The sequence below is a fragment of the Plectrocnemia conspersa genome, unplaced genomic scaffold, assembly GCF_051122295.1.
Source record: "Plectrocnemia conspersa isolate PC_06_02 unplaced genomic scaffold, ASM5112229v1 ptg000003l, whole genome shotgun sequence".
Taxonomy (NCBI): Eukaryota; Metazoa; Arthropoda; class Insecta; order Trichoptera; family Polycentropodidae; genus Plectrocnemia; species Plectrocnemia conspersa.
Window position 1 is genome coordinate 16,724,827 of NW_028277167.1, and position 72,089 is coordinate 16,796,915.

Consider the following 72,089-nt stretch of genomic DNA (forward strand, 5'->3'; position numbering starts at 1 on the left):
TATGAACAAAAGACGACAAGAACAAGTTTATTATTTCCGGTATAATTGTTTTCGTTCATTAAAAACAACTACCTAGTATAATTTGTCTTATTATTCTATGCATCCAAAATAATAATAATAGTAGCGAAACAACAAGGTTCAAATAAACACTTTTCAATGCAAATACATAACTACAAATTTTATTTATTTAAATTAAATTATGTTTGTTCTAGATATTGTAATTTAAAAAATATAATAGTCATAATTTTACTTTGAATTATGATTGCAATTTTTGGTTCAAATATTTAATCGTGAAATGTATTATACGTACATTCTTTCTATTCTTGATCTTAGTAAAAGATAATACAAACCAAGAGGGAAACCCTCAAAAGCCATTCAAAAAAACGTATACCTTCAAAGAAAAAAGCATATTCCATTGTCAAAAGCTGCGGGGCTCAAAGATAAGGGACTGTTTATTGAAAGCTTCCTGCCAATTCAGTTTGATTAAAATGCCAGGGCCGATTAAATCGAAATAAATTAGATCAGAGCCGCCATCCACTTTCGTTACATCATTGCTTACAACGAGGGAGATGGACAAAAAAGTATCCCTTGGAGGCAAGGAAGCGTTGTTCATTTTATCCCCGGTGATTAATGTATTGAGCATCGAATTTCTTTTAACTCGAAAGGGGCGAATTCCATTAGGGAAACGAATGGGATAGGCCTGAAATCCCTTATTCCGGAGATAGTTAGCCAAGTGCTGCCGCCAGACTCGGAACGACTTTTATATTTTGGCTGTGTCTTAATCGGACAAGGAGATAAGCCGTGGGGCGTTACGTTTCCTCGAAAGGATCAAAATCATTTTTAAAAGTACCCCCATACCTTTAAATGCGCTATTAAATTGTTCTATTGCTTGTTTTCATATGATGGAAGTTATGATTTAATATTAAAGGAGCGAAGGATATTTCAACAGCGAGAGAGCGATATTGGAAAATATTATAATATTGCAGCAATTCAATTCCCAAAGCACTTGTTGCCTTTTGATTCGGTAGTATTGCAATTTTATGCTGCATGAAATAACAGTGAATCTCAAACTATAATTTTTATAAGTCCATTTTGTATTATTCTAAATCTAAAGGATTGCAGTGATTAAATTAAAATAAATAATGTCTAATATAAAATTATAATTATCACAAATAATATTTATATATTTTTTAAGGCTTTACAATATTAATAAACTAAAAGCCTACATTTACATATCATTGTTTTAAATATTTTGTAATTTTTATGAAACCTACTGAGCGAATAATTATAACAGGAAATCGTATAAACAAGATTGTAAAAATATACAATTATATTTATATCAACCATAAACTAAATGTTTTAATTTGCATTTATAGCCATATAATTATGTGTTTAAACTGTATATTTATGCTATACAGTGAAATCTCAGTATAGCGAAGCTCATTGTACCGAAAAAAAATCGTTATATTGAATGTGAGGAAGATGATATATTTTTATTTTATATTACCATATTACTATAGCATCAAAATAACCTCTTACAGTATTAACAGATCGTCTTTTATCCATTTTAAAAGATACTGTAATGAACTCAATAAAATTTGTTAAATAAAGTTTAAGGGTCGGGGAAACACTTTGAATGTCGCTTGTGAACACATCTGGTACACGCCAAGTCAAGGACGAACTGAATTCGGAAATATATTGTGTCGAGTTGTAACGTCGTTCTTAAATTCGCATCAAAATATTTTGTTATACTGAGATCAGACTTTTTATGAAAGTTTTTTGGGCACAAATTGAAAATTCGTTATACTGTAAATTTCATTATTTCGGTATTCGTTTCAAAAAGATTTCACTGCAAGATCTACTCCAGTCTATTTTAAAATTAGTAATTGTCACACAATTATATCTAAACAGAACATTTTGCTGCAAACTTTAAATCAACTTAACTTTAACAAAATATTATAATGCTATTTATACAATAATTAATACTACAAAAATATAGCAGTACCGATTCAGTAACTTAAAAAAACATTCTCTGCGTATTATTTTAATAATTATATAATAAAAATAAACTTTAAACGCAATTAGTACTATATATCATATATTTACTTTCATTCTCAAATGTTAACCCTCCTTTTTTTTTTTATCTTATTATTATCTTATTAAAAGCTTTATTATATATACAACTACGCAATTGACACTACATAGTAAAAGATTAACTAATTAGCCTAAGAAACAAATTTAATCTAATATTTTTTACCGATTAGGCCGATCGACGTTAATAATTTTTTTTCTGCTCAAAAGATGATGCCAGTATCAGCACAATTATAAAAAAGTTATTAATTATTTTTTGGAGTTCTTAAATTTCCCGAGTTAATTAAATAACGTTTCAAACTAGCTGTAAATGGTATCAACTGCTTAGATATCAGGTTTTACCATTTTTTAAATTCATAAGATTATCATAACTATTCCTGAAATATGGCAACTGCTGAGAAATTTGAATCCAAAAATTACTGTCCAATAGAACGCTGTTGTTTATGTAGGCATTGAGCACATCCACTGTTATTTGTTTTAAGCCTTCCGTTAAAAACAAATACCTTCCCCGATGTATGGAAAATTAGTCGATAAGTCAATATGTTCAATATGGACAACACAAATCAAATAAATGTTGTATTATGTTGTAATAATCTATTTGTATATAAATTACGTAATATTTTAATTCAATATTAAATTTTACTTTTATAACATATGCAGTATTTACAAAACAAGCCACATATTTTTTTACAATCGTACTGAAAGACTAGTCGAAGACATTTCCAAGATAGACCGATTCTCGAGACATTATACCTAAAGTTCCGTAACAAAAAGTTATTGAAGTTTTCTCATCGAGCGATTTCAATTTTAAATTCGCCTTGACTTTTCCAAAGTCAAGGCGAACAGTCGTCTAAAATTAAACCTGAATTGATTTTAGGGATAAATGTTTATTTTCTCTCATAACGAATTTGATGTGGCAATATTAGGGGGAAATATTTAAAAATCGCTTATATAGTAAATTTGTTTATGAATAACTGGCTTTTACATTAATAACATATACACATGTAGGTGACATATATTTTGTATTATTAGACAAATAAGTGCTAATTGAAGCTTATAAATTAACGATCAAATACCAAAATAAGAAATATAGATATGATCCTGTAAGCATATAAATAAACTAGTATACTTTTGATGATGTCCTATAACCTAGAAACATTGTATCAAGCACTTAATATTGACAGCAATTAATGTTTTTATAACAACTGACTTTTATTTCGACGTACAAAATTATTTATTTATATTACAAATATAATCAATATTAGACATTTCATAATTAGTCACTATTGCTTAATAAATATTTGCTTTAAACATTTCTATAAATGAAATTATTTCAATAAACTACCTGTAACATTGGGTAAAACATCAAAAACCGTAAAGTTGTGTTGAATTCTGTAACTACGCGCTTTTTATATTAAATGTTTATTTCAATACAATAATTAACTCTAAATTATACCATTATATGTATATTAAACATGTTACTGATTTTTAACCATTTTTATGATTGCAATTTTCCTATTATCTTCTTATTATTACATAATTTGATAAATACATAATGGGCCATAAATATGAGCGGTTTGGAATGATTTATTAAGAATTATAAATCTTGTCGATTTTTTTTAATTTATATAAAAGTAAGCATTCAGAAAAATTATATCTAAAAATAACATTATTTAGGTTTGCAACATTGCGTTGCAAACGTTGTTCAAATATGGACCTCAAATTTGTGAAAACTCGCTGGCACATTTGTTCGCAAAAATATTTTTCAATTGGACTGTTGTAGCTTTTAGAGAAAAAATTTAGTAATCCTGGGAGGCTATGGAATATAACCTCGACGCGAAATGAGTTTTCCTGCAAACATTTCATTTCCGACAGCCAAAGATTCGTTAGACGTGTGGCATGTCCTCTTGTTGTAGACTTCAAATTCTTATAAATCCGGAAAGAAAAAATCATATAACATTGTTGTGTACCGGTTGGAATTCATGGTTACAGACTCGTCTCGATGGTTTTCGAAGAAATATGAGCCAATAATCCCTTGAGCTGAAATGGCTGCTCATACTGTAACTTTCGGAAAACGTAGAGACAAAAGATGTTTTGATCCAATACTGACAATTTTGTTTGTTAACGTGCTCATTTAAATAAAAATGAGCTTCCTTAAAGAACAAGATATTGTTAAGATTTGTAAAACGTTCCAACGTGTTTTCAACAAAAACACGACGTAAATTCTGATTTGCTTTTAGTACTTGCACTAGATGAATTTTATAAGGATGCAATTTAATGTATTTTTAAAGTTGTTTGTGACATTGCAAGTTCAGCTGATATCTTGTGAATTGATGATTCAGGTTCTCGTTGCATAGAAGCTGCAACTTCCTTAACCTGTTCCTCGGTACTCATTGATCTTAGATGTCCCGTTGCTTCCAATTGAGGGTGTTTTCCAATGACCCACCTATTATCCTCTCCACGCATGCCCTGAATACCGTTTACAAACAATGATGATTTTAAAGCCGATCATCTTTTTGCCCCACCCTGTATTTATACAATTATTTCGTAAAAAAAAAATAGTATATAAAATAAAGTGAAAATTGAAAATATTTTTACAGACTTATTGGCTTTTTTTATTGCGTGATTTTTGCAGTTTTACAAATGGTGAACCACACGCCTAACCCAATTCCGAGGGTACACGTCTACCATTAAAATAACTTTCATTTGCATTTCAAAAATTTTAACCCTATCGTGCTCTAAAAACCAATAAAAGACAATACTAAAATTCAAGCGGCAATCATAGATCCACAGTATCTTCGGATGCTGTGTCTTTACCTTTACCAGAGATGGGTAGCTAGCTATCAAAACTACTGCTGGGCAGTATACTTAATGATCAGGGTATTAGAAAGGAGGTGGTCCTCGAGACTTAATTTTTTTAAAACCATGTTTTCCGACGCTTATACATATGTAAAATCTTTTTAATAAACATCAGCTCTTTCAACATAATTGAGTGTGAAAGCCTACAGAAAAATAAAATGAAATTTTTTAAAGAGATTTTTTCACGTATCCACATGACAAAGAGGCTGTCAAATGGCGTCGAACTCCGCCGTTCCGTGGCACATCCTCGTTTTTGTCCGCTCCGCGGCGTACAAATGGGAGTCGGCTGGATATTCTGAATACGCAAATAAAGTCTAGAATTGAATCACTTTCTGAATAGGGCAGGCGGTAGGAGAGAGAGAGCAAGAGAAGTAGCATTCAAACGTCAGGGTCGCGCGTCAAGTTGTCATTCGCTGGAGTGGTCGAACGATCTGATGGTGGAAACCCTCGAGAATCGTGCTCTAACCGCGCACACACACAAATAAATGAAGCAAATTATGTTTCTGTCTAAGTCCCATCCAGTTCAAAATTTGCACAGTAAAGCTCAATACTCGTGTGTAGTCAAGTATTCCCTTACTAATGATTCATTTGTAAAGAAATCGCGGAGTATTATACTTAGTAATACATGCAAACACGCCGTATAGAGTAAACCAAAAAAGTATGAACACCTTTATATAAAATATGTCTGATGAAATGGATCTAATGTTTTACAAAAGCGCACAGGATTATTATCTTAAAAAAAAACATTTTTGCTTTTAATAAAATCATGAACAAAAAACATTACAAATATCATTTTCTCTAATGCACTATAAAAAAGTGAGACACATAAAAAAATAGATATCCTAAAAAAAAATTAGAACTAATGAGTTTTTGAACTTTCGTTATGCCAATTTTGGTTTTGTTAACTCGTTTAGATTAGGTTTGACAACAAATTAATGTTTCTCAACTGTCAAAATGAGTTTCATAGACATTTTAGAGCAGCATATAATTTCACTAGCACATATCAGTTAAATTATATTTTTACTAATATAAATATATATAATTTTGCGTAAATTTAAATGCTTAAACTGACATAAATATCACATTGATCTTATCAATCTAAAAAAATCATTAGCAATAATTATTGTATTGAGTTAAAAGCTCGTAAAAAAATAAGAGAGCTTTTTTTTGATATCTTTTATTTTTCATTTGAAGAATTTTTTCTCGCTTTATTAAACTAAAAACTTAATATCATAAAACACCTAAAAATATATTTTTACAGTTCAAGAATATCAACAAACATTTTGTGGTTTATGGTCTCCACACAATTAAATAGTTTCTAATAAAAAGAGTATGTAGTAATGTAATGGTTTTGTTTGACATCATTCTTTATCTACATTTTCCACATTGCTTTTATGAGTTTTTTTGTGCAACATGTGTAATATTTAAGATATTTTATTTTTCTGATTGAAAATTTACTAAGCCTTACTAAGTTTAATATAGAACATAAAATATAAAAGTTAACATAAGTATGTGATCATGACGCAACTAATTTAAGCTAATATTTGCCTATAATTTGGTATGAAAAAATGATATAAAATTATTATTGCTAATTATAGAATCTACTGTAACAATTCGTCATTTTTACGGTTACATAGTACACAAGCTTGTTGGGATAACAATATATAGTTTTGTTCTGATTACAATTTAACGATAATATAGTTTTTTATATATAATAGCTTAGCTTATTATTCACTAGCAGATTATGTATTCCATTGAACATAAATATAATCGCATTAAATACATTACAAAAAAATTTTAAGTTTAGATAATCTATTTACTTTAATAAACTTTTTATGTACATAGCTATGATAGATAAAATATATTTTATATGTACGTATTTGATTCAGCTAGTATTATATTATTAACCACTTAAACACTAGCGTTTCAGCGATAAGTCATTTGTTGATTATTATTTAAACAAATATTTTTTTTAAAACAAATTAACGAATTACTTGCAAATTTTTTTTTAATATGAAATATTATTATATTAGCTTAATTTATCAGTAAACTAAGTATTTTATATTTAGCTCTATAAAGAGATACTGTAAAGAGAAATTACGTGATTAAAAGGTTAAATAATTTCATAACCCTTCAAAATGCAATCGGAATAGAATGTAATTTCTATTTCAATATTATTTAACAAACATAGTTCTTGTTAATCTGAAATCTCACTACTTACCCTAACAAACAAATTATTAAGATGTCGTGATACTTTATTTTTGAAAGTATATACATACATATATTATGCGTCTTTTTTGGTCTCAAGTATAATTTATTTACATATATGCTATAAAATCACGTTATATGTCTATTAAACCCTCGTTTACCCTAAATCTGAATGTTTTAAAGCCGAGAGCTCATAAGTCGGAAATTGTCAAAATAAAAAGTTGAAGTTGCGAATATACGTCATCAGCAATTGCGTTTGATCACTCCTTTACATTCCACTCAGTTTGAGAATCGTATTCTAATGTCTAGGAAATTGTAACGATAAAGAAGCGTTTCGTTAAAATATAAAATGTCCTTTTATTCGCATAATGATGTTTCTTTTAAAATGTATATTTAGAATAAAATATGCCATTTTAAGTGCTCGCTGGAATTGCAAGACGTCTGAAGTAGCACAAATATATGTATATTTTATATCATAAAATATATTTAGCTTATCCAGTAGTAAAATATATGTTTCTCGAGTCCAAATTTAGTACATAATTCTTTCTTTATACACTATAGTAAACTTGAATACCTAGACATATAAATTCAGGGGAATTTAATAAGTTTAATGTTTTTTTGATTTGGCTACCATATCACTTTGCGTTCCACAAAAAGAGCTGTTGCTATATTATCAACTGAATTTAGCACATTTTCATATAAATATTTCAATGACATTTGACATTGAATTATAAATAATTAGCGTAAATATGATTGTGCATAAAATGTCACATTCTTATTTTTCGATCAGTTTGTCAAGACCCTTGTTACTTTATATTTGAAACTATTTTTGTGCCTTGGGAAACCTTTCAATAAATTGTCCATATTTACATTATATTACGAAGATATTCACTTCATCAACCGGATGACATGCGTAACTTATTACATAAATATGTACATTTATATTATTTTAGTAAAACTAAACTGTTAAAGAGGGCACTGTTTGATATAATATATGTAAGAGATTCGTTTAAATCGTGCGTATTAGAAATCTATGACTCAAAACCACCACATTAAGGTTAATATATGCTTGGTTTAACACATCTTGAAAACGTTGTAAGTTAAAATTTAATAAAGTTTAATATTAGTCTTGTTAGTTGTAAGCGTTCAAAGTAACTACGTGTAAGAGAGGTCGTTAATTTTAAACCAACCTATGTCTTGCTGCTCCAGACGCAATTTATATTTGGGTACGTGTGCATATTAAAAAAAATTTACACGATGGCACAAAAAACATCGACTTTTAAAATTATTGGTAAAGAGATAAATAAAATAGTGTAACAATATAAAATAACTGTTATTTTTGCGTGATGTGATGCAAAACAAATAATCCCAAATAATAAAAACATGTTCCGCCTCGAGCTATTGTGTATTTTGAGTGATTTTCTTATAGTTTTTTTGTTTAGTCTATTGCAATGTTGCTTATAATTATTTGTAGCAAAATACCCGTCTATCACATATCTAAATTTAGTCAACACCAAGTACTTCAAGGTATATTATTTTTTATAAATTTCCTATTTCTATTTTGAATTTATGTACATAAAATGCTGATGATTATTTTTTTAAATATTAATAAATGGTATAAAAAATGTTAAATTGTTGAAAGCATTTTAGCGGCTTGCTCAAAATAAATATTTGCCAATATTTCATCAATGTATTTCCTTGACGTAAGCAATTAACGTTTAAACGATTTTCTGACTTTGTTATCAGATGATTTATTTTGTTATTGGTTGTGCAATAATTGAGAAATGTTTCCGTGGGTGCGTCCGTAGTCCTGACGTCTCCGATGCGGGTTCACTCTGCGACCAGTGGATGCGAAAAAAGAAGCGGCGGCTGTTGCAATCTACACTAGTATTAAGTTGAATGGGCCTCTTCTTGCTAGAATTCCAAGTTCAAGAGCTCATGAAAATTCTATGCCCTGAACCTTGAAGTGGATGTTCAAGTGTGAATATTAGTAGAATAATTCTCTAAGAAAGTTTCACAGGAGTTCTTAGACGCAGTGTCTGACAGGAAGACCTCAGACGAAATGATACTCGATTGCCTGCATTTTCATATTTAAACATATGACTCCCTTTATAGAAGTTTTTGTTGACCACCTCTTTTTAATAGGACGACTAATTAGAGCAGATTTGAAGGCAAACTCAAATGTATGCCTTATATTTTATCGAAGCGACGGATATTTTACTTCTTTCTGATTTATGGCGGTTACTTTGTTAAAAAGTTTCACACTGTGGTTTTCCATAATAACGAAAAACCTCATTTTTTACACAGTTTAAAAAACTTTATCACAAACGTTTTTTTTTATTATGTATTAGCATGATTTAGTCTCATAAATTATAAATAGAAAAGTGGTTTAATTGATGAACCTGACAGTGTTATACACTGTAAACGGCACAGATAATAAAATAAAGAAACCTTAAAAATTGCCGGTAGCAAAATATAATATTTAGTATAGCTCTAAATCATTTATATTATTCAGGTCAAAAAGAGAAAGATTGTTGATTTCTTCTCTTTTTTCTGATCATATATAAACCAGATGCCGTAAAAAACACATTCATTCGTAACTTCGCTTTAAAATTTGAAATGCACAAAATCTAGAGCCAAATCAACACAGACACCTATGAAGTCCAAAGAATAGCAGCTGCTTCCACTTTGATCGTGCATCTCTTCCAGTCATGCAGTCATGTTTAATCTTCAAGAATTAAATTTGACTTTCAAGACACGAAGACAGTGCAAATTAAAAATGATATGTCAATCTTTATAATATTAACTAAAAGTATCCGCACAGACTAATCAAACTATGGTCTTGAATTATATATGTAGGGTTCACAACTTATTTTTTTCACTATTCGTTGGTATATCAAATAATATTGTAGAAGAAGAAATAGTAAAAAATATTTCTATGAAAAAATAATCTAACGAGGATCTACAATATTTGAATAGGCTTCATATCTATTGAAGAAGTTACTCATTTATAATAAAATATTGTATTACAGCGCACATGCTATTATTAGGAGCTTTCTATCGATTTCCAAAATTGTGTTGCCTAATCACAGCATAATTGACCAAAGGTTGATATATTTAAATTATTCTATAAAAGTTACAATAAAAGTATTTAATTTCATTAGATATGCTAATAAGAACAATCATTTTTGGATGAAGATTTGATTATTCGTAATTAAGTGAAGTACCTAATATAAAAAGTTTTTTAATTGAAATAAAATACAATTACGCAACCTATATTCAAATCAAGCAGTGGCTTCTAAAATAATCATTTTTATTTGACACAACAGCAAAGTGATGGGTTTATATGGGCAAATTCTAATATAGTTTTTACAACTCTTTTAAATTTAACATATCGGTTAAAATTAATATCCCACGAATATGAAAGTTTTATATTATATAAAAGATATATTGGATCAATTCCAAGAGAAAATTTATTATGTCTAATATTTACTTTCTTAGACCGGTAAATCTTAATCAAAATAATATCAAAAGTCTGGCTCAAACTTTCCCAAATATTTTTCCAATAGCCGCGAACAGTTTAGAATTTTAAATAGTATATAAAGTTTTGGTACCTAAACCATATTATTATTTTTAAATTTATTGCGTTTAGAATTTTATTAAACCAAATATATATAAATAAAGATTGACTGAAAATCAATAATCACTTTGATAAATGGTTTCATTTTTCTACAAATAATTATTATAAGATAGCTTATATATTTCAAAGATAAACACCTTTTTGATAAAATTTAAATAATATAATAAAACCCCTAATAAACAACAGTGGATCCTCGACTCGTACATAGTCGTAGTATACAGAGTTCCTAACATTATAGATAACAGAGGAGAGTCAGAAATAAATGACAGATCAGTCTAAATAACACGTCTACTTAATGAAAATTCTGCTGGGTATTGGACAATCAAAAAGTGTATGGTAATAAGATAGTAGATCTTGAACTCCATTGAATTAAAGATTCGTAAAAGCTATGCATTTATAAAAAAGCTATGTAATTTATTCCACCCTGTTTGTTTTATGTTACAAACATTTAAATTATATCCTCAAATAAACAAAGTGGTGCAAACTATTTTTACCTAACCCTTTACCACACAAAATATTTAGTATTTCGAAAAGTGCATTTGTTATAATTTGACATAGGGCGCTTTGAGAAAACCAATGGTGCTAAGAGTCAAAAAGTTTGGAAACGACTGGATGAGGCCTAAAAAAACTTGCTATTCAATTGCCTATTGATGTTACTCACAATGTGCTCAACCTTTCTAGCAACTATTCTCACTCAAAAAATGATATAATATATTTTCTCGGGGGCATTTCTTCGGCTGCTACAGTTAAACATGACCATATAAATTTTGAAATAACAATAATAATTAAAACTTTTCGTTGTAGTTTATACATTGAGTTTTAAAGTGTGAAATCTAATCTTAGTTCGCAGGCCAAATTTGCCCGCGGATTTGCCTGATCCTCTGAATTAGACCACAAACTCATTGAGTCGCTCGTTTTCTGTATTTTAGCCGAATAAATCCCTAAAGGGGGGCAACAACATAATAATAGTATATATACATAATTGCCGTTTATAAGTGCTAATATACGATTTTATCATCGTGTTGCACCACGAGACGTCTTAAAATTTATTAATATATTTACTAACCAAATCTTACTGTTATTATATATTTTTAATTCTTTATTAATTATGGGTTTTTTAATTTTTTTATATGTAAACTATTAATAAGCATACAAAGAATTTAAATTTTTTTAGTGAATTACTTGGATTAGGTTATGATGACTTTTTGCACGCTGCGTATGTAACTTGTAATATATAAAAAAATATTTTTAAACAGATATTTATTTTAAACGATATATACTTATTGATTTGTAATTGTAGAGCACCTGACAAATTATAGAATATTCAGTTAAAATATTAATTTTGCCCAATATTTTATTATTTGGCAAAAGAGTGGAACGCTTCGTTTTAATATTGTGAAATTCTTACCTTCTCACACTTTAAAAATAAACGAACACGTGTAGTATGTATATAAATAGTAACGATACATATATTGATATATATACATATATGTATCACAGACCACAGACGTCCGAATTCACGACATTTTTCCGATAACAGCTTTTCGTCAATTGTGTGACGTAAAACGAAAAATTTTACTCAGTCGCAAAAAGGTGTACGCCCAAACTTCGGAAAATAAGAATATAATGAAAGGTCAAGAAAAGATCAACAAATTGCAGAATGCTAAAAAAATATTTTCACGAGATATACACCTGATTTTAAATACTCGTATTATATACAGTATATGCAATAAACAAAGTACTTTTCGAAATTATAAAGATTTTTTAATAAAACAATATCAATCACTTAGTTAAATGCTGATGACTGCTTCAATAAAATATCTGCTGGTAAATAATACAATGAATAATCATCAGAGGCCTCATATTTTCCAGTTCTTCCTTTTTAACATTATCCGATGTGACACAACTTAATCTATTTCACTTTAGAATGTAGTTTATAACTTTTTTTTAACTTCATTAAAAACGTTTTCATCTGTAGTTATTAAACATGACTAAATTAATTCTCCGTGGGCAAACGACTCTCCTTTATTAATTATTAAATGAGCAATTGGTGAAATAATATTCGTTTTTTAATATATAATTTGTTATTAATATACATATGTATATAAATGTTAATATACGATTTTAACATAATTTTTTAACAAATATTTCCTATAAATTTAATAACTGTTTAAATATATTACTGTTATGATTTATTTTAAATTCTTTATTAATAATGCGTTTTTAATTTATTTATTATGTGTAAAACATTAAAACACATATAAAGATATCGAAAAAAAGATCGAAAGTTGGATCAGATTATATTAAATTATACTACTCGTGCTATATGAAAATTTCTTCTCATACAGACATTTTTTAAATCAATATATATTTATTGATTTGAAGCTTTATATATTTTCTAATTTAATTAATTTTTCAATTTTTATTAGTTATTTTTATTTTAGAAAAAGTATTATTTTATATGCTTAAAATTTTCTATAAATCAATTGATGAAAAGTTTAAGGTAATATTTATTTTAATAACTATGAACAAATTTAGCTCTTAAAATGCAATTGGGTTTAGTAGAGTTTTTCTTTTAGTAATGTAAATATTTTTAAGGTTTTTATATTTACAAAAGAATCAATTCTAATGACTAGATTTAGTTATTTTATAAATCAAAATCATTGATTACCCGCAGTACTTTATATTACAAAAATATGTAATAGTACAAATATAATACTAATTAATCTTTAAATGTTATCTAATTTTTTCGAGGAATGTGAAACAAAAACATATTTGGAAACACTTGCAATACACATAGATTTTATACAATTTTTTAAATTTTGACCTACATGAATAAAATTTAAAGCTACTACTTTTCACGATAAATTTAATTTATATAGAATAGAATTTTTTTAAATGTATTAGTTGTACTTTAAGACCCAGAGATATTTATCTGCTTATTTGTCAAATTTTGCAAAGAACCTTAATTTGAACATATTTTTTAATATCAAATAAATAAACTTAAAAATGTAAATCACGATTCTTCTGAAGAACCGCTTTCAATATGTTTATGCAACTTTAACAAGAATACCTCTCTGAAACTAATTACAATTGAATATGATACAAATTTTAATCCTAGTAAAACTGGACATTGATCTAATTATTAATAAAATCTCTGAAATATTTTTATGACTTTTTGATTATTTACCCTGATAAATTAACCAAATTGTTTCTAAAATGAATATTATATATTGTATATCAATATATTTTGCATAACCTTGAAATTTAAGCTGACAACAAATATATTATTTTATAAAATAAAAATGCAAAATATTAAATTTGTAATATCATGGTAACAGTATAGAAAACGCTCATAAAATATTTATTTTTAATTATCACCATATCAATATCTATAATATGCTTTAAAAATGAATAAGCGTGAGATTATAACTATCTTATTCAATCAAAGTCGACATAAATCTAATATTTATAGGCTTAGGGTACAGGTTGTTTTGTTTATAAAATATTTTTTAAGCTACTATATTTTAACTAAATAAAAAAAATGCAATGTCCGTATATTTACTATATTTTGTACAAAGTTATTATATTTTTACTTGCTTAATATTAGCATAGTGTTACACAGAGCATCAAAACGTAAATTGCATAAAACAGTCGCCCTGTACATGAGTCTGAATATATTATCACTTATTTAATATACGATATGCTTATAAATGGATGTGATTTTGCAATATGTTTTCTATTACCACATTTGGCAATCGCCAAAATGGACGAAGTACAAAAGATTAAATCGACTCCGCAAAAAGACGTCGAAAATGAAAAGCCAGCCGAAGATGGACAACCTATCGATTTTGAAGACGCCTTTATAGTTTTGAATAAGTTTTTGATTTATTGTGGACTTCATGATTTCTTTAGGGAAAAATCATTGAAATCAAGAACACTTGTAATCATGAATTGGTATAAAAAAATGTTTTGCACCATATATATAATCTTTTGCTTCAAAAACTTATATTTATTTTTGTCACTATTTTTTCATTAACTTTTCAAATATGCACTATGGGTTCCTATTAATTGTCGGATTTTTTTACCCATAACTTATATTTGCTGCTGTTACTGTTTTATAAAAAAAAATAATAGTTATCGAACGGCAACTAAATATTGATTCCATTTTTAGTTTCCGAATATCCTTTATTTTATTTATCGCCTTTATCATATTTATCTGACATAGTCAGAATAATACCTTTATATTATATATGGTTTCATGTATTGGTCGAATTTTTATTTTACATTGTGGCTCTGCCAAACATATCAGGCCCCTGGACTTGCAAGTCGCCGAAATGTTTCTAGCGACTATTCTTGGGGTATTGGCTCATATTATAGCAATAACTATGCTTTATAGCAACACTATATTATTACTAAAGAATGCCATCTTGCCATCTATGGAAAATCCCGAAGTGAAAAAGCTCGTTATGAAGAACGTTATAAAGACGAAATAATTTTACATATTTTACATGTCTTAAATATTATCATTGTCATTTGCTTGGTGCACGCTACCTCTATTTTCGATTAGTTGCAATCTGCTTATAAAATATGTGAAAGACGAAACCAGGCAAAGAAATATCACTACCTTTCTCTATGTGGTTCCCGTAAAATCCATGATTGCTATTGGCTATGCAAGAAAATGTAACTGTGGCAGAAGAATAATAGAACTTAGATGTTCTTACGACTCTTTCTAAATATTATCTGCAACTTTAAATTATTTATAAAAAAACTGTTTAGGAATATAGAAAATATTTCAAAAGATTTTTTTTGTATTTTACTTTTAATAAATACCTTTTAGAACAGAGTTTCTAAGCCTTTTTGTTCCATGGATCTCTTTGAAAGTCAGATAAAAGCCATAGATCATTTATCAATATTAAGTTTTTAAGAAAAAAAAATTAAAGTAAAATATATTGAAATAAAAATATATGTATGATAATAATGTTTATTTTGAAAGTTATGTCAATGTGAAGGCCACTGTTGTTTATCTTGTATTTGACAATGCAACACAATGTGATGTTGGATTTCTAACCGATTTTGAGATTTTGTTTTCATTGTTACAACGTTAAAAATGACGATTCGCTTTGATACAACGTTGTTAACAAAGTTAAAACTTTTATTAATATGAAACTAGAGCTGCTTTGGGAACATAGAATTTTTGAGTTAAACTCCAAAGATCAATGAGTTCATTCTTGATTAGGTCAGCATCTGCGATACAGTTTATATCAAAAGGAAAAGGATTCTTTGTCTTTTACTTTTATTTTTATCTTTCCAAGATAAAAATAACTTTCCAATTAATTTTGTAATATTTCCAAGTTTACGTAGATTATGTTTTCAAAATTATTGACAGATAATTTTGTACTTAAACATCTTGCTCGAGCGCTTACATTGAGACTTTTGCAAGAATGTTAGTCTCTGCTATAATAATTATATTTCAGTTGTATTCATATTAGAGATTTTGCGACCTCGTATTGAACTACTTAAGAGATAGATCTGTTAGCCTGGGACTTTTCTTTCTTTTAGAAAAAGTGGAACTTATTTTCTTAGTTTCAACAAACGCTTCAAATTTTTTCTCTTAAGTTAGTAATCTGTCGATAATCATTGATTAAAAATACAATTCAGAGCATTTCTTGCCATTTTTCATAAAGTTTATCAATCGTTAGATCGATTGACACCTATAAAAGCGATTTTTTTTAATGCGTTATATTTTCTCCCATTTTTATAAACAAGAATGAATTAATAATCTATTTATTTTTATATTTTTGTTATATTTTCTTCCATTTTTACTAAATTTGTATCTTTACTTTTCTAATATCCATATGTTTTATTACCTAAATCATATTTATCTTACAGGAGCTACTACGTATTTAACTTTTTCCATATATGTATTATCATATTCCTGGAACTTATATTTCACACTTTGGCTCTAAGAAATATATCAGACACCGAGACGTTTCTGCAAGTCGCCGAAATGTTACCACCGAGCATTTTAACATTTTTGAGCCCCGTCACGACGGGAATCATGATTTACAACAGAAAAAAAATGTGCAAAAGTGTTGAAATATTGCGCTCATATTGGCCATCGATGGAAGATCCAGAAGTGAAAAAGCTCGTAATCAAGAACGTTGTGAAAACAAAACAATTTTGCTTTGTTCACATGAGCCAAATATTAGCATTGTCATTAGCTTGGTGTGCCTTACCACTATTTTCAATTCTTATCAATCTGTACATAAAATATACCAAAGATGAAACCAGACATTGGAGTAAAGATGTAAAACTTCCTTTTTATATATGGTACCCGTACGACTTCACGATGAACTGGTGGGTTTACACGCTCACGTATATTTCTCAATTCATAGGCGGTGAGTAATAAAATTATAGATAGGATCAATAAATATAAGATCATTTTATATTACCAACCAATTCAAAACATCATTGAACTGACAAATATATTAAATATAGTGATACTCCTGCCATTGTCACGAAATTTCAGCACTGCCATTCTCGTTCTAGACCTTGTCATATATTGACGCGTTTGCGGTGGATCAGGATTAATGATACTTATGAAGAACCTCATAATTTGTGTCCGTGTTAATATGATTGTTTGAATGTGTTAATTAAGTCGGTGACAATTTTATGTGATTTTGTCGTTTTTATCGATTTAAAAACCGGAAGCCTGGACTTTGAAATCAATTTGCTATCATCTCGTTTGTCAAAACAAACGGATTTTTAATATTACAACTTGTGCTATTAAAGGCAATCTTATGGTCTTCATTAAAACAATGATCGACCAGAACCGAATACAACTTTTTGACTGCATGTTTATGTTCAGTTTCCCGGTGTGCGATGCAATATATAGATTATTTTTTTATTATGTATTTTCCATTGGGAAGCATCGAACCAATTTTGTTTTTTGATTGTAAAATAGATCGGATATCATATTTTACCAAAACTTTGCCAAAAAGTTGGATATCACTTTTTGCCAAAACAAAAAAAAACAAACGAAACGCGTGTTAAGTGACGAGAGTGAGTGAGAGATAAAGTCCTGCGGAATGCATGTTACGCACGCCCTTACCTCTCACTCTCACTTGTCACGTAACACGCGAACGGGCGAAAGGTAAAGTATCCCACGGTACGCGCCTAGTGTCCAGGAAGGGCAGTTGAAAAGTTTCTTCGAGTTTTATTGTATTTTTTGATGTTGTGTATTAAGATTATTATATTACAATTGTATTAAAACGTCCAAATCGCTCCTTCAGTGGGGCCTTACAGCATATATTAAATACTAACTGTTGTTTTTGATTTAACGATTTTTAGGATTATTTGTATGTTCTTCGACGGGCGTTTTAGAATCTTTTTTTTGCATCATTATAAGTCACCTTTGTTTGCATTTTCAATTTCTGCAAAGAGATATCAAATCATTATCAACGAAAAAATTAAGCGAAAAGGAATCAGTAAAACTTTTAAAAGAGATCGTAGAAAAACACAACACTATATTTGAGTATGAGTTTAATAACATATGACAATTACAAGGCTCGATTTATATTATTAATACTAATAACATTTTAGCGTTGCTCAATCTATCCAAGATACATATTCTGTGATTCTATTATTGAAGTTGTTGACTATCTCGTTCCAACTATGTTTGCAGCTATTTTGCGTCATTGTTAGTATATATATATATATTAAATGTTCTTATGCATAGTAAGCAGAATATTAAATAAAATTAAAAATATTTTAGTTAGTCCCGCCTCAAAGAGCTTGGAAATATATTATGTTTGAAGTGGGAGCCTTGTATCAAATATCGCTTCTCTGTTTTTATGGTGAAAAACTAAAAGAAGAGGTAAGATGAAATGGACCTTATACTCCAAAGTTAAAAAAATAGATACCTAACTTTTAACAGAGCGAAGCCATTCAATACGCCGCCTACTGCTCTGATTGGCCAGATGGAAGTATGGAAATTAAAAGAGGAATAATGATGATTCAGATTAGATCTTCAAAGGCTACTACGATTTCGACACTGGGTTTAGCTACATTGTCCATTACAACTTTATCATCGGTAAATTATTAAATATATAAACTTATACACGTAATAGCTAAATATATAACATTGTCATATTATGTACAGATTCTTAACTCCGCAATGTCATATTTGATGCTTCTCCTGAACCTGTACGAGGTGAAATAAGAAGTATAAATTAATCCAAAAGGGAGACAGCAACATATAGTATTATATTTAAAAGCAACCATTATTCAATAAAAAGTGTATTAAGCATATAATAGCCTGCAGCAAAACTATTGTGACAATTCTTAGAAAACCGCTTTTTTTACTTTGTTGAATCTAGGCAGCAAAAAATTTTCAAACCGCACTGTGAGAATTTTTTTGATATTTTATTTAAAATTATTGTACTTTATAAAACGATGCATAAATATATGTTTAAAATATTATTCTTATTATTATTTATCCCCAATTTAAAATTATGTCAAAAAGATGAATAAATATAGTTATACCTACTACATTTTTGAGAACTTAAATACAATACAAAAAGTAATCATAAAATATTCCTTTTACCTTACCGCTTTGTCGATGTCTATTATATAGCTTAAAAATTGCATAAGCAAAGATCAAAGAATGAAAAATACAAATATTTTATTTAATAAACGTGGACATTAATATATTTTTTCCTTGCCTTACATGTACAGGTTGTATAAATTCATATACAATTTTACAAATAATAATTTTATTCTTAATTCTTAACGATTAAGTCTTTTAAAAATATACAATATTAGTATACTGTGCAATTTGTATTAATTGCTTATATTATAACTAGATAACTACTTTGGTCGCTAGTTATATAATACGAATTGGGAATTGAAGCCGCTTCTAACAAAAAATTATATATGTATATATCACAAGGAATTATTAAGATTCTAGGGGGGGAGACAGTCATTAGCATTGCCTCCAGGCCTGCAGAGAGGGGGGGGAGAGTAGGGACAAATCTCCGGGGCCCGATCTTTTTGAGGGGCTAACTCTGGAAAAAATTATAGCAAGAATATATTAATAAAAAAAGTAAAAACAGACCTCAAATAATGAATCTGAACTAAACTACAGTTCTTTGAGATGTACTTATGCATATACTCATGTATTTCAGGTATAAGGTTTATAGCCCTTTTTATACATAGTATACAATAAATAAAAGTAGCGGAACATTGCCTTCAAAAGCACCCACTTTCTAGGTAGTACTTTCACAATAAACATTGCTATTCAAAGGGACAGATTTTAGTTTTTTTGATGTGGCTCCATTTGTGCTAAAAATTGTTTGCAAATTATTGTAGACTTTATTGCTTTTTGATTTTTTTTTTAAATATCAGACATAGAGGAAATATTCAACGAATGCAAGTTAGAAGTAGTAAATTTAGGTATTCAATCTGAATATTCAGATCGAATACTTAAGGACGAAGCAACTAAATAACGAAAAATCAACAACAGCACCAGCTGAATTATATAAATTTAATGTTTTTATAGATTGTATTATCGGTATTTTGACAACTAGATTTAATGCAGTATAATAAATAAATAATACACCCAATTTCACGTGCTTATTCCTAAAAGAAAATCTAGAAAAAACAGTCTCGAATCTATCCCGAAAATATTTTTTAAAATATGTAATTTTAGTAAAACCATATAGAAATACATTTTCACCAGTAGATATATATTTTTACCAGTGAAAATACAAATTATTTGGCAGGTGCTAGTAAAATTACATGATTTCAACTTTTCTTACAGTAATATATGTATATTTTACATACTTGTCATTATTTATTTACATCCGACTTATAAATGATACTAATAATTTTTTGGTAAAGTTAAATTTTCACTAGTAAAGTCCAAATACATTTTCACCAGTAGATATATATTTCTACTAGCGAAAATATAAATTAGCTGATAGGCGGTAATATGCTGCTCTAAAACTAATTATAGTCTTAGAACTTTCATTAGATCAAGTCTAAAATACAAACTAAGCAAACTCATCTCTCAGGGGAAAATAAGCGAAAGAATAAGTCGTAACTCACATATTGCTCCACAGTTTGTCTGCGTTTCGATATTACATTATGTTTTAAAAATATGATAGCTATCTTTGCCGATATTACTATGAAGTTCTAATATAAGAGAGCCGATCAAAGTATATTCGAACCGAATTTTGGTCATAAAGAGAGCACAAAAACAATTATCACTTCTCAGAAGGCAAAAATTCACGTCAAAAGCAATAAAATCGTGTCGGCACCGTCGCACACTGCGACGGCAACGGCATGATTTTATTGCTTTTTCTGTGGATTTTTTAATTCTGAGAAGAAATAATTGTTTTTTGAGCTCTCTTATTTGTCAAAATTCGGTTTAAATGTGCTTTATTCGATTCTCACTCGTAATATTGCTATAAAAAACCTAATATAAACGCTTGATTATCGAGCGTTTTCACCGCGATGGCACGATTTTATTGCTTTTGACCTGGACTGGAAATTCACTATATGGCAACACTGAGCAGCAAAGAAATGAGTAATTATTTTTAATAATTTTTAATGGCTAATTAAAATATGTGGCATTAAATATGATTTCAGAAAATATGTCGCAACGGTGGCTAATTTTTATATTTATTTATAGCATAGAAAGGGTTAACAAGAAATTATATTACGATGCTAAAAATTATATAAAATGCCATTTTTGTTATGAAGGCCGGAATCATTGTTTTCCCAGGGCTCGGGTTCGCTCTCGGCGGTCCTGATTGCTTCACGTGTACGTCCAGTGCTTTTACAACCAACAACATTCCATTTCACAATTTTGATAGACCCTCAGCAGCATAATAGATTTACCAACATTTATTAGTAGCTCGTGTGGTAATATTTCACATGGATTTAAGGGGTTTATAAACTCGACCAAACAGTTTTTAGCTTCTTCTTTATTTTGTAAATTAAGTAAAATAAACGTGCTGCAACAGCCATCATATTTTGAAATGATTTCACCGATTTTTAATTATTTGATTTTAAAATCATTAGATAAAAATTCCAATCTTCCTTTTTCTTAAATTTAGTTTTAAAGATGTATGTGAAACCGATGCAGTTTAGCCGCACCCTTCTGATAGCGAGGATATATTATGTAAGTCAGAACTCACACGAAAATCAGATAGGATTTTTATACCTTCGGAATCAGACCTTGGTAGCCAACCAACAATCAAACTTTAATCCTTAAAGTTGGTTGAGATCCCGCAGTCTATATAGAACAGCCAGGAGTTAATTTAAGACGATTATATTTTTACCAAGATAAAAAAAATATTGCCTCGTTAAAACAGTACATACTAGGTTGATTTATAAATTTGTCGCAGTACAGTCTGTAAAAAAACATATCACTAATGTTAGTGCGTTAAACAATATTTGACTAAACGGAACAAGCAAAAATAAATCGCATAAAATATTCATCCTGTATATAAATTTTAATATTCACTATTTTATTATTCCTTTTACAAACAATACAAACTTCTTGATATATATATATGATATTGCATTATGTTTCCTATAACATTTGACAACCGCTAAAATGGCGGAAGTCAAAAAATCAATCTTGCCGCCGCAAGAAGACATTGAAAATAACGGAGAGCCGAAAGAAGATGAACCACCTGTCCAATTTGAAGATGCCTTGGTAGTTTTGAACAAGTTCTATGTTATTTTCGGACTATATGATGTGTTCAGGACAAAAACAACGAAATCAAGATCGTTTCAAATCAAACAATGGTATTGAAATTAACAAAATATATCCATTCATTTACATAATAATTATACGTATGTACTACATTTTTTATACAATATATTATAAATTTCCCAGTAACTTTGTTACAAAAATTATATTATAACTTGATATGAGTTTTCTAAGAATAAAAAAAATTAATTTGGTTTATGAATTAGTCCTTATTTATATATATATATAAATATATATATACATAAGGACTTTATATACATTTCTCTTACAGGATCAATTTTATATTAAACTTTGCAAATATATACATTCTCGTGCTTGGCGAATTCGTTTTCTACTATTTAGCTCTGCAGCACATATCAGATATGGAAACATTTTTGCAAGTCGCCGAAATGCTTCCAGCGTCTATCATAGCAATTATGGCTCCTATAAAGGCTGTATTCGTGATCTGCAACAGGAAGAAAATGAGCAATATTTTAGATATACTACGCTCGTTCTGGCCGTCGATGGAAGATCCTGAAGTGAAAAAGTTAGTCTTCAACAACGTTGTGAAGACCACACGATTTTGCTTCTTCTACATTAATCAAATGTTCATTTTGGCGACTGCATGGAGCATATTACCACTGATTTCAATTAGTTACAACCTGTACATAAAATACAACAATGATGAAACAAGACATTGGGGCAAAGATGTAAAAATGCCATATATCGTGTGGTACCCTTACGACTACACAATGAACTGGTGGGTTTATACACTCACATACATCTCTCAATATATTGCAGGTAAGTAATAAATATAATTCTGATATTTGCGGATAACTCAAAATCCTTCACTACTCTCCTGTTTAGTCCTTATTTCAATAGATGGAGCGTAATTAGGCAATCATAAACTCATTTTTTCATAAATCATTTTTTGTTTGTACAAGTAAATATATTAATATGACATGATTTATACTTCCGATAAATCGCTCATTTTATATTTAAATTTACTTTAATATATTAAAATAATATTCATAGAAGTATTTTATGATATATAAATATGTCACTAACATATTTTAATTTTGTTGTACGGAATATTTCTGAATACGTTGTTAACACATGGTGTTAAATTAAAATTGTAGTAGAAGTACACTTTATGAAGCAATTGTTTAAAAATTGGATAAAAACCATTATACATCTGAATCAATATATAACATTTTTTAGGAATTTTTGTCTGTACGTTGTGGGGTGTAATTGATTCTTTCTTTTGCATCATTCTGAGTCACCTATGTCTGCATTTCCAACTCCTGCAGAGAGATATTAAATCATTATCGACAGAAGAAGTCAACGAAGAAGAATCTGCAAAATTATTGAAAAAAATTGTAGAAAAACACAACAGATTATTTGAGTATGACTAATAAGTATAACATAACAAAACATATACCATATATAATTTAACTATCATTTTAGAATAGTTCATGTCGTCGAAGATGGATATTCTCTAATGCTACTCATTAGCTTAATGTGCAGCTCGTTCCAAATATGTTTGCAACTATTTTGCGTCATTGTTAGTATGTTTATAAATTATATGTGCCCAAAGGTACACAAAAAAATAAATGAAATCAAAAATATTTTAGTTAGTCACGCCTATAAGAGCTTTGAAATATATAATGTTCTTAGTGGCAGCTGTATATCAATTAGCACTAGTGTGTTTTTATGGAGAAAAGCTGAAAGAAGAGGTAAGATTGAATAAAATAAAATTAATTAAACTCCAGAAAAAAAACATATATAACTTTTAGAGTGAAGCGGTTAGATTTGCAGCGTATAGTTCTGGGTGGCCAAATGGAAGCAAAGAAATTAAAAGAGGCATAATAATGATACAATTGAGATCTTTAATGACCACTGAGATTTCGGCAATGGGTTTTACGACTGTGTCCATGAAAACTTTCTCTGCAGTAAGCAATTAAATATAACAATAAATATGTAATATCAAAATTCATCAAATTTTCGTTATGTACAATAGATTCTTAATACTGCATTGTCATATTTGATGCTCCTCCGTAACCTGTATGAGTTGGAATAAGAAGATATAAATAAGTTCAATATAAATGCAGCAACATTGTATAGTTCATTTATTTTTCTAGATATCTCATGTTTTTAAATGTTATTTGAAAAATATGTATATTAATTACAATTTCAGTGTCAAAACGTTTTAGAATGATCTTGGAAAATGTTTGTAAAAAATATATTAGACCAGTTAAATAAAGCGAAATAAAGGCTAAATCTCGGAATGAATGATAAAAAGCTGAAATTTTGCATAAACCTTTGTTTTGGTGTTTAAAAGATGGGCTGAAAAGTCTCATAAGATCGAGTGTCCTACGTCATTAGATGTTTCACAAAACTTGTAGAGAATAAAATTTTCTACAAGTTTGGTGAGCTTCATTTCTTTATATGATTAACCGTTTTCGAAATATAGCGTGGAGAGCAGGAAGTGCACACCCGTTTATAGAATAACGCTACATAAACTACAGAGCGTGATGCCCATCTTAAGAGCGTCAAAACAAAGGTTTGTGCAAAATTTCAGCTTTCTATCTTTCATTCCGAGGTTAAATCTTTATTTGACTGGACTATATAGCATTTTTTAAAATGCACTATGAGAAATAATTTGATTTCTCATTCGGCAACTATTCTATTTGCCAAGGGTAGATATCACTATTGCAATAAAAAATTGTGTATTAGGAACAAATATATATTTTAAATATTATTCAGAGTATTATTTCTTACTAATTTAAACAATCAATTATTTTCCATCATGCTCCTGACTATGGTAAAGATATTCCGCGACTTATCCAATGCTGTTCTGTAATCTATAGAATAGTCCAACTAAAAAAGGTATAAATAAATAAAATAATGTGGTATTTTTACAACCAATGTATTATTATAGTTGATTAATTAAGTACATGTTTACAGTTATCATCTATACATCTGAAAGATCTATAATTTTAAAGTGTGGCAGAGAAACTATTAAGAAAAAATTGAACAAATATATTTTAATGATATTTACAGATATATATATTTATCACTTTTTTCATGTATTTATTAATTATAATATTTCCAATAATTGAATAATTTAATAAATGAGAGGTAGAAAAACTTTTTAATCACTCCAAGCCTCTATATAAACAATAGTTTATTCTCACTAACAATAATTTTACTAATCTTAGCTCCACAGTAAATAACTAAATTAAAACAACATTACATAAACCAATGTGTTAACTTTAATACAGAAATTTATTTACTAATATTAGAAAGAAATAGTACATGAGATTCTTACATGTAATTTAAAATACATAATACATACTATAAATTTTCAAATTAATAAGAAAAAAATACCAGAAAAGAACAAAAAAAATGAGAGTAAAGCATATTTATAATTTCTCTCGTTTTGGACGTTCATGAACACAAAATAATTAAATAGAATTATATTTTAAAATTTAAGTAGTATAATTTGTTCATGCAAAATGTTACATAACTCGTAAGATATAAATAACTAAAGAGAAAAAGTAACAAAATGAAAATGATTCATACACAAATGACTACTGTTGCATAATATTATTGAAGTCTTGTATTATGACTGTTAGGTATTACAATACAAATCGCTGATCGCAAGTGACTAACTATTCCAATTCTTACTAAATCGTAAAATAATTATATTTTTATTAGTTATATTAAACGCCGTCTCGAAAATATTAATTAATATACACATCGTTTGATTGAGATCTACGAATGAAACGACTCTTACGATCTACTAAATAAAAACAATTACCAAATCAGACCACAAAATTAGTGTCAAAAATAAACTAATACATAATACATTGGTCGCAAATCTAAAATTATCATCAGGTACCTATTTCTTCTGCTTGAACATATGTATATTTATAATATAATTAAATATTGTGTTCGGTGGATGTATACAGCTACACACACTCAATAAAGTCGTCGAAGACTTAACATATCAAAAATTGACGTACAAATAAATAGTAAAAAGTATTAATAAATTATACATGATCAATACTAATTACTATTATTTACGACTAACAAGATACAGACACTCATTAAAGACTCAAAATTTAATATGTTCAATCATCAAGAACTTTAATTTAAACATACACTATGAATAATAATAGACTTTCAGTGATCAGCAATCATTCCAAATTATCTTTTATTTTTATAATAAATCATTATTTTCAACCAATCGGGTGATTTTTAATAGAACCATCAACTAAATTATTTTAGCACCACACAAAACACACCATATCACTTAACGGAAACTTTGCAAAAGAACATTTTACATCAACATTGAGAAAACTCGAGGCACTAAATGATATCACTCGAATCTACTATTGTGCGATAATAATAAAATCATTGAAATTAAATTAAGTCATTTAATTATTCACATCGCACCATTACTATGTATGTATACATACTACATAATACAATGCAGACCTTAAAGAAGTCAGCTTACAAATGTACATCAACTTAATGACAAAAATGAAATGCGAGATGTTCTATATTAATTTATAGAAATTCAAATTATTATATAAGAACCGATATAGTACTTATACAGTTCTGAGAATAACATATAAACTGTCCGTATGCAACATATTTTACTTAAAAATTAATTATATAAACAACATATTAGTTCCTTAACGCAGCTTTGATATGAATCATTGATTTAAATTAAAAGTTAAAACATATCAAAGACACATTACCAACAAATATGCAAAATATTTCGACTGAATCATCTAAATATATGTATATAATTTACATCTGCAATTGCTGCTATAAATTTTGTATAAATCTAATACAGCTCTTCCTCCTCGTCCATCGCAAAATCAACTCCAGAATCAGCTGCATATATGGGACTAAAAAAAATCATTATCACAATTGAACGGATAAAGATATATTACATAATTATTAAAAACCGCTCACTTTATAGCTCTGCACGTGAAGAACACGATGCGTTTCAATCTCTTGTTGTAGAAAAAATAATTAAACGACCAGAGGCACCCCGGTTCGCCGAACGGATCAGACGCCAGGTCAAGGTTGTAACTGTATATGTCACAATCGGCCATAACGATTTCGTCTTCAATGGCAGACCATAGCGCACTTCGCAATCCTCTGTATTGTTCACCGGCAACCGCGCTCAAATTGGCGTCTACTTGCTGCATCACCCATTGCAAAGAAGGTTCTTTGCTGAATTCATGACTCTGAAAACATAAACAAACATTGTTATTACTAATATCGTACCAGTTGAAAAAATAATCAATTTAGACAAATTAAAAACCATTAACTAAATATTTATTTAATCCGAGTGTTTTTTATAGCAATTCCATAATATTGATTTAAAAATTGAGTAATATAAAAGCAAAATACACATATCTATTAACAATTATGTATTATCATATATATGTACATCAGAATATCTTTAAAAAATAAGATACAGAAATGGATAGTATTTATCTTATCTAGGTGAACGAGAACTCTTCTGAGCTTACTCAATCAAAAGGGAGTCAGTTGCATTATTTGGCAACTAGACGAGAATTATATGTTTGAGAATACTGTGCGCCGAATGATCCAAATGGAATATACACAAGTCAGAACCATAAGATAAGAATTTTGGATTACCAACACAAAAACTTCATAATACACAATATTTTTTCTGTGAAAATAAACAAGTGTTTGTAAAGACACAAGGTCACTACAATGATGTACGATATAACTAGTTCCACTTAACTGGAGATAATGGAAATGAATGGCGGAACTAATTTATGTTAATAAAAACAATGCTAATAAAATATATAAATCAATCATGAATCACCTTTCCCCAACTTTTCAATATTTGAGACATAAAAATAGTAATTTATAATTGATCATTTTAGAGATAAATATACATATATCCTCGTTCACTTTTTATACAAAGTGAATGAGCGCATAGATATGGCTTAAATGATTAATACCAGAGTAAAAAAATAAAAAGCAGAGTGCGCATTTGTAGACAATACTGAAATCTGTATTTGAACATACAGCTTTCTTTGCAATATTAACTGCAATGTAAATGACCTTTTACAAACTGTATAGCCGGGCACAAATGACAAACACTAGCGTCACTGATAAAGTCTTCAATAACAATTTGAAATCACATTGCAAATAATATTACAAATTATATTTTATCAAGTTATAAAGTTGCGACACAAATATGTTCCATAACAAATTTAAAATACGCATAATTACCTTCGCATTTGAAAAATCATAATCTTGAAATGCTGAATTCAGCGTGGCCTTCAAGTAAAACAAAGTCTTTTTTGATATTGTATCGCACAACATACCCTCCTCATCTCCAGACAGACTTCGACTGTAAAAATAAGACAAAAACAACAGATTACATTACAGTACATATAAAAATAAATAAACGATTACATACGACCTATATAACACTAGATATTATTCTCGAAGGAAATAAAATTATTGTAATTACATTTTAAGATAACGCTTGAAAAATAAACTGTATATAGCTGTGCAAATATTTTGAAGTCTAAAAATGTGTGTTTACGTACGTGAGCCTGGCAAAATGCCCACAGAGCAACTGTCAACCGTACACCCGTTACATAAGAATCAAAAATACATTGTAAACAAAAAAACATAAAAATATAAACATTTACATCAATAACAAAACTAAGCAACAGTCTACTTATGTGGTTTTTGGCGCTTGACCAAAATTCAAGGTCGTAACTTTCTCTAGCTCGCAAGACTGGATTTAGCACTGTATACAAATTAACGACTCAACAAATTAGTCAAGAGAAATTTAAAATATATAAACCTTACAAGAAAGTTTTAAATTATGTCATAGAACATAATTTTTTTTGCGCTCTTCTATTGACCAAAATTCGGTTTAAATATACTTTGACCAGACCTTTTATATTAGAAGTCCATAGTAATATCGGAAAAGGATAGCTATCATATTTTTAAAAACATAGTGTAATACTGAAACACTGACACGCTATGGAGCAATATGTGAGATGTGATGTCATCTGTACTTATTCTTCTGCTTATTTTCACCTAAAAGATGAGTTGGGTTAGTTTGTATTTTGGAATAAAACTATAATTAGTTTTAGAACTTTCATCAGGTTATAGGTTTGGGTTTGAACAGCAAATGAACGTTTCGCAACTGTCAAATTTAATTTCTTAGACATTTTAGAGCAGCATATTAGCGCATATCTGTTAAATTACATTTTCGCTAGTAGAAGTATATATTCTGATATGATTTTACTGAAATAACATATTTTAAAAAATATTTTCTAGATTTTCTTTTAGGAATAACCACATGAAACTGAATGATAATACAATCTATAAAAACATTAAATTTATATAATTCAGCTGGCGCTGTCAACATCTGAATTTACTGCTACTAATTTACATTCGTTGAATATTTCCTCATGTCTAATACTTTTTAAACGTTCAAAAAGCAATAAAGTCAACAAAAATTTGCAAACAAATTTGAACACAAACGGAGCCGCGTCAAAAATCTATTACCTAGAATCTGGGCGCTTTTAAAGGCAATGTTCTGCTCCTTTCATTTCTTGTATGTATAAAAAGGACTGAAAGAACTTATACCTGAAATATATCAGTACCTATGTACATCTCAAACAACTGTAGTTTAGTTCAGATTCATTATTTGAGGTCGGTTTTTACTTTTTTTATTAATATATTCTTGCTATGATTTTTTCCAGAGTCGGGCGTTCTAGGAGAACGGACCCTGGGAATTTGTCCCCTCTCGGCAGGCCTGACAATAAAATACGAAATAAGTGTGAGGAAGGCATGAACGACAGAAATGGATCGAGCACAAGTGAAGCTCTATTTTAAAGATGTCTGTGTGTTAATGTGCTTTATAGATTATCTTATATAGCTTTCGACAAAGTTTACAATACGAAACTTGAACAAATGCTAAAGGATAATGTAATTGATAATAGCATTTGCATTATTAAAAACCAGTACTGGGATCAAACAGTCAACGTTCATGTCAAGAATAAATTCAGTGAAGATATCGAAATTAGACTTAAAATGTGACCTAAGATTTTAGCTATGAATGCGTATTGTTCGTTATTATATTTTCACCATTATCCTATTCGGAATGGAAGCACAGATCATAAATCAAGAAATAATCCGAAAAGTAGTGAATTTTGAGATGCAGATCTATAGACGTATGTATGCTCAAAATTTCCTGGGTGGATAGAATTACGAATATTGAAGTCAGCCTAAGTATGTCAAAAGTACAAGTGCTGCGGAACATCAAGATTAGCTACTAAGACATCAATATTAATAACTAAATTAATGTAAAAGAATACTGTTTTCCAAGTAACCATGAACTTTCAAAAGACTAGAAAAGTACCATTATTTTTTTATAATGTTCACAATTTTTTACTTTACTATTTAAAAATATTCATAAACATAAGTTTAGGTTTTACCAATTCGTTGAATAGATTTTTTTAACCTGCCCTTGCAAAACGGATTATTATTATGAAATTTCCTATATAATATAATAATTACATACACTTGATTAATTTGCAATATTACATATTAATTTTAATTTTAATTATAAATAAAAAGTAAAAAAATTGTAAAGATAACAAAGAGTTGACCTTAAAAGTTGTCGAAAACAAAGCTTTAAAATGGCGACTTTCTATGTGATTATGGTCTTAAGCAACACAAAGGCGAGCATGTAGGTCGACATAGAGGTTCGCTATGGCCAAACACTGCCTTTTGCGCACAATAGCACAACAGCACAATATTGCACAAGCGAACATTGCGCAATACAATAACAAGACTCACCTATACGAATGAGTAGAGGGCGACGGCGACAAGGCCTGCAAATCGTGCGGGGTGCCGCCGTTGGCCGTCAACCTTTTGTACAGAGCCTTGTCCTGGCCCGCCAGCTTACAACTGTAACTTTCGATCCTGCCTGAGATCGCACAATCGCCCGTCTGTATACTGAGGGCGCTGTTCACCGCCTCGAAGCGGCTGCTCTCTAACAACTTCATGACTCGCTAACTTTATAACTGACTGAACGTTTAGACCCGTATCGGTCTCCCGACTCCCGTCATCGTGCACACACAGTTCCTGAACATGGCCGAAGGGTGTAGAAAGACTCCTTTTCTTTTGAAATGCACGGCACTGACGCTGAGGTCGCTCGCGAAGGCGGCGCGCGGGTGCCTCGATAACATCACAACGGAGAGCGGAGCGAGTGGTGCTGCTCCCGGTCGCTCCTGCGCTCCTTCGCCCCCTGGTCCGCTAGTCCTCCCGAGCGTCGACTCGCTCCGATCGCGGCGTCGCCTGAGCTAAATAAAGACCAATGACAGCCGTCACCTCTACGCCGCGCCCGGCTTTGTTCCCGATCGAAGCCGAACTGACGCCTCTTCGCCGCCCCTTATGCGCATCCGATTGTGCAAATACATACCTACTATATACAAAATCGACGTTTAACTTTAAACAATCTACAATATTTATAAATAATACTTGTAATATTTAAAAGGCAATAATGGTATTATAATAAATATTACGGGGTAATATCGAACAACATTATTTTTATAATTCATATTTTTATTATTCTCAGAACGAGTTGAGCCAGAATTATTTTTTAATATTATGTAACAGTAAGTTTTATTTATTCTTAAATAGTATATGAAAAACCGAAGCTTAACTGTGTACATTAGTGATTAAAAAATTAAAGTTTATGAAATAAAAAAAATAATTAATTATAAAATGTATAATTATGTATTATTTAATTACAATAATCCAGAAAAAGCGGCATTTAAATTTAAATAAAAAACATACTTGAATTTATCATTATTTTTTCTTTTAATATATAGTACATATAAGCATATGTGCCTAAAACATAAAGGGGTAGTCTTAAACTGTTAAAAATTTGAAAATGTAATAGAATTTCGGAAAACAGCTATTTTAATGTAATATATGTAATATATTCGCCATTGCTAGATTTGCACCAAAACACGTTAAAAACTTGTAAATATCTCAAAACCTACACCAAAAATAACATTATCACGTTTCTCACAAACAATTTTTTCAACATTTTGTGGTTGCAAAATCACCAAAATGATGACACAATGATTCTTGGAAACTCGAAAATATTGTTTTCTCCTTAATCTGTGTCTAGGTGTGCCACCCATTACCTTCCGAATACCAAAAGTAAATACCGAGAAAGAAATAAAAATCATTTAAACCCGTTTATTAAAAATCTGAAATTATAAATTTTGAAATATTTTATAAACTAATATCACAATGTTCACGTTTTTTTGTCTTAATTTTCTCAAAAAAATAAATGACTCGTAAACAGAAAAATAATAGTTACACAGGTAGATGGCATAAGCCAAGAAACTGGCATAAGAAATAATAGACACTTTATAAACATATACAAATATTTTTACTTGGAAAACAAAAGCAATAACTGCACGTGTTTTTTTATAAAAGACGACCTTGCTTCTGAAAAATCCCAAAGAATAAAAATGGATTGAGAATATAATAGGCACCCTATTGTATCCAGACGGGCGTTATCAGTTTTTTGGTCGGGAAAAATCACTTGATGCGTTTGATTTACAAAATAAAATTCCAAAAAATATTTGTAAAAGAAAAAATAATTGTAACATAAGTACAGGAAACAAATAAATTTGACATCGCAATTATACAGAAATTTAATGTAAAAAAATTGCTCGTGCGAAACAAAAATCTGACTGGTAAAACCCATATGTTTGCCTGTAATGATGAATTGATATCTGATTTTGATGACAAAATATTTATTTATGTTACTTTCGATAATTACTTATATATTGTTATAATCTAATTCAATATGTAAGCACACTGTGGAGGTATACCTAATCTATGAAAATTTTATTCGACATATTTATAGATACATTCATACAATAAGGTAATATCTACAAACGGTATAAATCACAGTATAGGATAGATTAAAGTATTATATAATATATTAATAAAATCTCTTAATATATTATCAATAACCTTAGAGTTGATTGTTACGATGGATCATATCATAATATATAATATTAAGAAGATAATCAAATATTTTTTCATGTATATTGGTTTTATTAAATATATAATTTTATATTACATTTTCATTATTTTTCCTAATGAATACATGTTAAAATTATGGCAATTACATTATGTTTCTTTTATAAAAAGATAATTCTAATTTTGGATTGTTAATTTTTTATCTAACTGTATTTTTAAATATTATTTAATGTAAATTTAATACATGTACAAATAACTAGTGAATATTTAATACATAATTATACAATAAATAAATAATTTAAAACAATATCTACATAAACCGACATATATTTTATGTTTGAAGATGAAAAACAATAAATTGTATATAAACTATTGGCAACAAAACATTTGTACAAAATGAACATTATGTCAAGAAAAAAGTTTCATAAAACAAATATGATCATTGTATTGGCACTACTAATAAATTTAAAAAAAATCACATTGTGTTGAACGCTTATGTTGGTTAATACGATTAACTAAATAAAAATTTATCTACGGTTAAAAATAGGAATAAGTACATTACCGCCGCACTTACATAATTCATTGTACGCTTTAAACTTATTATCTTAATAATTAAGGTATACACATTATTACAATTAGACATATTAAAATGCAACGAGCTCATTTATAAATGAAAGTTATGCATGGCGGCCGGATACTCTCCGCGGTTGTACGTCGACATTTTAGATCTTCCCGTTCTATTTGAAAATTGAGAATATGTATCTACGTCCAATGGAGTCGGCTGCATCAACAATACTGGTTGCAACGAAAGAGATTTTCTTGAACCAGTCATTGACATGGCATCTGTTACGTATGCATTGTTCACTTCACCTGAAATGTAAAGAATATAATGCATTAATTAATTATGAAGACATAATCGTTGAACTGTAGACTATTTTACATATTATATAGACAACAATAACTGCATTAAAAAATGTGTATTATTATGAATATAATTCGAATGTGAAAAAAAAATCGGACACAACGTGCATTTATTAGTACATTATATTATACAATGTGCATTATTAATGATATTTCCAAATATTTTCCACTAAATAATACATCTATAACTATTAAACAGGTATTACTCTTTCAATTAGAATCAATGTATTTACTTGATGAGTATACTATAATAGCTTTTCTACCCGACTTTTGCTATTGTATCTTTCAAGACTTAACTATCAATGATAAGTGAGTCACATTAAGCGACGGTCTTTGTAACTTATTTATAGTCATAACAAAGGCAATTTGAATTGGGAATTGAAGTGGATTAAAGCAAAAGAGTAAATCTTTAGAAATCTCAATTAAACATGTTTGCAATGCGTATCTTGCATTCATCAGCATAATATGAATATAGTTTGTACTGTATAATCTACTTAGAATCAAGGAATATATTAAGTCTATTTAAAGTAAAAATAAAACGCTCTTGGGAGATTTATTAGTTACTATCTAATGAATGTAAAGTAGGTAAATATGTGCAAAGCGGTAAATAATTGGAAACCTTGTGCATATATTTAAGAATAAAAAAATTTAACGTCCGATTTTCTACTAAAAAGAAACCTTTATAAAGTGTCGCACTGCTCGGATAATTGGAGTCCGGCTGCAGTCTCACGTGTCTTGTGGCAAGAATGAAGGCCAGCGTCGATAGAATTACAGCGTCCAAGCACGCAATCACAGCCAGAAGGTACGCCCATCTAATACTGCAACGACCTGTGTAATTGACATCAAATTGTTAATTTGGTGATACTGGTATTATATTATATTATATTTTATTTCATTAATTACCTAAGTTATACTGATTTGCTTCTACTCCACAAGTTTCTTGCACCGCAGATGCTCCCCAGCCGGCAGGATAGACTACTACACCGATCACTAAGCAAAGAGCTGAAAAATAAAATTAAAAACATTAATTTTGAGTAATTTGTAGTGAATATAATTATAGTCCAATATGAAAATAATAGTACAAATAAAAGGTAATTTCTTTAAAAAAATACAATTTCTATCATGACTAGATCGGAATTAGTGATTATTATGTAATTGTAATTATGATGGATCATAACAGATTAGGTTTTCCTAGATTTTCCTAATCTCATAAAATCGAGCTAGACTGTGCATAGTACATATTGATGCTGTAATAATAGTTTATAATAAACACAATAGATGTCACTGATTTAGAGATTTTGTCTCTACTTAATTATTATATGTTAATTGTTTTTACCCAGTTATATTGCAACAGAATATTTACTATAAATATGTATATGTTAATAATTTGAGTATATATAATATTATATTCTGATTTATGACCGAATTTTCGACTTATTAGCATATTTCCCATAATCCCCTAGTTTCATATTCTCACCAAATAATTACGCATTCATGATAGAGAAACGGTTAAATGCTTAATACAAAAAAACGCTCATCAACTACCGTAACATCTTTATGAAGTGTAAAAAAATATTTGCGTAACGAACGAAAACAAAGGATTCCCGTTGACACGAAGCGCTATTTTCCGAATTGAAAAACACAATCGAGATTCCACAACCGTTGTGATTACGTTCTAAATATTGAAAAAATAGCTAACCAACGTTGCGATAAGAACAGCAACAATGGCTCGTTATTATTGCATAACTCATATTTCGATCGCGAACGAACGGTTTCAACGATGGAAATAAATCCGTTAATCTATTTTTTAATCCAAAATATAAAAACAGGCAGTGTCTAATTTTGTGTATCCAGTACCAAAAGTACAGCATTTCGTGAAAAACAACATTTTGATTCTAAAAAAAATTATGAACTTAATGATGAAATACATAATTTTAACTCATTCAAATATTAGTAACGAATATTTAAAGCTAATAAATCCTTTATATATATTTCGATAGTATACTAAAAAAAACTGTGAATATTTTTTTAAAATACGACAAACATAAAACGTAGAAAAAGAACAGCATTCTGATTGAATCCTAGATTCGAATTATTGTATCGAATATGAACAATGATAAATATCAATAGACTTAAATATATAATGCATTAATTAGTTTTAGCTAATGTAGTATTTACAAGGCTGGCTTTAAATGGCAACGAAATATATGTTATCCGTTAGCGTCACTTAAACATGTATAAGGCGGTTGAAATGGTTGATGCCGATCCCAACCGCGCGCTTGTTGGCCGTCAACATTCTTTCGCTGCCCTTAACCAGAATAGAACTTGCTCTTAACAACACATTGTTGTTAAATATTTTTTGCTTTTACTTTCACAAGATAAATATTTTTTGCTCTCCTGTGAAATTGGTATTCTCTGCCACGTCTGGTTTTTTAAGTAAACCTTCAATTATCACAGGTCCGGTTGACAGATATGCTCGAAATATCTTCGTCGACGTGTTTTATATACTGGTAATGAATACGGTAGTTTCTCGTATGGTTTACGCTGAAACTTGTTTGCACAACGAGCTGACACAATTCTTGCGGTTTCCGCGGGCTTTGCAGTCTGCTATATAATATAGTAATATTTCAGTCCAGAACTGTGTCAAACGATAGAAATCGTATCGGGTTGACGAGGGAAAACGTTCAAGAAAGTGATCGTTGGGCAGATCAATTTCATATCTATGAAAAACGATTCCGACATTAGAAAACGCTTTCAATGTAGCTAATAGAAACTTAATTTTAAATATAACTAGCGAGCCGTACTTGGCATTAATCGGGATTAAGATTAAACGAGAGCCATTCTTGTTATATTTGCATTTATAAATCAGAATGTGGTTATTCGTTTGGAGTCGACAACCAAAATATTTTACTCGACTATAGGTGACAGGATGACTTTTATCAAAGTTCTACAAAGCAAGTACATTCAATTTTTTGATACAACATCATTTTAAGTAACCTGAGGCTTCGTTTAAATGTTTATTCATAAAAAAATATGACGTTAAGATTATTACTAAAAACAATATTGATCTAATGCATTATACGCTTAAGAAATGGCCAGAGATAATTTAAAAATATATAGAAATATGTATGTTTCAGCAAATATTGAAGCAATTGAAATTATGGTAAGTGGAATATTAGAGCAACATTTATTAAAGACAAAATTGAAGAAAACATGTTAAACGTATTTATATATGTTTGTGATTAATCAACTTAATGTTCAATCACCAGTTAAGAATGCCATATAAATGTTAACAACCAGTTAGATATTTGCTTATACGAAAAAAGATATTTCCAAATAACCAACTGGCAAAAACCGTTTTTTGAATTATCTTATCTTTAAGGTCTTGCTTAGTTTCACTCTAAGATACTGAAAAAAATACAAAATAGGATGTTTATCCCCCTTCTCCTCGCCCTACCTATTGCACCAAATTTCGAATAAATTCTTTAACTATTTTTTTATTTCTTTGATTTTGATTTAAACTTAATTTATAATAATTTCATTAGATACAGTTAAATATTAAGGGGGGCTATATTTGTTTACCCTTTTTAAAGAATCGTCCTATGATTTATAACTAGACTCCATTCAAAAGTCCATGAGTTCTGTGTATATGTGTAGTAATGATTATATGATATATTTATTGGTCATAAATATTCCGTTGCATCATGATTGGCATTAAACACAAACATGGTAATGGTAAACACAAAGAACATATAATATTTAAGTAGTAAGGCGGTCAGTGTAAATCAGTGATATATATTTTATTAATTATAAACTATTATAATGGCTTACAAGCAATATATTACTATGAACAACCTAACTCAATTTTACTTTAATTATTCATCCGTGAGAACAGAAAAATCTGAGAAAACCTAATTTGTGACGATAGATTAGAATTATAATTATATTATAAACACTAATTTTGATCTCGCAGACATAAAAGAAATTGGAATTTAAGCCCATGTCTTTTATATATTAATCATTGACTTTACCATAAAATTTATATACAAAAAAATGAAAAAAAAAACAATTTTATTTTAATCAATTTAAGAACTACCAATATCATATATGCACCTTTTCATAACTTTTTATCAGTATATGTCATATTTCCAGTACTCAATAGTTAATCATTGCTAGTTTCAACAAGTTTATTGCATTTCAACTATTTTTACATAGCTAAATATTAATAAAAATACACCTGGAAGCAATGCATTCATCAATAAAAATAATCTATATTCTCAAACATACAGCATATTAATAATACGTCCGACATTATGAGTATTGGTAAAACAAAGTTGAAAAACAGAATAATGAAATACTTTCTTAACATAGTATATATATATTTACAAATATATTAAATATAAGTATAGATTAAAATTAATTGTAGTTATATTTACAACATAATTATTTATGAGTTACGTGCTATGATCTCAAACGATACAAAAAAAAAACAATATAATGAAAAAGGGGTCAGAAAAGACGCAATTTAAAATTCCGATCGGAACGCAAGCGTGATCATCCGTAAATATGAATTTCACAAAAGTGGCAATTTCCACAAAACCGATTCGCAACGTCTACTCTCTCGACTAAAAGGTTTAAAGCTCGAAATGATTATTAACGCGATTAATAAAATATCAAGCCTGAATAATAAGGAAATCGCTTCGTAACAATTGCCATTTTCTAAATTATAAAGAGGCACAAAAGGCGAGTGAAAGTTTTAGAATTGCACGCGTATAGATTTGCTCGCTTTGCGATAATTCTAAACCTGTCCCATGAATATTATCTACTTTCAGGATCATCAAGTGTTATACTAACATTTTTTTTATTATTATTCTTATATGCAAAAAAACTGGATTGTGGATATGTTTATATTTATAGTATAAACACGTGTAACGCATTGTCGTTTTGAAATGGCAAGCTTTCGAATTAGTTTCACTGAATTTAATTGCTACGTGTGTCGCTTTCGACTCACGTGAGAAAAATCGATATTATGTATTGTTTATAAGTTCAATTTTCACAAGAAAATATCTCAATATGTGTATATAAATTTTTATGATACAATTGTAATGCATACCTTTCACCATAAATTATGGTGAAAGATGATTATAATATATGTTTCAATCAGAAAATATTTGAGTAGCGTTTAATAATGATAAACTTCAGCAATAATATTAATATATATTTTAATTCAGCTAAAACTTTTTCCATTTATTTTATATACTTACATACATTAAATTGATATTTAGAATTTACATATTATGATGTTTACAAGAAATTCATAAAGCAACTACGAAACATAATTATTGAAATATCAGACAAAACTATGCTTGACTAAATGTATGTATTATAGATATCATATCAAATGTCTTTGTTAGTGTTTAAGTATAGTTTTTTGTTAAATTTCAACGCTTATAATAAGACATGTATTGAGGTCGTTTTTAATATATATTTCGTCAAATAATAGTAATAAAGATATTACATTTTATGTACATATAAAAGAGAACGTTATACAAAAACAATCGATGTTCAGAACAATATTAGAAAGTAATTTTGCGCTCAATGGTTGACCTTTATTTTCCGAGACACCTGTTTACCTTGAAGTAAATAGTTAAAATAATAAAGGGTATATATATTTTTCATTATCATAACTTTAGGTTACTATATGATTTTTTAATTAAATAATACAGTTAATTCAACAAAATCACATCATACACATACTCGTACATGCGTGCGTTACAAATCGAATATTATTCTGATATGAAATCTAAAAAATTATAGCACTATGAGGTCAGATCTTTTCATAGACAAAAATTGAACCGTTAGACGCGGATCTTAAGCGAACACATTCTTCCTAGAATTAAATTTAAAGGCAAACCTTTCATTGGAAACGCATGAAAAATGTTTAACATACAATCTAATTACCCCGCATTTGTAAATTGATAATCTCGCATGCATATTGGATTTTATAAATAATTTTGCAGAAGCAATTTGCTAATTACTCTTGCATAAAACATAAATTTTAACATGAGCGCGTTTCTGCATTAAACAAAACGATTGAGCGATTACATGTAGAGCACGTAACGTAATTGAGATTGAATAATTTATTGCTGAAATATAATAGCTTCCGACAATTACATAATTCGTAAATATGATGTATTATACACAAATTGTTAATATAAATAAATTATTTACAAAAATTTTCGCGTTTTTTTACATAGGAATATGATCACGGAATTAATTAAATCGCGAATCAAAGGTAAATTATAATTAGATTTTTCCAATGCTTTCAATACTTATAATTGAATAAAGCTCTCGAGATTGAAAGAACATTAAAAAGTCTACATTTAAATAATTGCTTTAATTTAAAATAATTAGCTTTTATTCTTTCAATTTATATATTTACCTTTCCATTTATAATGTACTACTGAATTACACGAAAATGCGATTCAACGAAAAAAAATTGTGTTGGTTCGAGAGAGCCATTCTTGTTATGTATATTATATTTACATATATAGTACGAAAGATGGTTCTTCAGAAAGAGTAGTTCAATAGTTAAGCTTTCCAACTACTTATTATGAAAGCACATTTCCAATATACAAGTTGACTCATATACAAGTCAAAAATCAATATGAAACATGTCTAATTTTGGTTCATTTTCTATAAATACATACATACAAATCAGTTAGAATAAAAATATAAGACCAGCATTTAAAACTGTGTTATTTCAGATAAAATCGTATCAAATATATTTTGTCACATAATCGGTTGTTATCTCATTTTTTCATTTCTTAAAATAACGTTAATTTTGTTATTAGATATATACATAGCTTAACATAAACATAAATAAAATTGATATAATACGTTTTAAAATACCACTTATATAATTCTAATTAAACAAATAATAATGAAATCTGAATATCTGTGTTTTAATCACAATTCAGTAAATAAGATTGGGGTGTTTTAATAACCTACGTATATTTTTACATACTATGAATAAAAAAAATGTTTTACCCTCAATTATATTAGATAAGTATAATAACAAAAACTTACGTGCTTATTGCTTACCAAAAAATGAATCATTGTAAATAGAATATTTTTATTTTTATTTGTTGAGTATATTTGTTTTGCTTTAAAATATGTTGTCATGAAACATATTTCTCACATAAATGATTCATGTTAAGAATTCACTCACCTACTTTTGATATATTAAAATATTAGTATACTACCTGTTGGAAAATCATTTAAGAATCATTAAATTAATTTAATTAAGCTTTATATAAAAATATTGCTGCTCAAATTACTGTTTTATTTTATAAAAATCGACTTTAAAATTCGCCCAATTGAATATAATTTGCATGAAAATAATAATATAGTATTTTATAAAAACAGAGATTAGTTATTATATTATATATATATTATATATTTGTACATGGATTTAATATTAATATAAAATTAAATTATTGTATTATTTTTAGGCTTATATTTATATTTTATTTTTAGTATTTATTTTAGTGGGTCAGAATTTATTTTAACTGGTCTATTCGAATCAGTTTTAAGGTTGGCATTATGTTTTATTATATAATGTTAAATTTTGTGTTTTAAATATGATATTCTCTAAACTAAACGACCTAACTCGTTTTTAATTAATCATCATAATATTTATCTGTGAGATATTAGAAAAATCTTGGAACTCGAATATGTGATGATCGATCAGAATTATAGTTATATAAAAATCACTAGTTATAATCCCTCAGACACAAAAGAAATTGAAACACTAGAGTTCAACATGGAATTGAATTCTGGTTAGTCACCGTTTCCTGGGATTTTAGTAAAACACGAAAATTCAAAAAATACATAATTATTATAAAATTGCTTTTGCACTTATTGCAATAATTTTAAAAAGCGATGCGATATTCTTAGTTTTTTACTGTCACTGATATAATTTTTTTGTTAAATTCACTCAACTTCAATAGTCGACTAATCATAAAATAGCTTGAGCTGTTAATGTGTAACCTACTTTTTATAATACGTTATTATAGGCTTTGTTTATCTGTTGTTTTTTGCTTAAAATAATTTAAATTACGGCAAAATATATTAAATGTAAATCAATCATAAAGGATATTCTACAATCTACACCATTTGAAGATGGTTCATAAATAATTTATTGACTAATAAAAAAACACAAATGTGGAACAAAATGAGAAATATTTAGCTGTAAATATCACAAAATATTCGGAATGAAAATCTCAAGGAAATTGATATAAAGTTTTTTAATTCATACGAATATATAGTATTCATAAATATAATAGAAATTTGCTTTATTATACAAGTAAAGGATTTACCGTAAATCCAAATCATGATAAACTATTTACCGTTTAAAGGCAAAAAATATTTATTTTTAAAGATTTACCGAAAACCCAAACTATGATTTTACTACGCGATCAGCATAAAATATTTATCATAATAAAATAATTACAGAATTAGCCAATGCGACTTCACATTAATTGATATTTAGACTATCTATATATAATATGAATATATACATTTATAAATCGATGTTATTTAACTATAAATATATATTCAACTGAAAAGTTTTTTAATTAAGGTATGACAAAAATATATAGAACAGATACTGCTGAAAATATTATAGAAAATACATAAAATTTACTAAAAAAATATAATCAAAGCCTAAATAAAAATTAATATACATTTTTAGCCATATTTCAGTATTTTTTAAATTTGAAGATAATCACTAAAAGGTAACAGTGTTACTGAAAAATCCAGATAAATCATAGCCAAATGTAAATATGTATAATATAAATTGATTACATTAACTTTGAACAGTTTCGCGATTTTTATTCTATTTATTTCTTCTAATTACATTTTTTAAATTTCTGGGATTCCAGGAACTGCATATTTTTCCCCTGGAATCCTGGGAAATAAAAAACCTTACTATCAACCGACCAACGGTCTTAAGATGTCTGAATAATTCAACATCATTCGAACATCGAATAGTTTAATTAAAAATATTCGTAAAGTTGAAAGTATCTGCAAATACGATTTTCGAAATTATTTGAAAATATAAAAAAAAATGCCTGTAGACTAAATTATTTTTATTACAATATTATTTGGATTAGAAAAAAATAATCCGTGGGAAAATTAAAATGGTACTAGATAAATAAAAAGTATTTGGTTGCTAAATTTTTTTTAATAAATATACTTATTTTTTATTAAATTAAGTCTATTTAATGAAAATATCATTTTGTCTTGTTTATTTAGAATCATTTTATTCATTATTTCTTTGATCTGTGCTTTAGTGACAATGAAATATGTTTTATTAATAACTTTACTTCAAATTGGACTATTGAATATTGATAAAAAATTTGCTAATAAGTGCATTTCTGAATGAGACTAAGCTTGTAAACAAAGCAATGCTTCTAGTATGGTTACTGTTAAAGAGCATACGGTAAAACAATGTTTCCAAAAAAATCGATGAAGAATGCCTTCTTCAATTCCATTCAAAAGCATCAGTTAAATCAGACAATCAATTCGAAAACTTATATAAAGTTTGGAGTTAACAATCCAACAGTTCTGGACCACCTTAAACAGCTTTAAAATATACAAAGTTTGATAAATGGGTGCCACATTAACTGAATGCAAAATCTCTTTTACAAAGTTTGTTCTGCGCTTCTTTTATGCATTAGAAACGATAAATTTCTGAATCATCAACTACATTTCTTGAAATATTTCCTCATCTAGTACATTACTCACCATCAGTGGGAAAATAATGATTATGGACCCATGACAAAAGAAGCATTTTATGTATTTTTTACTATTGTAACATATTTTTTTTAATGAATATTAATAGGTACGAGTTACCAGGGACTTATTTTAAAGGATGTGTGGTCGTTTTTTAATATCATAGTATTTTATTAAATGGCATGCATTTTTCTGGTCAAATTCAAGGGGGTCCCTGTTTAGAATCCATGTTAAAAGCAATAAAATGGTGCAAAAGTGGTGCATAAAATGAAATATATACATCACAAATTCGTTATTTGATGTCGGCTTTTATTTATTTATTTATAAATATATTCTTGATATGATTTTTTCCAGAGCCCCTCAAGGAGAACGAGCACTCTATTCACCAGACATCATATAATTTCAACAGTTTCTTGCAGAGTAATATCTTCGACAAGCAATCTGCTACCGATAGTGAATTTCAAGATTTTATTAACAGCAAAAATATTTAATTTTATGCCATCGCACTATTTTTTTTTTAATCTAGTATATTATTTCAAACCACCGAGTTTTTATTTTAGCTGTATTTAAAATCTCACCGAATTGTGGTAGAAGCTTATAAATAATAATATAATTAATAAGAGTTGTGAACAAAGTGAAGATTTTTCATGTCGGCTTGAAATCTATACAAAAGACATCAACGCTCTAGCGCACGCGAAACCCGACTCTTAATAATTTATTATTTTTCTTGTGGTCATTAGATCATTATTATATATTATTTACTGTGTGACTTCCTCGAAAATACAAATAGAATTAACGGTGCGACCTCACTTTCCAAGAACGTCAATCGTGCGGTCAAACTCACCTGACAATAACTGCATCCATCCGCATATATGAAACACGGTGGTGGTCTGACAGAACAGGAACAGCAGCATGGCGCAAATTGTGAAGAGCGCGACGGCCACGGCCACGCCGACGAACACCGTCGATATTTGGAAGATCATGCCAGGTATGGTGGTGAAGTCATCCAACCTGCCGGTGCAGACCTCGCCCGTGTCGTCGACCCTGCACACTTGCCAAATGCCGAACCTGCCCGGATACTCCGAATCCAGGTCTCCGATCCACTCCGGAGTCATGAACGCCACCACGCTGATGATGGCGTAGCATATGGTGAAGATGGCCCACAAAACGCCAATCGCCTTCGAGTTCCTCACATAGTTCGTGGCGTACATGTGCGTCGACTCGACGTACTCGATCTTGGACCCCATCTTGTCACTTTTTTAACACGCAACTGTGAGCACTTGATATTATATAACCATTGTTGAAACGCGACTCTTGCGCGACGCGATTTTTATAAGGTCCGACAATACATCGGTTTTCGACTAGAAAAACCGTTAGCTTTAGTAGAGGCTCTGTGACACAGACAGTGAGTCAAATACGTGTCAACTGTGAGTAGGACCTTTGGAATGATAAAATAGCGGCGTCCGTGTGGCGACACGGCGAAGAGAAGGCCTTTACTAAAGCAATTGCAACGCCGCAACACAATTCCGTGTGTGAACGAGACAGTGGTTGTAAATCTCGGGTCTAATATTATTTCCTGCACTTCATTATTTTATATTATTAGTAAACGATTTAGATAAAATCATTATAATAACATACAATTAACTAAAACAAAATGGATTAATATTCAAACTTTGATTTTATAGTTCTTGTGTGGCACCTTAAACTTCTTAGCTTGCTAATATTTTTGGTATTTTCCTACGATTTAAAAACCTCAAAAACCCATCCAATTAAAAAACATGTAAAATATGCAATTGTTCCTATTCATTTTCGACCCATTAGCTTATCACATTTACTAAAAGATAATAAACTAGTAAATGAACAATTTGTTTACCTTTACGATAATAATGGGTGGGCCTTACTAACAAAATGTTAGTAAGGCCCACGTTAAAACTAAACTTGAATAAGGCAATCAGACACTATAAATGCCTACAAGTATTAATACCACCAGACATTTTAGTATAGGAATCTATATAATTAAGTATTATGTGTGTTATAATTTATATTCAATAAGTGTCACATTGTAGATGTTGATTTTGTTTACTACATTTCAACACATTGTGTTCTCGACTGTTAAGTTACAACGGAGCATTAAAAAAACTGAAATTCGAAGTAAATGCTTTACTGCTATTGCGGCTCATAGACCATATATACCAAAAAAATTGTGTTATTAATTTAAAAAAATCTAATTAGACCAGTATTAAGCCATTTAAGTTTGTTAGTACACAGAAAAAAAATTCTAAATTATTTCTATTCTGTTTGTAACGTGCTAATGTATGCATGAGCTTACAATGTGTCGATGATTGTAAGTTCGTGCTTGCAGTGTGTCTAAAATAGCCGTATCAGTTGTTAATCTCAACAAGTGAAAGGTTGGTTCGGTGCAAAAAGAGAAAACGCTGTTGTAATTTATGGCAATAGGTAAAATTAAATAAAAAGGAAGGTCATTCCTTATCACTAATTAATTTATTTAAAAAACTGTTTTTGATAATCGATGCATCAAAAAGTGCTCAGATATGTTATTTATGAAACGATTAAAAATAGATTATCACATAAAAATCCCTTTAGAAATATTTTAAGGACTTTGCTAATATCCATCATATTTAAAATTACTTAGTAAATCAGGTAATTGATTTTTAGATTAGAAAAAGAATCATAGTATTTGCTTAAAATGGTATGTTATAACATGTTTTACAGTTAAACTTAACTTTTTAGCTGATTATTAAATAATACTCTTCATACATTTTAATATGAATATTCTTTGATATTACTACATACCTACTTTAATAAATTTCGGTAAAAAAACATAACTATTTAAATTTTCAAGCGACTCATAATAAACAATAATTGATTGCTTACATATTGTTAAAATGTTATTCTTAAAAAATATATTGTAGTCCAATTTTTGTCGCTAGTTCAATTACTGTTACCATAATTATAAAACGCTAAACCGGGACAGTTAAAAACTTTTTGATTGGGATGTTGATATGTGCTAGGTTAGAATGCGGGATGCTGGTGCGAGTTAAAAAAATTATTATTTTTTAAATTTTGTCAAACCGGGACGTATGATAAGCCTAATTATATATCTACACACATATTAATTTTTAACATGATTGAAAGTCCCTTTTTAAACTATTCAACTTGCCATACAATAATCACCTACCGTTCGAAGTGAACGTCAAAATCAAAACAAAAATGAATACCTCTGGATCCACTTTGCTGCGAGCATACGTCATACTTTTCGACCGCCGTTTAGAAAGTTAACCCATTGTCAACATTGACTAAAACAATCACGTCACGTTTTGTGTGGTAACTTATCGACGCCAATCGACTGAATTATCAAAGTATCAAACCAAAACAACTATAAATTATGTTTAATTTATTTTTGCTACTTGATCATAGATGTCGCTATAACAATTTTATTTATTTTAACAAATTATTCCACTCAAAAGAAGATGTCGCTAGTAACGCTTTAATAAAAAGTTTATCAAACTATTTCGCCCGATTAAAACTTTTAAAAAATATTTTGCTTACGATATCGGCCAATAGATGTCAGCGCACAGAAAAGTTTTCTCTTGTATTTTTTTTCTCTCATTTGTAAACATTTTCACTGTCCACAAAGTTTTTCAGCGCGATTCGATTCGTTCGCCGGTGTTTGTATAACCTCAAAATATTTTAGGCTTTGAATTAAAAAAATATGATAACACAATTTATACAAATAAGAAATATTACAACAATTATATACAAGATGCCGTTTTCACAGTGCAAATTATTCGTGCAACGGCATAGGGCGCTAAATAAAAAGGGCCCCAGAAACGAATTTTGACAAAAAATATGTAATAAATACTATTTTGTTATAGGTACATGATTTGTAGAAATAAATTTTATAAACAGCCCTTTTTACTTCAAAATATGTATATTTCTTTGAGAAATCTACCAAAAAAGTCCTTTTACTGAAGATTGTAATTTTTTTTATATCTCCCATTGCTTCTTCTATGTTATTGTTTTAAAGTATCTGAAGTTTTATTTGTAACTGTAGATTCTTTGACGGTTTTATACCGCCTCTTCAGCTTTTCTATCATGTTTTTTATACATTTTTATATTTAACATAATATTTGATTAAAAAAAAACAATACCATTACATTTTACAAACTTAAGTATATGTGCCACACAACCTATAGCGGTGAAGTCAGCAATACGTAAAACGTTACATACATTTTAGAGACCAACTGGTGCTATCTTTTTCATTGCATTAAAAAAAATCCTAATGTTTGTTTTCCGAAGTTTGATGTATAGCATCATAACCAGAGGAACGATCGTCGAAATACTTACAACATAATCATAAACTATTTTACTTATTCCATCTCTATATTATTTGAAGTCTTGTATCACAAAAAGCTTGATAAAGCAAGTATCTTGATAAATATATTTTTCTCACTGCGATAAATATCACCTACGTTTATGTTTGCCAAACAAGCCATAACAGTGAAGTCAGCAATGTGTATAGCACTACCTGAATTAGCAGCATTATCACAGATTTTAATGTGAATTTATTTATTGTTTCTTGAATTTTTTATAGAGACCATAGGCGTGCCTCCCACTACGACTGTCACTAAAAAAAAGCGAGAGGGGTGCGTGGCATCGCGTGGGGCCTATGAAAATATTCTTATAAAACAAGCCTATCGGAATTTGACATATATTATGGTATAAATAAATGACAGTATTAACCCTTTGAGCGTTATCGCCGTACATGTACGGTAGCCGATCTTTCGTTGTTTTGAAATATTAATATATTTACATATATATAACTGAAGAAATAAAAAATAAAAAACATTGCATTTATATATTTTTTTTAATTTTAATTTTTTAATTTGATACATACATGATTTGTATAGAAAATAATACCAATAAATTAAAGAGTATAAATTAAATTAACATAACAAAAAGTATTTTATATCAATTTTATAAAAAATATTAAGAGACTCTGAATTGATATGAAAAAATCCCCAAAAGTATATAAAAAATATATAATATAAATTACCGATATTTAATAATAGAAAAGTGTTAAAATAAATTATTAAAACATACTAATACAAAAAACTAATAAAATAAATCAAACCAATAAGACGTCGAGAATCATTGCAATATAAAATAATAATAAATAAATAATAACAGAAATAATTATCGAAAAATATGGAAAATTAACTCCTAAGTGTATACTAACAAATTAACAATATGTATAAATTAACTTACTAGTTAAATGGTTAATGTCAATTGTTAGATTTTCGTATTAGGACACAATAAAATTAAAAAAATGGTTCAGAGTGTAGTTTTGGTTCAAATTCGGTTTCTGCTGAAATCCTAAGCTTTTTGAGATTCATCCGTAAGATTATAATATAGGAAACTGTGATGATCGATTGGAATTATAATTATATAAAAATTGAAAAAAAATACACTAGAGTCCATATATGATTCGAGCCCAGGTCCTTCTGTTATTAATCACCAAAATGAAAAATCTAAATTAAGAATCAATTCTGTGATATCGCTCTATTTATCTTCGTAAGTTGGATTACACTAAAAATATTCTATATGATTCAAGAAATAACAACAGGTCATTATAAAAACGTTTGCTTGTAATAGCTATTATGTATTTTTAAGATATAATATTATATTATATTTATATAAACTATACAACTGTGTCATCTGGCTTCGCCCAGACCCAACTTATTCGTTAAAATATATCAGATGTTAATCAATATGGACATTTGAAACACATTGTAGTTTGACACCTATATTTAAATGACATAATCTCTAGCTTGTCACTTGTAATGAAGCAATCATAATAAATATACTTTTAAAACTGCAATAAATTTACATATAAACATTTCCGTATTGATTCTTAAATGTGAAATTATGGCACATATTTTTAATAAAATATATACTTATAAATTTTCTAATAAAAAATATGTTTTCAAATTATTCGCGGACATACAGAAGCCATAAAGAAACCTACTTTAACTTTATGTGTTTTTAATCACACTGTGTTGAGTAAAAATATTCTTCCGGTTTATAAATACGGCAGATATTTTGCATTTTCACGTATCATGTAATATCACGTAATATAAACATCTTCCGTTGTAACCTAATGCGTTACAACGGGGTAAGTCTATACAAGGCATTGTACATTATATATTTAATTCAAACCAAATAGTGTCATAATAGTTATTTTAAATAAAAAAAACACTTGTGATGAACTGCAAATATATATATTCATATGCAATATTTACATTTTTTTATATTTTTTATATTTTAATGGAAACAGAAAAAATATTTATATTTTTGTTGTTGTAATGCCACATGTATGCTATTAAAAATCTTCTTGCTTGAATTATATATCAATATATTTTTCAGAAAGATTTATATCTAAATTAATAATCAGCTTTTAAACTTCAATACTGTCATTGTTTTTTCCATGTATAGTTTTTGTAGTATATCTATAATATTGCTTGTATGCGCTAATAAATTCGTTATTTAATATAATCGTCGTTAAGAACAGTTTTTGCACTAATATATTTCGTTTATATTCAATTTCGGATTGGGTTAATATCTACCCCGTTCCGACTGCAAGCATTTCTATTTTTTGTTCCGTATATTAAAGGTTAAAAACCATTAACAGATTTTAAAACAGCACATTATACATACAAAGTGTAATTTTAGCAAGAAAATTCATAAAGCTACTACTCATAATTAGCCGTAAAAAAACTATATGTATAAAAAAATATGTAACATAAACTTTAAATTAATTAAAGTTATTATTTTAAGTAACATATTATCTATCATAAAAAATTTTATCATTGTAAAAGAGAAAAACGATAGTTTTTAAACCCCAAAAATATTATACATACTGCGAAAACCTATAATAAAAACAATATTTGGACTACTTTGGATCATTGTGTACTCGACCCTCGATTTACGCGATAGATATGTTCCAGGAAATACTGTGTTAATTAATTAATTTTTTTTTATTAATTAACACATTTTTTTTACAAATTTCGTACTATGCCTTAAGGCGTAATAAAACGATTGAATAGAATTTACCTGTACTTTTATAAAGTAAACGAGAAAATTCTTCAGCAAAACGTGAAATTATATTTTCGCTAGTTGAAATATGTATATATCTACTGGTGAAAATGTATTTGGACTTTACTATTGAAAATTATATCAATAATATCTAAATACCAAACATTAAGGTTTCCAAATCAATTTATTAATATAACTCGTGTTTTCACGCTTGAATGCGTTTTTAAATATAACTAAATCTTCTTAAATTCTTGATCTCAATTATAAGTGTAATAATTTATCACTCAGCCTCAGATCGTGTATTATTCTTCTCAGGACGCGAATGCTTTTGGCGTTGACCTGTTATATACTCTGATTTATAATATATGTATTCCTAATATTTTATAATTCAATATGATTTGTTGCAACGTAATTTGCTAATCGCCAGAATTGAGTTATATGAGCGTTTGTTTATAGTGAAGCCATCAGAGCAAACAATAGATTGCTTTTTATGTCATTCGCTTGAACGAAGCGACGAATCGATAATATCGAAACAATACTGCACTGTTAACTTGTTGTTGTCCATTGGGATCCGTCACAGATTAAGTGAAGCAATTAGAGTAGACAAGGGATTGATTTTTATATCATTCGTTTGATAGAAGCGACTTATCGATGGTGTACTCGATATCGAAAACCTTACCTTATGGAATTTGTCACAGGTTGAATGTGTATAAATATAGGAAGGAAATAAAGAGACAGTACTTGATCTTGAACTCGGAGAGAGAGAGAGAGAGAAAGAGTGTGACAGTCAGAGCCAATACAAAAGTCTACTCATTTAACAAATCGTTCGTCCAGCCGATTCCTCCTCCCGGTCCTTAGCATACCTTTTTTGATGCATAGACCCTTATATTATACCTGGCTGCTAGGATTACAAATTCTTCGTTCACTTCGTTGTAATTTTAGCAGCAGGTATAATTGTCCAAGCAGTGTTAAACCCAAAATGATCTTATTTCAAATATTTCCCAAACTAAAATAAGTATAATTGAATAAGGACACAATTTGCTAAATATTTTTGTATTTCATGAAGGATTGATTAATTTTATTTTAGATAATCTTGTGCTGTGCTTTTTTAACGGAGACTTTGTAGCAAAACTATGCAAATAAATCTTTCATTAAATTGTTTTTTGTAAGTTTTTGCTTTATATGCGAGTAAATGATGTGGTTAGATAACTATATTTTGTTGTAAAAATTATAAATCCGGAAACCGAACAGGAAGGCAAAAACCCGGACATGTGGACATGCAATAAAATATCTGTATTCAGATATTATTTTATCTAATTTTCTGGGACACCAAACCCACATATAACACAAAGCGATATTGGTGCGTGCATATATTTACATTCACTGACTCATGCGTGTGCTTATACTCTTGATAAGCACATGCCACCACCCAGTACGTATACACGTACGCTCGCACACACTCGCGAGCGATTGCACACATTCCACACATGCTGTTTACCCAGGTGTTTCCTCTTTTTACGCTGTTTTTTTTTTGTAAATTTTACTAGTACGTCTCGCGGCAAAACTCGCATCGGACAATTTTCCATATTATTTTGTCGTACGTATTTCTCGGAGAGAGCACTTTGGCACTGCGAAGAAGCGGAAGCAGCTGCGCTCACGCATCAAGAGTATCCACGGAATATGGCATATCAAATAGTATCTACACTCACACTCGACGGTGACATGAGCGGGCTTCCTGTCACGTGAAAAGTTATCAGCGTGCTCCGTCAAGAGCGTGGCTGCATCATCCTGCATGTGAGGCACATCACATTTATAGGGTTATCGGACATGACTGTGCACGGAACAATGGTGCCCTGTCCTCGATACACGTTCGCAATAAACGCACACAATGGCTTAACTGTACTGATTTGGAACTGAAAAATAATTAATTCTTGTCGACCGATTCCCAAGCGCAATTTTATCAATTGACAAACGACAATTCTAATCGCGAAACAATGTGTTACACCTTTAACACACTGCAGCGAAAGCGAAATGGAACCGGACCGATACGAAACGCTAGAACTTCGAACGAACTTCGTCTATCATGTTTTTGAATGACGGAGGAATTTCGATGGCTGTTCCGCAGCAAGTTCGCGCGTGTTCGCAATAAGTTCGCACGTGTCGACAGATTTTCACGGACAATTTTATTGAAAAGCTGATTGGAGCTGTTAAAGTTCGAGCATTTTTGTATGACATGAGTCACAGTGATTATAAAAACAATTTCAAAAAGACGTTGGCCCGGGAAGAAATCTCAAATGAAATCGGAGGCGAGAATATATTTAGTAGTTACTTTTGATTGCAAGTAAGTTCAAATTTGATAGTCATATGGTGAATTTTTGCAATTCTGTATTATTTAAACATATTAAAATTTTAGTCATAGGGATTGAAAATTTTTGTGAAAATTGAGTGTGGTATATATAGGGCTATAAAATTGTTGAATCTTCTGGGAGGATTACAACAATCTGGTATTTAACCTTTTAATGTATGACGAATATATTCGTCATATAAAATTGGCATGACGAGTTATCTCGTCATACATTTTTAAAAACTAATCTACAAAGACAAAGTATAACGTTCCATACTAATACATCTTAACACTTTTAAGCCTTCATGAGAGCACCAAAAATATGTATCTGTATTACTGCAAAATATTAATTTAAATATTTTATATTATTTATTACATAGTGAAGAAAACATTGGAGACTTACGGATAACAGTCATGAAATCGGTCTACCTCATAAACATTATTATTAATAAAAAAAAATCAACTTAATTATCACTGTTTTGGAATATATTTTTTTAATCTTTTTTTGTTTAATTACTATTTTTAATTTACTAGATTTTTAATTGTCAATTATAAAAGTTTTTTTTTATTTTATTTTTACTATAGAATTTAGTTTATTTTAAAACATTTTTATATTTTTTTCTTTTACTTCCTTTTGGTATGACGATAAAGTGTAAATTACCTGCATTTTGAATAGGTATATCGACTTATTCCGTAATCACGATAAGGGCGTGACGAGAAATCTCGTGCGATATACGAGACTAATAATTTTTAAAGTAGTCTTTTGACTATTTTTAAAATTATTAAACTTCCTATTTTTATAGTTAAAATGTAAAGCAATTTTTTAGTATTCTGCGAATTGTATTATGGCTGAAATGCTAAGTAGTATGAAAATATATAAAATCATATTATTATTATCATTAAAGCTGCTACCTTTTTAGATTTAGATTAAACTATCAATTGATGACTTCGATGGGTGAGATGGATGAGACAATTTTCTCTGTATTTATTTTTTCTGTTCAACTTAAATTTACCGCTTTATTGTACAACATATTCGTTAAAATATACCATAAATGAAATTAGAAGGCCAATAGAAACCCATTAGCACTTTGATTCACAGTAAGGAACTTTGCTTTGTTGTAATCAAAGGGTAGCATAGATCGCATTTGAAAATATATGTATCAAAATAAAATCATTTTAATGGATTCTAACATTGCCTTTAAGTATGAATATTACACATGAACATGATCACTACTCTCGCTACTACCATGCAACTTTAAACTTTCGCGATTAACCGTAAAACACCACAATCATTATTTTTCGACTAGTTAAAGCACTTACATAACATCAATGAAATCAAGACTTGATATTTATATCTAACCGTAATGATACTGGTGCAACTTAAAAAAGACACAGCGCACGTGCGTCTGAAGTTATGCTAGCGGTGCTGTGGACCTAGCAACTGTCGAGAACGTACGTGGTAGATATACGGCATACTCGCACGACGGTGTATATATGTATGTCGTTGTATATATGGCACAAAACCGGACTAGACACTCGACTCCACTACGCCTCAACGCCCGGATTACTAATTTGCTTCTAAATACTTCACTCCACAGACTTTTTCGACCACGAACTTACGCCACGTCTCCTGTTTCAGCATCACCTCCAGAACACTATCGACTACTATTGAAGCAATACGTATAATCTCTATGCTTTAATTCAATAAATGTCTTATATTTAATATAAAAACAACGGTTAGTTATTATTTCATTAGTAAGTTTGACATAAACAATTAATTCATTTACTGCTATTGTTCTGATTCAAATTTTGCGAATCCAATAAAATTGTATTAGCCCTTTGATCTTCACTTTAATTACGATTTTCAGTATTTATGAAAAGTTTATGTAATAAGCAAATAAATAAATAATAATAAAAAATAAATATCAGTAAGCACAAACAAAAATCACGTAACAGAACAATTTGCTTTTTTCGCATAATAGCGACAAATTCGTTTGTATTGTACTGTATTCAAATGTGAAGAATTATTCTACATTTTATAGGGTATCCTTAAAATGTTGAATAAATATTATTTTTTTATTTAAGATGTAAATTGGATTTATTGCTAATATGATATAAAAATAACTATAATGTATTTTTAAGATAGCAAAAAGAATTGTCGCCACATTTACGTACATAATCTAAATAAGGTCGGTTTTACCTGATGTTGCAAGTTTTTGTGAATTTCGTACAATAGGTGCAGGAATTAGAGATCTTTTCGAAACGTCTGTCGGCGTCGATAAAAGAACGTTTTGTACACCGTTTACCTGAGCAATACCTGCAAAGGCTTGTATATTCAAGGCTAAATGATCAAAGCGCTGTTTATCAGCCTCGAAAACTTTTATTGGCTCGAGGACGCAATCAATCACCATATTTCACGTTGTCGCTAAGCTTTTGTTTCAGAAAAACTTGCTATGCTGCTATAGTTATATTCTGAGAAGATACAAGGTTTTTGAACAATGAACATTTATAACGAAATTCAGAATTTCTTACACGATAATTTTTATACACGATTAAAAAATATTGCTAAATCACTGGACAAATAAAATATGTGTAACAATAATATATAGTATACACAATATTCCATTTAAATTATTCTTAGAAAAATAATGAAAAAACATGCTTCATAACTACGTACCAAAATATAGTTAAACCTGTACTTATTACATGAAAACTTTTCAGAAAGTGTCTTAATATTCTAAATTAAGAGGGATTGTATTTATATTATATATAAATGACATATTGAAATATTAATTAGTTGTGAGTGAAAATTAAAATAATATAATTAAAATAGTATGATTGAAAAGTGGTTAAAGGATAATAAATTAAAGTTAAGCGGACAATAATAAAATAATTAATAAAAAATATAATGGCCAACATCCAATATAAATTAATCCAGCTCTTATAAGCTATCGCATAAAATATTATTTTGTCTGGCATGCTTTTTTAGATTCTGGATGGCTCGTGTGAAGGAAGCATTTTACAGGATTTAGGTTCTGGCCGCGACAGTGAAGAAGAAGGGTCGCAATATATATATATGTGTATAGAAAAAATAATAGAAGAAGTAGTAATCAAACAATTAAAGGAATTTATTACTTCTCAAAACATAATATGTGAACAACAATCGGGATTCAGAGAAAAGCATTCCACTGAAACTGCATTACAAGTAGTGATAAATAATTGGCTATTGGCTAAGGATACAAACAAAATCATTGGAGCAGTTTTCTTGGATTTCAAGAGAGCCTTCGAAACAATAGACAGAAAAATAATGTTAAAGAAATTGGAGAGTATAGGTATAAGTGATATAGTTTTAAGATGGTTTAATAATTACTTATATAAAAGAAAACAAAAAGTTAAAATAAATAATGTATATTCTGAAGAGAAATTAGTGTCTTATGGAGTACCACAAGGGTCTAAATTGGGACCATTGTTATTTGTTTTGTATATTAATGATATAGTTAATAACGTGAAAAAATGTAAAATTCATCTATTTGCGGATGACACATTAATGTATTGCATAGGTGATAACATTAAAGAAATTGTAAATAATTTAAATAATGAATTAAGTATATTAGAAATATGGTTAAAGAATAATGTACTTAAATTAAATGAGAATAAAACTAAATGTATGTTTATTAATTATAAAAATGTGTTAGATAATAGTACCAAAATAGTAATAAATAACTCTAGTATAGAAATAGTGGATAATATAAAATATTTAGGAGTAATTGTTGATACAAAATTAAATTTTAAAGAACATTGTAATTACATATTAAAAAAAATTAGTAGAAAAATAGGTTTATTATCTAGATTAAGAAATATATTAAGTATAAATACAAAAAAAATAATTTACAATAGTATAATATTGCCCCATTTTAATTATTGTGCAACACTATTAAACATGTTAAATAAATTAGATAAACAAATGTTGCAAAAATTACAAAATAGGGCAATGAGAGTAATTTTAAATAAAAATAGATTAACTAATTGTAAAAGTATGATTGATAGATTAGAATGGTTGAATGTTCAAGAAATATTGAGTATGAATGTTTTAGTATTTATATATAAGTTAGAAAATAATATATTACCAAAATATTTTAATAAATATTTAATAAGAAATAAAGATGTACATAAATATAATACTAGAAATAGAGAAAATTTAAAGAAAATTAAGTATAAGAAAACGAGTACGGCTAGGGGAATTATGTACGGAGGTTTTGATTTATATAATAGTCTTCCAAGAGAAATCCGAAACAGCAAAAATATAACGGGTTTCATAAATGGAATAAAAAAACACCTTCGTACATATAGAAATAAATTATAATATTAAGACTTTATTATTGTATTTTTTCATTTTTTCTTTCTGTTATGTATTTTTTATATATTTTTATATATGTTTACTAAAATTGTTAGATGTAAAGATTAGCTATTAAGCTAAATAAATTAATAAAATAAAATAAAATAAATCGTTACTCTCTGGAGCCAGTCCATAACTGCAGTTGAAAACCGTCGACCAATTTATATTTTGGTATTTTTCCCTATTTCATCTACTGTATAAGTCTTATTTTATATTTATAATATTCTATAGCTAACTATAAAATGGTTATAATGTGTACTTGATTTGAATGTATTATTAATATTGTATAAACGTTAATATTATTAAAAAAATATCAACCTTACAAGGTACATCATTAAATATGTCGATAATTTAATAAGTTGTATCCAAACATTAGGATACAAATACGGATATGATTCGAACTCTCTCTTATAGAGATATCTTAAAACTTTATTCTGAATCCTTACTAACAACGCGAAATTCTTCGTTTCCTTGGGGTTCCAGACAATTTGGACGTATTGAGAACAATACGAACCAACGTACCGTACAAAATACAAACCGCTAGTTGTCAAAGCCAGGAACATAATTTAAGAGAAGACAGGTGGGGGCATTTGCCAAAAAAATGCATATCATTTAATTAAAAACTATGAATCTAAATAAAATAGTAATGACGTCCCTGATTCTAAGCCAGAAATTCTCGGGTAATCCCTTAAAGAAAATCTAAAAAAAACAATCTCGAATCTATCCCGAAAATATTTTATCATATCGGAATACATTTTCAACGGTAGATACATATTTTTACCAGTAAAAATATAATTGATCTAGCAGGTGCTAATAAAATTATATGATTTCAATTTTTCCATATATATAAATGTTACAGTGAATGTGTATTTTTCAGTAAATTTATATTTTCACTAGTGAGGTCCAAATACATTTTCAACAGTAGATATATATTTCTACTAGCAAAAATATAATTTAATTGACAAGCGCTAGTGAAATTATGTGCTGCTTTAAAATGTCTATGAAACTGAATTTGCCAGTTGCGAAACGTGCATTTGCTGTTCAAACCCAAATACATCGTAATGAAACCTCTAAAACTAATTTCAACTTTTATTAGGTGAAGCTCAAAATACAAACTAAGCAAAATCATATCTCAGGGGTATAAGAAGTCCAGAAAGTCAGCTATTCTTACCGATATTACTACGGACTTCTGATATGATTATCTATGATATGATATGATCGAATTTTGGTCAATATTAACAATTATCACGTCGCAGCGGGAACGCTTTCACTGCGATGGCGCCGACACGATTTTATTGCTTTTGACGTGAATTTTTGACTTCTGAGAAGGGATAATTGTTTTTTGCGCTCACCTATTAGATATCCTTCATTCATTCGACTCTCAAGTTGTAATATTGTTATTAAAAGTAGTAATATGAACGCTAGATAATCGAGCGCTTCCACTGCAATGACGATGGCACAATTTTATTGCTTTTAACGTGGATTTTAAACCTTGAATTTATTCAGGAAAATGCGTCATTTAATGAAATAATATGAATTTTAATGACATGACAATATTAAAAAAAAACGAATACTGACTGACCAACTTTTACCCCACCCCCTCTCCAGAAATTATGTCCCTGATCAAAGTGACACGCGCTCCGCACAACCAGGACGAGCATCTTCGACACTACATCGCAAACTTTGCTGATGAAAATATTAAATCTTCTCATTTGCAGGTTCTCAGTGAAACTATTTTTATTACTTCACCCTAAACTATAAGAAAATTTCGCTGGGCAAAAAAATATGAAAAAAATATGAATGTGACCACAGTGAATCCACATTTGTGCGAATACTCTGGGTCTTTTGTTCTTTATACTCTGATGCCCTGAACGTGCTTCAAATTCGATCCTTGTTATATTCTAGAACGAGCGAAATACTCGTCGGAATTATGAGCACCTAGCTCAAATAGTGAGTAAATAGAGCAAGGGTGGGGAACCTCCGGCCCGCAGGCCGTACACGGCCCACGAGTTCATTTGGGCTGGTCCGCCGCAGAAAGAACTCAAAATTCAATAAGTTTACCAATTTTTAATAATACTTTTTTATGTTAAAAAATTAAATTAAATTATTGAATGATGTATTTTTTAATAAACACTATTCTGTAGGTAAAAAGTTACGTGTTTTAACGTTTTTGGAGAATTTTGGTGTTCATGCATGACAAATAAATGATAACTTTGTAGTTAAGAATTTTGAATGGCCCGCGGATGATTTAATAAAAGATTCAAATGGCCCTTGGCATAAAAATGCTTCCCCGCCCCTGAACTAGCGAAAGAACTAACAAGACTATTCGAGAAACCGAAGCTTACTAATATTTCAGAAGAAGAATACTACATCGACCTAGATTTTAAAATCTAAAGACTTTGTTACCGCCTTTGAGAGCCATACGAGGTTTGTGACGAAAACCATGTTGCTGGTTAACTAGAGCCTGCCGACGGTGATTTTGGAAACATTTGTGAACGAGCGAAATACTCATCGGAGCGACGAGTACCCAATGAAATATAACATTACAAAATATATAAACAAATACAATAATAAAGATATAGTATATAGCACATATTATCATAAAAATATGTAACAAGTAGCAACATATATGCTAGTAGAAATTTAATAGGCCAATACAAACACAAGAACAATACTTAGTATTTCATAACTTTTCATTAACACAAATTTGGATTTATGTTTTTATATAAATGTGAGCACTACATACCTGATAAGAAGCCTGAATTTCATGGCGTCATTTTTTCGACGAATTCAATATCTCTTCATGCTTTGTTTGCAAGAGGTAAATATTTTCTTTCCATTCTGATCTTGGCAGTCGTAAACAAAGATAACACATTTATGCATAACATTTATAGTGGAATATCGTGATGTGATTTTATATTATAGTAGCGATATCCGTATACAACGTTTATCACAACCAAACGAAAGTGAGTAATGGTATCTACTCGCGCATATTGCTACATTGTTACACATATCTGTTGCGATTAGATTTGAATACGAATTCCAATCTGAATACCGAGCCTTGACCCTTTCGCTCCGAGCTCGGAAGCGTAAACTATTCGATAAATTGGAGCTGCAATTCGGTTTGGCTGAAATGCGTAACAATTGTATAATTTCCAGGAAGAGCCTTCCGCAGCGTTGTTGTGCGATGAAAATAAAAATGAGATGTTTATCGACTTTGTCCTGTTGTGATGCAAAACGCTTCGCGTTAATTCCGCTGGCGTATCCTTGAACGCTTGTTGAGCACAGCGAATCGAGAAAAAAATGCATCCACAGCGGCACAGTTATGTGTGCACAGTCGAACTCGGTTAATACGCCGGTGTAAATTACTCATAATTACCGTTAATTGTTAAAGCCGTTTATTAAAATTGTGTTCATCTGCACAACAAATTGAAAATCATGCGTACTATTCACAAGATACAACTACATATGTACTAATAATTTTGAATCAAGTTGCGTCAATAATCACGCGTGTTCCATGTTAGTTTGCAACAACACATTTACGAAATGGATCGCTTAACCACCTCTTAACGCATTAAAATTGTTCAATTGTTCTACAGAAATAACTATTCTGTACGAACTGTGTATCGAAATTTACGGGAAGATTATGATCAATTTCATCGTCCTATTGAGCGAACAATTCGCAACGTAGTGAAAAAATTTAAAGAGACTGGGAGCGTTATGCTTCCTCTACACTCTCTGGAAGTTACCGAGCCAAAGGTCTACCGAATACGGTCGAGGTTGCCGAGACATTAGAGCGGGCAGACCCGAGCTCGACCGAAGTAGCCCCGAATTAACACATTATATTTTCCGTCCTTGCCCAACCATGGCCTACTTCCAGAGAGTGTGGAGGAAGCATTAGAGATATGATAAGGCCTGTGTTCAGCCCAGAATATTGCCGATTCGTTTTGGGCTTTTCTTATAGCTCCCTTTGGCGTATTTTGCATCTGGACTTACACCTACACCCGTATAAAATTTAAATTACACAAGAACTGAAACTCAGAAACCATGAACAGTAAAGGTTTTACGCCGATTGGGTGTTAGAGCAGCAGAAAGTTGATGCTGATTTATCATTGAAAATCTTCTCTAATGAGGCATATCCACTCCTATGGATATGGGGTGCCACATATGGGATGAAGAAAAATTTCATGTGATTCACGAGACACCATTACATGTCCAAAAAGTGACTGTTTGGTGCGCATTGTGGTCAGGCGGCGGCATTGCGCCTTACTTTTTTGAAAACGTTGAAGTTTGGATTGTAGCAGTCGATAGTGAGTGCTATAGACGCATGATAACCGATTATTTTCGGCATGAAATCAAAGATATTTATGTAGAAGACATGTGGTTCCAGCAACGTTGTATGTTTTGCGTGAAAATTTTCCAGGTCGTATTATTTCAAATTTTCTTTGTATAATTCACTACAATTAGGGATTCCAATTAGGGATTCCAATCGGGATCCCGGGATCCCGAACGATTTTCAATACCCGATGAGTCCCGGGATTATAAAACATAATCCCGAATTTTTCGGATTGGTTGATTTATCAAGCACAATCGAATTATTATTGACAACATCGTTATATTTCGTGTACAAACTTGCGCGAGTTGCACGTGTCATCTGTGAATCTTTGAGGCTGTGAGTCTGAACGTGCTTTTTCAGCAGCAGGCTGCTTAGGAACCAAAATCAGATCAAGGCTAAATGATAAAACACTAGATGCTTTGATGTTACTTCGTGAGTTTTATTCAAAATAATGTTTTCAATTAATTGTGTCTATGGATGTACATACCTATGTGCATACATTGTCAAAAGTTCATTTTTTTCTTCTCAAATAAATATATAAGACCTTCCCTTTTTTTATTTTTATTATATTATTTTTTATTTTAAGTCCAAGACTAAAATTATACGTACTTTATACATTGTACGTTATAAAAAACAGATGTAAAAATATATTGTATTATTCATTTTAAATTATTTTTATCGATAAAATAGCATGAAAATTATCCCGGGACTGGTCCCGGGATCCCGGGATCGACTAATTGCAATACCGAAATCACGGGATCAAAATTTTGGCCCGGGATTGGAATCCCTAACTACAATGTATTGATGTAATCCTAGCGAAACCATTATGACTCAAAATTATTGTAAAAAATTGATAAAATTAATAAATAACAGCCTCTACTGGCCCTCACACTGGACAATCAAAAAGGTCCAATTCTCTTGCACGACAATGCGCAACTACAAAGGTAGAATGAGTGGTTATGAAATATTACCTCATACACCATATTGACCATAAATCTCGCCAACGGAACTTGGTTGCCGTTGGAAGCATTTTTTTTTACTGAACTTTGCCAAAAGCCGGTAACTTGTTTTAATAATAAATATAAAAAGGAAAAAAAAGTAATTAAAAATTTAAGTAATTTGGTTGATATTCCTGCATTCTGGTAAAAATAATTAATAAAGGGTTGTGCGATTGACAAATAATACTTGACAAGAACGTGGCACAGGGGTTGTGTTTAATACTGACACGTATGTTGAAATGTGTGTATGTGTATAGTGCTAGACACCCAAGAATGCCGATTGCATTAGTGTGCGTCACCGGGTGATTAAAAAATGTTTACATTTTTTGTTATTAATTAATTTTGTGTTTGTTTTTTTAGTATTATTATTTACAAATTTTTTAGTATTTTTTTACAAATCCTAGTTTTTTTCGGAGAACCTAAAGCCGCACGTGTTCCGTTATTTTTAAATTCCCGAACAATTGCTTGTATCCTTCTGACCGACAGCTTTGTCGCTTCGGCTACCTGGTCCATAATAGGTACAACCTAAAAATACACATATTGCTTTATTTACAAATATTTTGACTAGTGTATTATTTTAAAAATAATTACCGAATCGTTGCTTTCATACAGCTTTTTTAAATATGTATACAAATTTAAAACAACTTATTTTGTTTGCCCCGATAATGGTCTTCCTCTTCCTAATTTACTATACTCCGACATCTCGTTAGTTGGTGAACACCGTGTATTTCACAAACTAAACAAACAACCGTTCCGCTCCTTACCAAATCAACTACTGACTTTGCCCATTTATCCCCGATGATGTCATTTTAACCAATCCTGTGCTAGAGCTGACCAATCAGAGCTCAATGCATTTACTAATTCTTTTACAGGAACCAATAAGTTGACAGATTCACAGATACACTAGTACTAATGCAATCGGCATTCTTGGGTGTCTAGCACTATAGCTATGTATTGAGTTGATGTATTATATAAAAAACACGTTTATATAAAAGCCATCATGCTGCATTGGGACAACCTGTCAACCCATGATGAGGCTAAATATCATATACTCACTTTACAGACATATTATACCTAGTTATATATTTTTTTTTCTGATTTTTTTGCTTGTGATATTGAGGCATAAAATTGATCATGAGAGAAGTATTACTCTCTCATTAAAATTCCGGTCACATTGAGTGACTGTCCTGCAATAGGCAAAACAAATTTGACATGAAAAGACGTTAAAATTCTGGGATTAAATGCATTCTCGTATTTCAATTTTTTAGTTGGGATAGTATATATAGTTACATATTTTTTGTAGATCCAAAATCCTCAGTAGTGTAATCGGGCTACCAACTATGTTGGTTCATGAGATAATCAATCCATTAGATAACTAATAGCTTATTCTTTGTTCATTATATTAAATTAAACTAACCTTATCTGGCATAATTTTCTGAAACGAAAAATGTATTTCATCTACTTTTAGATTTATGAGTATAATAGTATTAAACTATTCGTTAAGTATTATGTTCCATAAACAATAAGGAATATGTGCTGGAAAATCCATTACTAAATCTATAATATATTGTTGTAATTCCAATAATTAAGTACATTATTAATATTACTTTAATGAAACAAACTTTGAGAACTATAGTACAGAAACAGCCAATTTAGTATAAGTATATCCTATCAAATATGAATCCGATTCAATATATAATCGGTTCGATTTTTTTAGATGACCGAAGGAGCTAAGATATCATTTTAACTTTCGCTCAACGTACGCAAGACTGCAGAATCAAAGGTGTTTTACAATATAATAATAGTGTTCGTGGGATATTTTACAACGGTAGTTGAATACTGCAATTTAATGTATAGTATATAATTTATTATATGTATCGCATGTAACAATTGCACGAAATGCATTTTCTTTACGTCTTGCAATATTTTTATTAAAATTTATTATACGTATTAGATTTAATGAACTAAATTTTTTAATAGTAAATTTCTCACTATGCAAAAGTAATTGAAACTTCTTTAAAAATGCATTGGATGTGTTTTTGTGTATTATTATATAATAATGATTATATTTTTCCAAGTTCTAATTGAAAATCAATTCAGACGTCTTAATAACTATACGTCACGAAGCAGATGTGTTAACACTTGTTAAATCGCGTAAACGCTTGTAAAATCATGTTAAAACTAGTTAAAACGTGTCAATAATGAAATGTTTTTCAATACTAACTTAAAAGCGTTGTTTAGTTGTCCAATTAGAATTAAACTGCGTTAAAAATGTTTATAGCAGTTTTCTAGCTGTATGTCTCAATTTTATTCAACTTTATTATCTTAGTGAAATAATGTTTACGCTCTGTTACATACTGATTAAATTATGAGTTGCTCATATTTTTATTTATTTAGTGTAATTACAAATCAAGCAACGTTATTGGGACTATAGTGGATTTTGTTATCCGATGGTATCCGATAAAAGATGAAATTTCAATTCAAATCGATTAAAAACTGTAGAAAGTAAACAAGCTTACTTTATACATACGATATGCGTTTAAAACAGATTTGTATTAAACGCATATTGGTCATAAAATACATTAGCGCTTGTTTTCCGGCACATATAGGTATTTTGAATGTTCCGTTCGTGACACCGAAACATAAAATTGACCATGAGAGAAACGTTATTATTGAATCCCTATCAACTTCAACAATCTGCGTCATAGGCAAATAAAGCCGCTTCAAGCGAAAAGGCGAATAATAAATGATTATGTAATATTAAAATGTGAAAAATGCCTTCATTATAAACAGCGTTACGCTATAGTCTAAAACTATACATGGATAAACTCTACCATATGATGGCTATTTGTTTGTTTTAAGAATTAATAATAAATATTTGAAAAAAAATAAAAATTTAAAAAAAAGTTTAGGATCCCTGCATTCTAATAAATAAATGAAACATGGGTTGTGCCATTAACTAATAATGCTTGATGAAAACGTGGCACCGATGTTGTGTCACCGGACAGTAACTGTTGGCGGAACGATTATTCCAGCCGTAGCACATATGTTGTGCTATCGACTTATATGAATTTCTTTAGCAGCATAAGAGGTCTACGAGCATTAAGCATTGAGTGTTATATGTTAATGTTATATAGTGTGTTAAAGTTTTGAATTCAATACATTTAAAAACTAAATTGGTTAACTGGGTGCTTCTTATTTGGTCATTATATTGTTGATTGAATAAAATGAACGCGCTACAACTGACATCATCATATCGATTATTTCGTAGTTTTTTTACTTGGATAACAAAATTAATTACGTTACGAAAAATGATAATTGTGGGAATTCGGAATGCTGTATAGTCCCCATCTAAGATGTCAACGCTCATCATCGTTGTGTTAGAAATAAACGTGTACGCATGCATGCATACATATACAGGGCTGTTTTAAGGGGACACGGTCAATTGGGCGACGGCGATTGGGCGACGGTCAAATGGGCGATTCAAAATGGGCGACGGACAAATGGGCGATGGCCTTTTGGGCGACGGTCTTTTGGGCGATACAATAATAATGCATTACAAATAAATGTGTAGCAAATCATGATCCTATAATTAATTAAATAATTTACATAATTTAATACATATTAAAATATATATATACATATACGTACATACGAAAATATAAGTAATATTTTTTATAATAGAATTAAAAGATGAAAACATTATACGGTCTAAACAAAATATAATATACCTACATAAGATATAGTATGTATATATTTACTTATCATTTGTGCTTATTTAATCATAAAATATCACTTTAACAGTTTGATTTTTTTCATTCAAGAATTTAAGAGAGTTACCCGATATCATAAAACACTTAAAGCACACGGCTTAAGTCGGTAATTTTATTATAAATACCTACCTGATAAATGTTCTTAGTGGGCCCTTACGCGAATTTTTTTTATGTTTTGAGCCTTGGAAACTACTGTGAGAACAAGCTTTTGGAATTTCCAAAAATCGCATATTTTTCAGTTATCTATTTTAAATTAGATAGGATAGGTATATAAAAATATAATAACACAGAACTAGCGCTGATAAGTGTTTATCGTGGATTTTACCCTTTACGAGATTTTTTTATGTTTTGAGACTTATAAATTACTGTGAGAACAATCTTTTGGAATGGAATTTCCAAAAATCGCATATTTTACCGTTATCTATTTTAAACTGGATAGAGTGGTTATATATAAATATAATAAGCTAGAACTAGCGCTGATAAATGTTTATCGTGGATTTTGCCCTTCCCGCGATTTTTTTTATGTTTTGAGCCTTGGAAATTAGTGTGAGAATAAACTTTGGGATTTCACAAAAATCGCATATTTTACAGTTATCTATTTAAAATTAGATAGGGTAGTTATATATAAATATAAAAACCCATAACTAGCGCTCAGTATACTTTTGAATTTTGACTGAAAACATTCGAAAAAAGTTTCGTTGCGTCTTTGAAAATTATTTTTGTCGTGGTTTTAAAACACTTTGTCACAGTGTCATTGTGTTTTTGGTAAAAAATTCAGTACAGCAAGAAAATAAGTATGTGTCTTTATATTCACATGTGGGTTATATTATATGTGTTATTTATAGATAATTGTTTTTTATAGATTATTGTTGAGAGCGACTAATTTGAGTTACCACATTTTATATTCTTTATAAATGGATAATTCAGACATATTAAGTCAAAAAGACAAGGAAAAATATTTTTGGAATGGATATCTTTATGAAAGGAATAGATCAAAAAATTTTTATAAAAGTTTTGAGGTACAATAGAAAAAATATCATAGAATATTTACATGGTATTGCATATAATTATAATATGAATTAATAATTTGAAAATAAAATTGTTTTTCATTTAATATACATTTTTGTTTTAATGTATATTTTATTTATATTCAAAATAAAGCAAAGCGTGCAAGTTTTTTTTAATTTCTGTCGCCCATATGACCGTCGCCCAATTGACCGGAATCGCCCATTTGTCCGTCGCCCAATTGTCGCGTACCGGTTTTAAGAGTAGGGTGGCCATACGTAACAGGAGTAATGATAAATAAATCAAACGTATATCCGTATCGTGTGCTTTAAAGCTATTAGTATGGGGACGTAAACCTAAACTTGCCATTTCTTTCTCAATTATGAATAATAATGAAATGGATAGCTCTCAAACTGACTGCGTTAACGCAAATATATTAGAGGTAAAAACTTATTTTTTGGCATGTCTCTAAAGTACAATGACTGAGAGTTTTATTAGTAGATCTTAAACGGTACGCGACAATTGGGCGACGGACAAATGGGCGATTCTGGTCAATTGGGCGACGGTCAATTGGGCGATGGTTATTTGGGCGACGGTCATATGGGCGACAGAAATTTAAAAAAACTTGCACGCTTTGCTTTATTGTGAATATTAATAAAATATACATTAAAACGAAAATGTATATTAAATGAAAAACAGTTTTATTTGCAAATTATTAACTCATATTATAATTATATGCAATACCACGTAAATATTCTATGATATTTTTCTATTGTACCTCAAAACTTTTATAAAAATTCTTTGGTCTATTCTTTTCATAAATATATCCATTACAAAAATATTTTTCCTTGTCTTTTTGACCTAATATGTCTGAATTATCCATTTATGAAGAATATTAACTGTGGTAACTCAAATTAGTCGCTCTCAACAATGATCTATAAAAAAAATTATCTATAAATAACACATAAAATATAACCCACATGTGAATATAAAGAAACATACTTATTTTCTTGCTGTACTGAATTTTTTACCAAAAACACAATGACACTGTGACAAAGTGTTTTAAAACCACGACAAAAATAATTTTCAAAGACGCAACGAAACTTTTTGCGAATGTTTTCAGTCAAAATTCAAAAGTATACTGAGCGCTAGTTATTGGTTTTTATATTTATATATAGCTACCCTATCTAATTTTAAATAGATAACTGTAAAATATGCGATTTTTGTGAATTCCCAAAGCTTATTCTCTCACTAATTTCCAAGGCGCAAAACATAAAAAAAATTCGCGGAAAGGGCAAAATCCACGATAAACATTTATCAGCGCTAGTTCTAGGTTATTATATTTATATATAACCACCCTATCCAGTTTAAAATAGATAACGGTAAAATATGCGATTTTTGGAAATTACAAAAGATTGTTCTCACAGTAATTTACAAGTCTCAAAACATAAAAAATCGCGTAAAGGGCAAAATCCACGATAAACACTTATCAGCGCTAGTTCTGTGTTATTATATTTATATATAACTATCCTATCTAATTTAAAATAGATAACTGTAAAATATGCGATTTTCGGAAATTCCAAAAGTTTGTTCTCACAGTAGTTTCCAAGGCTCAAAACATAAAAAAAATTCGCGTAAGGGCCCACTAAGAACATTTATCAGGTAGGTATTTATAATAAAATTACCGACTTAAGCCGTGTGCTTTAAGTGTTTTATGATATCGGGTAACTCTCTCAAATTCTTGAATAAAAAAATCAAACTGTTTAAGTGATATTTTATGATTAAATAAGCACAAATAGGTAGGTATATTATATTTTGTTTAGACCGAATAATGTTTTCATCTTTTAATTCTATTCTAAAAAATATTAATTATATTTTCGTATGTACGTATATGTATATATATATTTTAATATGTATTAAATTATGTAAATTATTTAATTAATTATAAGATCATGATTTGCAACACATTTATTTGTAATGCATTATTATTGTATTGCCCAAAAGACCGTCGCCCAAAAGACCATCGCCCATTTGTCCGTCGCCCATTTTGAATCGCCCATTTGACCGTCGCCCAATCGCCGTCGCCCAATTGACCGTGTCCCATCTTAAACAATCCTAAAAAGCTTATCAACGACACACGAAATAACAACCTCAAATTGGTGGCATCGGTGAGTTTCATCGAGACCCGCCAATTTATAATAACTATTATATAAAGTGACTCGATCATTCACTCGCCTTTTATCAATATTTACTGATAAAATTTTGAACAGATAGATTTTTCTTCGACATTAGCAACTGTGTTACAAATATCGCTTTATATTAAGCTGATCATTATGCGTCATACGAAGTACGAAGAAAAATTGAATTAAATTTTTACCAATTGCTCGCCATTTCTTTTCTACAATATGATTCATAATTTATAATTCAGTTATTGTATGTTTTCTACCAACATCCTTAATGACACCATCTTATTGGCGTTAGTCCTAGTAATAAATATTATAAACAGCAAAGGCAAAGCCAACCACCGTTACTCACAAACAACAACCTCACAGTAATTCTCGAGTCCCGCTTTCGCTCCTAGTGCCAATAAAAACGCTTTCATAGTCTCGCGCGCCAATAAATTCTTGCACACATGTAGGTCTACTATTGTCGACTGAATACTACCGACAATGGTTCTCCATCTTTGAAAGGCCTCGCGTATCCTTGACGGCCGTAAGTCGGTCACACTACACGGGTCCCTCCTGAGCACCTCTCGGCACGCCGTGTGTTGTCCGGCAAAGAGTATGCGGCGCACACAAACTCCATTATGTAATGGAACATAGCGTGACGGTACAGCGTTCGCGAATAATCAATACCACCTACATACGTACTGTGCCGGACGATCCGGCTGATGCAGTATGCAGAATTTGCAGCGGACCGGTCCGGCTGCTGCTGCGGTACGCACTCACGCATACCGCTACTCTACACGCGCGCCTAACATGTCTGCCTATCCAGCGATTCCGGGGTTTGATTGATATCCGATGCGAAAATATTTGAGGTTACTATATAAAAATAGCTATACTTACTAAGTAATATAAATCCTTTGATGTAATCATTCTACTACTGACACTAAGCTATACCCATCATATAATATATGTATATGTATATAGCATTTAAAATACTAGATTTGAATATATCTGATCTCACGCACCAGATTTTTGATAATCTGATAACAGTTGTTTATGCGTATGAAATATACTTCAATATAATCACGAGAAAATATCAGCGGTTCCCAGATTATTTAAAATGAAACGCGGATTTTTTTAAGAAAATCAGAATAATAACACTTTTTTTGTAGTTTTTAAAAATTTAGTTTGATTGTGGATAAATCTGAAATTATATCCAACTTGTTCCAATATTTTTCTTTTGTAGCTGTGGAGAGTAAAAATTAGCTTTCAAGTCAATGGTACAAAAAGAAGCGAGCAACAATTTACCTCTTTGATTAATATTCTTATTTTACATAACACCAAACTTTGTTCAATGAAACTTTATTTTATTTAACTTGTATGAAGTAGGTTAATAATGCTATTCTAAAGAATAAATATCTTCTGATTTATTTTTAATAATGAAATAATTGTAGTTCCAATAATTATTATTTTGATATATAGATCCTAAAAAATTATTTTTTGCTATGAAAATATTTATATTTTTGCCCTAAGGGGAAAGATATTTTGCAACAGCCATAAAGTTTTAATGTGAAACAG

General features: G+C 29.5%; 3 protein-coding genes and 1 long non-coding RNA gene across 5 annotated transcripts; 2 read left to right on the forward strand and 2 right to left on the reverse strand.

Annotated features, from left to right (window-relative positions):
- The first annotated feature begins 22,424 nt into the window (after positions 1-22,424).
- LOC148236776 (odorant receptor 67c-like) lies at positions 22,425-27,265 on the forward strand. Its single transcript, XM_088182837.1, has 6 exons — positions 22,425-22,618; positions 22,837-23,363; positions 23,784-23,967; positions 24,030-24,126; positions 24,197-24,298; positions 24,359-27,265. Exons 1-6 carry the CDS (start codon positions 22,425-22,427, stop codon positions 24,524-24,526), a joined length of 1,272 nt encoding a protein of 423 aa, XP_088038963.1. The 3' UTR covers positions 24,527-27,265.
- Maf1 (repressor of RNA polymerase III transcription Maf1) lies at positions 26,780-32,024 on the reverse strand. Its single transcript, XM_088182423.1, has 4 exons — positions 31,449-32,024; positions 28,854-28,974; positions 27,552-27,829; positions 26,780-27,484 (listed from the first exon to the last, which is right to left on the reverse strand). Exons 1-4 carry the CDS (start codon positions 31,655-31,657, stop codon positions 27,421-27,423), a joined length of 672 nt encoding a protein of 223 aa, XP_088038549.1. The 5' UTR covers positions 31,658-32,024; the 3' UTR covers positions 26,780-27,420.
- A 1,964-nt stretch (positions 32,025-33,988) lies between these two features.
- Positions 33,989-45,881, reverse strand: Tmhs (Tetraspan membrane protein in hair cell stereocilia). 2 transcript variants are annotated; one of them, XM_088183031.1, is made up of 4 exons: positions 45,223-45,881; positions 35,484-35,582; positions 35,259-35,408; positions 33,989-34,529 (listed from the first exon to the last, which is right to left on the reverse strand). In XM_088183031.1, the coding sequence occupies exons 1-4, from the start codon at positions 45,623-45,625 to the stop codon at positions 34,324-34,326; spliced, it is 858 nt and encodes a 285-aa protein (XP_088039157.1). In that variant the 5' UTR covers positions 45,626-45,881; the 3' UTR covers positions 33,989-34,323. The 2 variants fall into 2 exon arrangements, with proteins under 2 accessions (XP_088039157.1, XP_088039158.1); XM_088183032.1 differs by having other exon boundaries at positions 35,277-35,408; positions 45,223-45,876.
- A 17,466-nt stretch (positions 45,882-63,347) lies between these two features.
- Positions 63,348-65,395, forward strand: LOC148236779 (uncharacterized). The gene is made up of 2 exons (XR_015809038.1): positions 63,348-63,824; positions 64,516-65,395. It is a non-coding gene; the product is annotated as an uncharacterized LOC148236779 (long non-coding RNA).
- Positions 65,396-72,089: the final 6,694 nt, after the last annotated feature.

What these genes read in the sequence shown, in the direction of transcription:
- LOC148236776 (XM_088182837.1), top strand. Translation starts at nt 22,425, where the DNA reads ATGGCGGAAGTCAAAAAATCAATCTTGCCGCCGCAAGAAGACATTGAA. An exon ending in TGCAACTATTTTGCGTCATT is followed by an intron (nt 24,127 to 24,196) that starts GTTAGTATGTTT and finishes AAAATATTTTAG; the next exon opens with TTAGTCACGCCTATAAGAGC. An exon ending in GAGAAAAGCTGAAAGAAGAG is followed by an intron (nt 24,299 to 24,358) that starts GTAAGATTGAAT and finishes TATAACTTTTAG; the next exon opens with AGTGAAGCGGTTAGATTTGC.
- Maf1 (XM_088182423.1), bottom strand. Translation starts at nt 31,657, where the DNA reads ATGAAGTTGTTAGAGAGCAGCCGCTTCGAGGCGGTGAACAGCGCCCTC. An exon ending in CCCTCTACTCATTCGTATAG is followed by an intron (nt 28,975 to 31,448) that starts GTGAGTCTTGTT and finishes TTATTTTTACAG; the next exon opens with TCGAAGTCTGTCTGGAGATG. An exon ending in TTCACGTGCAGAGCTATAAA is followed by an intron (nt 27,485 to 27,551) that starts GTGAGCGGTTTT and finishes GATTTTTTTTAG; the next exon opens with TCCCATATATGCAGCTGATT.
- Tmhs (XM_088183031.1), bottom strand. Translation starts at nt 45,625, where the DNA reads ATGGGGTCCAAGATCGAGTACGTCGAGTCGACGCACATGTACGCCACG. An exon ending in AGCAAATCAGTATAACTTAG is followed by an intron (nt 35,409 to 35,483) that starts GTAATTAATGAA and finishes TCAATTACACAG; the next exon opens with GTCGTTGCAGTATTAGATGG. An exon ending in CAGTGCGACACTTTATAAAG is followed by an intron (nt 34,530 to 35,258) that starts GTTTCTTTTTAG and finishes TTTACATTTCAG; the next exon opens with GTGAAGTGAACAATGCATAC.